This window comes from Corvus hawaiiensis, chromosome 26, assembly GCF_020740725.1.
Source record: "Corvus hawaiiensis isolate bCorHaw1 chromosome 26, bCorHaw1.pri.cur, whole genome shotgun sequence".
NCBI classification, from domain to species: domain Eukaryota; kingdom Metazoa; phylum Chordata; class Aves; order Passeriformes; family Corvidae; genus Corvus; species Corvus hawaiiensis.
This window is the reverse complement of record NC_063238.1, coordinates 38382377-38454465: the sequence shown is the minus strand read 5'-3', so window position 1 is coordinate 38454465 and position 72089 is coordinate 38382377.

The window sequence follows — 72089 nt, the reverse complement described above, 5'->3', positions numbered from 1 at the left end:
TGCTCCAGGACATGCATATTGTCTCCTGGGTCATACCTGTGCAATACTGCAGTGAGTCCAATATTCCACTGCCATTCTTTCCCATGTCATTGTTCTCATTAATCCTGAAGGTCCCTGTCACTTCTAGGACACATTATAGTAGACCACTCTACTTTGTAGAACAGAGTTGGCCTACAGCCAAGCAAAGATTCAAGTGCTTCATTTAGGAAGATGGGAGAGAAAGAATGGGGTTTTCAAGAATGAGATAGCAGACTTCCATCTTAGCTTGACTTCCCCATCTTCAGTGCCAAAAATATCACTGATCCACTATCACCAAAGCTGGTGCTGTGTTTAAATTGTCTTAACTGGGAATCAATAAATTCTGATATGCATTTGATAATATGCACTTTTCATATTTTATAACCTTTATTAGCTACAGAACACTGTTATTATTGTGGATCCAAATTTGTCTCCAGGTTTATTTTAGACCATCATAGCTGAGTATAACAATTTTTCACAAAAGCTTAGAATTCAGTCCTACACCAGTAGGTGTACTAGTCCTGCCAGGAGCCAATTTGTTACTGTGTTGTCTAAGCATATTTTGATACAGCAAAATCGTGTCTGAATGATAAAACCACAATAAGCTTAGGCATAACTAAAATAAGACTTAACTAGAAAGTGTAATGAGAACAAAACCTGGAGCTTTTGACCACATCAACAACTTCCCTAGAACTCGTGTGAAAATCACGTTTCACAGGGGATTTACAAATCGTCATCTTTGTCCACTGCATACTGATGAACTTGTCACTTGTCAGTTAAATCAGGCAAATTATTTCTCCTTTTAACATTAAAGAAGCAGTTTAAATTTCCTTGTTGATGCAAAGCAGACTACTGGTTTGAGTGTTGCTGATTGACCAAGTATCATATGATATGATAGAAACTTGGGAAATTAAAATTTGATTACCCAGCACACTCTCTTGAGTTGAGCTTTTCTGGCACAAGATTCTTGTTAATATTTCACTTCTAGTCTTTTGTGCCAGGGCTGCTAAAAAGAGAAGATAAAAAAAAAAAAAAGGAAGAAAAGAACAGAAAATGAGTTTATATTGGATTTGGGTAACTGACAGTGATTGCTATCAAATCACAGCTTAAATAATGCATTTCTGAGGTGTTCAGAGCATTTATGTTCAGAGAGTAAAATCTGCTGCCTCTTTCTCAGTCTCCCTCTCTGTCTGGAATACAGAGGCATACAGTGAAACTATTATTTAAAGACAAAACCTGCATCAACATTGAACATTTCAGTGGTGCAAAAAAGGTGAAACAAAGATGGTTCACAGAGACTGACTGGGTACCATATGTCATTTTGAGAGGATGTTCCATTCATGTTTAAGGCAGTGATGTGGATCCAAAGCACATGTAGGCATGAGGGTACCCGCTGGGTTCATACCCACTTTCAGGGCAGCTCCCTGAAAGGCAAACTTTATCTTTAAACATCCTATGATATTGACCATTGACCTATCCATGGGAGGGAGGTGGGGCACTCTGTTAAGAAGGAGAACCTCTAGCACTGAGTCCTTTCCCCACCTACTCCTTTATCATTGCTAAACTGCCTGTTTTTATGGCAAAGTCTTAGCACAGTTCTAAGCCCTGATTCAGCTTTCCAGTAATTGCCAGCTCCAGCAGTGCACTGCTGGCAGTGGCCGTGACAGGCAAAGGATTTGCTCGCTGACTATGCTAGATGGGCAGATGTTGGGTGAGAGATGGAGAAGTGACTTACCAGAGTCAAACAAACACAGGGTTCCATGTGGTGCCCTGCCAACTTTCCCTGCAGGATCCTGCCTGCTAAGCTCATTAAAGTTCACAGCAGAATTTGGAATCAAATTCGAATAGGCTTAGTAACACAGAAGTGTATTAATTAACTGTGAAAACTCTATTAAATGTGGGAATGGTAACACCGAAGTTTATTAATTGTGGCATGAATGCATAGGAACAACAGCAATTTAGTAACTTGGAAAGAAGTGAGCCAAAAAAACATCTTGTAAAGAACATAAACAGAGCAAAGAAGAACATTATAAGCTAGATCTTCTCTGTCTCCTGCATTAATCCCACATAAAAAAGGAAATGTACATCTACAGGGAACTGGCACATATCAGTGACATTTGATATAAACGTGATATATCAGCAGTAATAATACTACTGCTACTTGTGGAATACTCACAGCTTTTTACCGGCTAGCGCTCGTGGTTCAATGCCTCAGAAAGCCTCGAGCAGCCTAGAGAGGTAGCACGGGCAATCCAGCATTTCAGTAGCTCTGAAAGCGGCAAATGGTAGCTGCAAAGCCAATACCACCAGCAGAAGCAAAGAGGGAGAAATACAGCTCTTGGCTTAAGATGTAGTCCTGCTTTCAATAAGAGACAGAGACACACAGATGTTCGCAGAAGGGTGCAGAGCCAAAGAGGGCGGGCCCGCTCTGAGGTCCCTCTTTTATTCAGGAGAATGGAAAGGGGAGAGCTAGGGGCGGGCCCGGTGTGACCGGCCAATCAGACACTGCTCCAGAGTTTGAGTTACTTTCGGTTTGGCCGTGCTTGGAACAAAGGAGTTCAGAGCACATGGCAGGAACAAGTCCTGGCTTGTTTGACCAGGGAGGGGGAAGGGCAGCTCGGAGCAGGCAGCAACAGCTACTACTCTGGATAAGAGTGACATGTAGCTCTTACATCTGAAATCCAGCCCTCATGTCAGTGGATGCAGCTCTGCCAGTGTCAATGAATTGTGGATGGCATGGATTTGCCCATTTCATTTCAATATGCTGGAAAGGACATGTTTTTCCTCATGAAAACAAAGAGATATTAAGGTATTAATGCAGTAAATATTACCATAGTAATTATACTGTATCCCGCAGCTGTAGGGAGGAGAGAAGATCCAGCAGGCAGGAATTGTGCAGCAAGATTGATTTATTTAATTATTTTACAAACTCTCTTATAGACTTTTTCTTCTTAGTCTAATTGGACAAAGGATCAGCCACCCCTTGGGGGTGACTGGCTAAAATCCTAAAACATCCATTGTCAAAATATTTTTCTACTGTTCTATAAACAAGGCTTTTCCAAGGTTGCAGGTGTTTCATTGTTTACAAACTCTGCGAATATCTTCTGTGAGAGAGAAAAGTCTCTCACGGACTTAGAAAATAGCAGGAAAAATTCTTGCTAACAGCAATATTGTATCCACATTAAGGTGACTATAAGAGCAGTGCTGCGTTTTAGCCTGTTTTGTATCTTGGTACTTTCTCCTTCTTTTTACAGAAATAAAGACAAATAAAAAAGAAGTTTAGAAAGTTTGGCTTATCTCCAACACATATTGACAATCCAGACATACAAATATTTATGCCCAAATGGTTTTCAACCTGAACAGACTTGAAGTGCTCTCCTGTACTCATCAAATGCCAGAGGAAGGAGATACTCTCAAATACTGGTTTATTTGGTAAAGCACTGTCAACCTGCTCCTTTCTAAAGGTTTATCTTGTAGTGAAGATTTGAGTACATAATTTAATATTGTACAATGATTTTTATTCAAGGTTGACGTTTGAAGGTGAAATAAATAAAAGAAAACAAAATTAAGAACATAACGTGACAATAAGTTGACATTTAAATTAATTGACTTTATTTTTTTAAGCTTCTACTGTAAAAGTTGTTATGATAATTATTTGTCCTGTATTACCTCTTTCTTTCTGATTTTGCTGGTGAAAAGGCAGAACTGGACAGTTTAATTCGCTGACTTTTAAGGCATTCAGAAATAATTTAGACACTGAAGGTGTCTATTAAGAAACAGCCTATTACATTTTTGCAATGAATGTATTCTGATAAGACAGCAGAATGCAGCACTCACAGAATCACAGAATAACGAGGTTGGAAGAGACCTCCAAGATCATCGAGTCCAACCCTAACATGCCCTAACACCTCAACTAGACCATGGCACCAAGTGCCAAGTCTAGTCTTTTTTTAAACACATCCAGAGATGGTGACTCTACCACCTCCCTGGGCAGACCATTCCAGTACTTTATTATTCTTTCCGTGAAAAACGTTTTCCTAATATCCAACCTATACCTTCCTTGACGCCGCTTGAGACAGTGTCCTCTTGTTCTGTCAGTTGCTGCCTGGTGGAAGAGACCAACCCCCACCTGTCTACAACCTCCTTTCAGGAAGCTGTAGAGAGCAATAAGGTCACCTCTGAGTCTCCTTTTCTCCAGGTTAAACAACCCTAGTTCCCTCAATGGTTCCTCACAGGGCTTGTGTTCCAAGCCCCTCACCAACCTTGTTGCCCTCCTCTGGACACGCTCAAGCATCTCAACATCCTTCCTAAACTGAGGGGCCCAGAACTGGACACGGTACTCAAGATGTGGCCTCACCAGTGCCGAGTACAGGGGAAGAATGACCTCCCTGCTCCTGCTGGCCACGCAGTTCCTAATGCAGGCCAGGATGCCGTTGGCCTTCTTGGCCATCAAGGCACACTGCTAGCTCATATTCAGTCGGCCATCAACCAGCACCCCCAGGTCCCTTTCCACCTGGACACTGTCCAGCCACACTCTCCCCAGTTTGTAACATTATAGGGGATTTTTGTGGCCAAAATGCAGAACTCGGCACTTAGACTTACTAAACTTCATTCTGTTGGACTCTGCCCATCCATCCAACCGATCCAAGTCTCTCTGCAGAGCCCTCCTTCCTTCCAATAGATCAACACAAGCTCCCAGCTTAGTGTCATCTGCAAATTTACTAATGAAGGACTCAATACCCTCATCCAAGTCATCAATAAAAATATTGAACAAAACTGGTTCCAGTACAGATCCCTGAGGGACACCACTGGTGACTGGCTGCCAGCTGGATGCAGCACCATTCACTATCACTCTCTAGGCCCGGCCATCCAGCTGGTTCCTGACCCAGCGAAGAGTGCTCCTGTCCAAGCCATGGGCTGCCAGCTTTTATAGGAGTATGCTGTGGGAGACAGTGTCAAAGGCCTTGCTGAAGTCCAAGCAAAGCAAAGTGTCAGAGACAGATAGCAGAATCTAAACAAACTTTGCTTACCACTGAAAAACATACACACTGGTTTGGGTACAATTAAATTCTAACTAGCAATTTTTTCCAATTTGGTAATAGTAAGAGAGGGAAAGTTAATTTCCTTAAAATAGTATCCCATAAGTGACATTCTGACTAGTTATAAAATAGAGTGAATTTTTACAATTAGTCCTAGTGATAATTGCCCAATATTTACAATTGGGGTAATTTAGTATATGTAAATATTATTGTTGTTTGCAGTTTCAGTTAAGACTATTTTTTTCCTATCATGTTGTGAGCATGATAATGTAACTACTTTTTTATCTACAAATAAAGTAAATTATATTACGGGCAAAAGGTAAGCCATATAGAGGATAGGAAGAGATATTTCTTTAAGTGCTCATGCAACTTCCGAAAAAGCATGTAGAGGTCATTATTGCCTGGGTTACAAATGGCTGAGGCCCTGTTTCATCAGAATTGAATGAGGTAAGACAGTAAGAAATCACACGCTGAGGTTCCTCAAGAAAAAAGAAATATCTGATTACAACTAAGATTGACAGAGTTTGCCTATCCATGTCAGGGCAGATTGCAAGGAGAAGAATCTCCAAATTTACATTCAGACAGAAAGGACTGAGATGTTGTCTGACTACTACTCTGTCTATTCCTCCTCCTCTGAAACCACAGTGAATGGAGGCTGTTGGAAGTGAGCAACGAGCACATTCTGCAGTCAAAAACTGCTGAAAGATGAAGAACTACAGGCTGTGAACTCACCTGGAGTGAGGGACTCATCCTATTGCAGTGTTGCCCACTGCTTTACAGAAATAGCTTGTGGGGGTCCAGGTATGCACGGAAATAAGTGCAATAAGGAAGGAATACATCAAGTAGTGAAAACGGTAAAAGACTGGACTTGCTGTTTTGGCAAGGAGACAAGGGAGACCCAGCAAATATTTGGAAAACTAATAGGAGAACTGAAACTGGAGGAAATAATGTGGTAGTGTGTTAACCCACTGCTTTTGTTCCCCCTCCTGCTCTCCCCTGCCCTTAGCCTTGGCCACTCCCTCGGGCTCTCCCTATTGGTTCCTGTACCCCAACCCTGCCCAGGAACCACCCCTGAGCCCCTGACAAAACCCCCCTGCACCCGGACCAGAAGGTCTCTCTGCCTCTTGGGATTGCGGGGACAAGATGTGATTAAAGTCCTCTCAAACTCCTATGAGAGACCCTTCTCGCCTCCTTTGCCATCACTGGTTGTAACGCTGATAGCTGGCCGGAGCAAGATCGTGGGATCATCTGAACTGGACTATGGGATGTGACCGGGTCACATTGCCCTAAGCCACCCCGCTGAGTTCTCAGGAAGCTACAGCCTGCTAAGCAAAATCCAGCGACGACAACAAAATAATGGTACTCAAAAAAGGACATGAATTCCTAACTGGACTGTGAAAATCCTTGCCATAGAATACTATGGAAGAAAGAGTATATCAGCGTTGAGAAAGCAAAATGACATTTCAATGGTCATCAGAATAATCGTAATGCTAATTGTTAACTTGATTAATATTTTATGCTGCTTGATAACTATTTATTCTGTAATGGATTCTTGTTAGCAAACATTTGCCTTTCAAAATGTCTGACATCTCCTGTTACTTTTGCTGGAAGTGAACCAGACCATTGGTAAACATACACCTTTTCAGTAAAGACTTTGGAATTACCTTTCAAGTTGCCCATGGAAATGAAACTACACTCCCTAAGGGAAAGATGGTGGACATTATGACTGAGACAGCAGGTGTTTAAAATTGTTCCTGCTGAGCTCAGTAGAGGATTAAAATTTTACTAGGTTGGGAGAGGTATAAGAAAACATTTTGCTGAATGGAGAACCAATATGATAAACTGAGACATTTTCCAATTATCCTGAGGTGAATACAAGCTATAGCTCCTTCCTAAACCACATTTGAAAGCTGCACTGAATATTTCTTGATGATCAAGTCATTTTTTAAGCGTAGTGGAAGGCAAGTTTTAATTTTTTCACTTTCCCAGTGTGTTCAAGGATAGATGCCAGTATGAAAATACAGGGACAATTACTAGCAACCAAAAATGTAATTAGCTTTGAGAAAGGTTAGAGTTTTATTTTTTCTTTCTTATTCTGTAATGAAAAAAAGGCTAATAAAATGTTCAAAGTGTTTTGAATCTTGCTTAAGTAAGTCAAACACAGGGAAGAAATATTTTTCATCGACGCAGTGAGGGTAAAGTGTTTTGAAATGTTTTCACAATTACTCCTTCAGTAAGTAAGGTCAAATTATGTGCAAGGCAGGGACATTTAGTGTAAAACCAGTGTTAATAATTCATGTGGTGAGCCGAGTACTGAAGTGATAAGATATAGTGAAAAAAAACAAAACAAAAAACCCCAAAACAATAAACCTGACCACTAGACAGGAACAAGGGAAGAAAAATCTCATATAAAATAAAAGGACAATAGGATAGAGGGGTGAAAATACTGATTAAACTGATTTAGACTTTTCTTATAAGTGTACACACAGATTAAGTGTTACAATATGACAGTGATTCTGGTTTCTCTTATTTGCTTGCTGGTTATCTCAAGCTGGAGATATTCTCAGAGCAGAACCTCACCTCATATCTCACCAACCAGCTGCATAGTGTTTATCTTCACTGCACCTTAATATGGAGAAACAAAGCTCTCTGGAGAAAGGAATATATTAGAGCTGTGTTAGGAAGAGAATGGACAAGGTGGTCCAGGCCTAAAAAAGATTTTGCTGTCCTGAACCTAAGTTCTTGAGTTTTTATTTATGAAACTTTCTTGAAACGTGATGTCTCACATAAGTATCTTGCAAGAGCTGAGTGAGCTGGCACCTAATTAATGCTATGCCTTTCTGGGATCCAGAAATTATGCCTTTTCTCATCTTACAATCCCAAAGAAATATCAGGAATACTTTGTGTATTCCTGAAAATAAAATCCTCATAAAATGCAGTTTCTTCCAGGTGACACTTTCTGGCACATACATGGGCAGAGCTATAAGTCATAGCCTCAAAACAGCACATGTAAGAAGAGCAAATTAGTGGGAGGGAGGCCACTAACAGCAGCTGGAAGGTGAGAACATTTAGTGAGAATAACCAGCGTGCCATAAACTCCTTTTCCTGCTCCTCAGGTTTATATATCAATAGTCTTTCTCACTCAGCTGACTAGTGTTTTAACATAAGTGTTGCAGTGGGGATTTCTGCAATATGTATAGGACAGCAAGGCCCGTGGAAATAAATAGGGACTGATTCTTGATAGAAGTTTTCAGAGATGTTTCTTTTCCAGCCGCATGGCCGGGGAACTGCCGAAGAACTGAGCAATCACGGGACAACCAGGGTCGTTCCCGGGCAGGGGAACACAAAATAACCAATGGGGAACGAGGTTGGCCAGGGAGTAGGGAAACCCCGTAGGCCCTGCCTCTACTCCAGGGTCCCCCTCCCCCGGGACCTCATGGCAGCAGGGGGGAACCCCAACACTTCACCCTTTTGTTTTAACTAAAAGAGATTTAAAACTTAACATTGGAAACAACTGGACAAACATAAGATAACAATTTCAAAAGAAAACCAGCCACCCTCCTGAGTCTCTAAATGTCCAAAAAGAATTTTTCTCTGGAACATCTTAGGGCTGGCAGAAGGGAGAAAGGACTTTCTGAGCATGCTTTGTGGGGAAACTGAGGCAGGAGAGGGTTTCTTCTATTTGTACCTGTTGGAACTCTAAACAACAATAGTTAATTCTTTCTCCCCCCCTTGTCATCCCCCACTTGGCATTGGAAGGGGATTTTTGGGGAAACAATTGGTAAAGGCATGGTCTTGTGAGGGAAATCATGGGTGAAAAAACGGACTGGGAATACGCTGGGGATAAAAGGATATAGGATAAAAGGGAAAGGTAGGATTGGGAGAGGGAGACTGTATGGGCTGCTTACAATGGGGATATTGTTTGACATGACTACGATTTGCAGCATACATACTGCCTTTCACAAAAATACCAATAGGCCCAATAACATTTGCTGCTTGCAAGCCTTTCCTTCCTTTAATAATCTTGAACTCTACCACTTCTCCGTCTCCTAAGCTTGGGATATATTTTTTGGGGTTATTCTTCATAATGACAATGCGATGAACAAATATGTCTTCTTTGTTGTCACATCTCATTATAAAACCATAATTTTGTTTGACGTTATACCATTTTGCTATGCCTAAAACCTTAGCTACAATGATTTTTTCTTTTTTCTGTGTCGCTGCTGTTTTTTGTTTTGCTGTGTTTTTGCTTTCATTTTTGTTTTTGATCGCTCCCACATTGTAGCTGCCAGAGCTGCAGGGCTGCCGGGGCTGTCGGGGCTGCTCGTGCCTGTGTGCTCTCGCCGTGGGATCTCAACTTCTCGGGGTTGCATTTGGGGCTGCACGGGCCGGGCCGGGCCGCGCAGCTCAGCTCCCCGCGCGCCGCCGCCTCTGGTCACAGCTGCGTTGACGCTGCCTGGAGCCGCGCCCATGTCTTGGTCAGGCCTCCGAGCGGCGGTCCCACAGCGCCCTGCAAACGGCTCTGTCCCGGTGCGTGCCTGGGCTTCACGCGGCTCCGCTCTGCCACCATTGCCGCCAGCTGCCGCCCGCACGCCGCCCCTCTCGGTCGGGCGTTCACAGGGCTTGCTCCACCATGCGCTGCACGGAGCCCGGTGGGCACCACCGGGTTGTGCCGCTCCCGCTATGCCTCGCTCCACTGCCATACCACGGCTCGCGCTGCTCCGCCGGCGCGTGGGAACTGCCTCACCACCGCCTGCAGAGCACTTGGCGCACGTGGCCGCGGTCGCACGGTCTCTGAGGCACGTTTCCCTTCGCAAGGACACAGCTGATATTGGTCAACAGTCTCCGTAATTAGATAATATTCACAAATATATTCTTCTATCGGCATATATTTTGACTCAGAAATTAACTGTGTCCAAACATTCTTCCAAAAGTCTTTGGTAAGAATCAAGTCCCAAGAAACGTAGAAAAAGTTTTTAAACAACCATGCCAGGAAGTGTTTCAGTTCTTTTTGAGCTTGAATTAAGCTAAAATTTACATATCATTGTTCAAGAATCTTCTCAAGTTAAGATAAATGTCCCTTTGCAGCTCGGAGAGCCAGGAGTCTTTCCATGGTTCCTCCACAGCAAAACAAAAGCAAGAAGAGAGATCCAGAAAGTTTCCTTACTCACAAATCTTTGGGGATCTTCAAAATCTTGATTGTTTCACAGTCGCGGACTCCAGGGAATTGTTCTGCCCGCATTCTCCACCATTGTTGCAGCAGGGATTTCTGCAACATGTATAGGACAGCGAGGACCATGGAAAGAAATAGGGACTGATTCTTGATAGAAGTTTTCAGAGCTGTTTATTTTCCAGCCGCATGGTTGGGGAACAGCAGAAGAACTGTAGCAATCACGGGACCACCAGGGTCCTTCCCGGGCAGGGGAACACAAAACAACCAATGGGGAACAAGACTGGCCAGGGAGTAGGGAAACACCATGGGTCATGCCTCTACTCCAGGGTCCCCCTCCCCCGGGACCACATGGCAGGGGGGGGAACCCCAACAGATAAGGGCAGAGATGAGGAGAAAGCAGAGATGAGGATCACTTCAAAGAAGCAGTATTTCTGGCTCTCGTGTGTTGTGGCCAATTGACCTGTGGTACAAGAGACAGAGAGAGCTCTTGGTAAGACAGTCTGTGGTGCCAAAGGCTTAGCGGTTATGGTGAGGGAAAGAAGCCTCTCCCAGGATGCCGTGTTCGGTTATGGTAATGTACCCCAGTTCAGCTTCCCCGGTTGGCTCCTGGTGTTAGTCACACCCCTGTACTTTAGCTCGAGCTGTCACATGTTCAGAGTCATTTGCCTCTAGAAACCTTCACAAGTTGTAGCAATAAACTGCTTTCTGTGGACCACTATGCAAGGACCCTTCTCAACTCCTTGCTGTTGGGGTTAATATTACTGAAGCCATCTCTGCTTCTGTGTGCTCAGGCATGTGAGCCACAGAGCCGGCAGGGAACCCAGTAATACTCGTGTGCCTTCCTTCATGTTTCTCTGAGAAAAGTAATAACTCCCTGCAGTGACAGTTCCAGGAAAACTGCATTGTCTGACCTGCTGAGTCTCCATTTCATTAGAGGTCTCTCATAAGATCATAGAAGAATTTGGGTTGGAAGGTACCTTTAAAGGTCATCAAGCCAAATCCTCTGCAATGAGAAGGGGCATCTTCAACTAGATCAGGTTGTTCAGTACAACCTGACTTTGAATGTTTCCAGGGATGGGACAACTATTACCTTTCTGGGCAACCTGGTCCACTGTTTTACCACTCTCATAGTAAAGGATTTATTCCTTATATCTAGTCTGAATCTACCCTCTCTTAGATTAAAACTAATAGCCTTTGTCCTGTCACAACAGTCCCTTCTAATTAGTGTGTCCCTATCTTTCTTAGAAGCCTAAGTATTGAAAGACTGCAGTGAAGTCTCCCTGGATCCTTCTCTTCTCTGAACAACCCCAGCTCTTTCAGACTGTCTTCACAGCAGAGGTGTTCCAGCCCTCTGATCATTTTATGTCCCTGTTCTGGACTCACTCCAACAGGTCCACGTCTTTTCTGTGCTGGGGACCCCAGAGCTGGATGCAGAACTGTAGGTGGGGTCTCAACAGAGTGAAATGAGAGGCAGAATCCCATCCCTCACCCGCTGCCCACACTCCTTTGGATGCAGCCCAGGATACATTTGGCATTTTGGTCTGTGAGTGTGCTTTGCCAAGTCATGTCCAGCTTTTCATCTACCAGTACCACCAAATCCTTCTTCTCAGGGCTCTTCTGAATCTATTCATCCCCAAACTTGTATTTATACCAGGACGCTGCACCTGGCCTTGTTAAATCACATGAGATTCCCATGGACCCACTTTCCAAGCTTGTCCAGGTCCCTCTGGATGGCATCCTGTCCTTCAGGTGTGAGAACCTCACCACTCAGCTTGGTGTCATTTGCAAAATTTCTAAAGGTGCACTTGACCCTACTGTCCATGACATTGAGGAAGAAATTAATTAGCCCTAGTCCCCGTAGAGACCCCTGAGTGACATCACTTGTCTCCATCCAGACACTTTGACATTGACCACCACCCTCTGGATGCAACCATCCAACCAATTCCTCATTCACCACAGTCTACCCATCAAATCCATCTCTCTCTGACTTAGAAGGAAGAATGTTGTGGGGGACTATGTGAAAGTCTGTTCAGAAGTCCAGATAAATGACATCTGTAGCTCTTCCCTTGTCCACTTGTAGCTCTTCCCTTGTCACTCCATCATAGAAGGCCACTGGGTTGGTCAGGCAGGACCTTCCCTTGATGAAGCCATGCTGGCTGTCCCGAATCACCTCCCAGTTCTCCATATACCTTAGCACAGCTTCTAGGAGGATCTGTTCGCTGATCTTCCCAGGCACGGAGGGGAGTCTGACAGGGTGGTAGTTCCCAGGATCCTTCTTTCTACACCTTTTAAAAATAGGTGCAATATTTCCCTTTTTCCAGCCACCAGGGACTTCACCTGAGTGCCATGATTTCTCAAATATCATGAAGAATGGCTTGGCAATAATATTAGCCAATTCCCTCAGGACTCTGGGATGCACCTCAGCAGGTCCCACAGGTCTCAGCCTCCCTCTTTTATCTGAGCAGAAGCTTTGGGACCTTTCATTTTGGGGCAGGAGCACTCTTTGGGTTACATTCTTGCTTCACAAAATATTTACAAGCATAGACTAATGTAGAGTGGAGAATCTCTGGAGGTCATCTACCCACCACCCCTGTCATAGCAAGACTAGCTTTAAAGTTACCTCCAGCTGTCTGTTAGATCAGGTCCTTGTCCAGCTGACCTGGGCAGTCTTCATGGATGGAGAGTTCACAGTCTCTGTGGTTAACCTGTGAAGAATGGGTCTGTGTGAATAATTTTTCCTTGTAGCTAGCTGAAATCTCTCTTGTTGGCTCTTTTTCCTTGCTCTGCATCTTTGAGAAAAGCCTAATTTTGTCTTCCTTATAGCTACCCTTCAGGCAGTTGAACACAGCAAACGGGTCTCCTCCTAGCCTTCTCTTTTTCAGGCTAAAGAAACCTCATTTCCTAAGCCATTCTTTGTTGATAATGGGATCCAGAATCACAGCCGCACCTTTGAGCATGACAATCCAGTAAATTTAATACTCGCCAAACAGTGCACTCATCCAGTACATATATCCTCATTATGGCTGCAAGGATACTAAAGAAACTGCAAGCTTTCCTAAAGCTGATGTAAATTATTTAAATCCCACCCTACCCATGCTCACAGGCACTGCTGTTTCAACTTGGAAAAAAATCATTTTGGTCAGGGAAAATTTACCCCGATTTATTACACATGATTTATTCAGACTCTCTTCCCAATTACCTTGTCCCTCATGTGCCTGGAAATGGTTGTGACATATAATACTCTTTTATCAAGAATCCATGGAAAGTACCTAAAGAAGAAGCCTCTGGGGTCCAGCGCTGATCTATATGCTCCACGAAGAAGATTTCACACTCTTCACCACAGCAGAGATAATAATAGAAGTGTTTGGGTTGGAAAGAACCTTAAAGACCATCTAGTTCTAATCTGACTTTCATGGCCAGGGTTTTCATCCACTAAGAGTGTCATATGAAGTGGAATACCAAGAAGGGGCAAGCTGCATGACAAGCTGCAGTTTGACTTACAGTTTCTCAAGGAGTTCTGTACTCCACAGTTCAAGAGCTACAAGAAAAAAGGTATAATTTACAACACCCCCTTGCCTGGATCATTGATTTTTGTGAATACTGGCTTTGGATCTTGAATTCACTGTGCACTGGCATTGACATTAAGGCTGTTAAGTTCTCTAATATGTCTGGTTATTATAGTGCCTAAATTTGTCACTTTAGTCCTTTACTTTAGGGTTTGTGTCCCACATTTGTGCCCCACATTGATACGTTGGAAATCCACTGCGTGCTTCTTCTCACAGAGTAGGCAGACTTGAACATGACATGAACATTTATTTTAATGACGACAGGAGTAGTTTGAGGCTGGAGTCGGGAAGATCTGACATAAGTGTGCCTAAGAAAATTTGCAGCCTTGAGTCAGACCCTCAGAATTCCCACACATTGTCAGGCAGAGAATACATCTCAAAAGCAGCAAATACAGACAGAAAAGATTTTAAAATAGCAAATAGGAAATTCAAAGAAAGTAGCAAGTCTTAGATACCACATATATTTTTGTTAGCAAGGTGACTTAATGCAGGAAGATGAAGCTCAGTTATTATGATTTATCTAAAAGAAGGCTAGGGAAAAATTTCTTGTTCTGAAAACTTACTCATGTCCTGGATTTGGTTTTGAAGTTCTCATGTTCTGCTCTTGCTCTGGACTTAGATCTTCACAATTAGAGACAGCTGCTTATGCAGAGCAAAAGACTCTGCATTTTAGAAATCCTTTTGTTAGTAAGAATATTCAGAGTATGTCAAAGTGATAAAATAATTCTAGAGGTACTTTCTGGCAAATGTGAATGCCTGGACAGTAATCAGAGGAGAGATGAGTACAGAGTGGTGTTTCTTCTTCTTTTCAGTGGTCTGGGCTTATTTGGGTTAAAGCTGAACAAAAAGAAGTGTTTTTTCTTTTTCCTCCTCTGCATTCTGTGAGTGATAAAACTTGAGCTGTGCTGCCAAAATAATCACAGCTTAAAAAGCTGCTTTAAGGGATGAGGATTATCTCAATTATCACAGCTCTTCCAAAGGTATGAGCATAGAGGACATCAATCTGATAAGACAGAAATCCTTGTATGTTGTGTTCCCATATCTATAAATTCTATAATACACCCAGAGGTACCAATTCGAGTCACGCTCATGCTGTGCCTTACCCATGTGAGTAAGAGATCAGGATAATTCTGTGTCCTGAAGCCATGGGATTATGATACCAAGACCAGACTATAAATTATCTGCCCCTTTATTGGAGGTTAACAAAGGGTCAGCTGTGTTGCAGCTCTCCCATGGCAAAGTGGACACCTTATCCTTCCTGAATCCTACAGATGCTTCTGGTGGCAAGCCAGTGTGTAGACAGCATGCAGAGCCATCCTTTTGCAGTACTGCAGCCATTAAATGGTGTGCACTGCAGTATTTCCTTTCCAGATCCGGGTACAGACTGTGCTGAAGGGACTATGAACAAGATGGATCTCACAGAGAGCTCAGCTGTTCCTGAGCATCCTGCACATCTCTAATTGCAACTGGAATGCTCCTTGATGTGCAGTGGAAAGATAAACACATTGCTGATACCCTGCCAGCAAACTGCACTGTTTCCCAGCTGAGGCATGTCTGCTTAATTGTATTACGTGTGCATGTCTTTCAGGCAGCATAAGAACACTTGACACTCTGTCTCCTCTGTTCAGATACTTACAGTGTCTTCACAACACCTTCCTGTTCCTTCTGACTTCTGCCCCGTCTAATTAATTCTTGCACCCACTTAAAATCCCATTATGACCCTTCTATAAATACTTTGAAAATTAAATTTGTGGATGAAGTCACAATATGGTTTGTAGAGCTTGGAGGACCAGTGACTACAGGTGGCTGTAATATTTCTACCTTCCATGGGCTGGCAAAGCTTGGAAAGTTTGACCATCACACCAAGATCCTGAACAGGCTGAGATCGGCAGAAGCAGCATGGCAGGCTCACTCCACTCAGCAAGAAAGTTGGATCTTGTCTGCCTGTTGCATTTCTTCTGTTGTTACTCTTTTTCAATTAAATAACTATAATAATGGGAAATGACATAATTGGTTGATTTGGTTTCTGGAAACATAACACATGTGTCTTTTGACCCAAACAGACTAACAGAGCCAGCAGACAGCGGAAATGGCAACAAGAGACAGCATGCTGTATTAGACTGGAGTCAGGACAGAGTTGTTAAAAGTTTAAGGGCCAAGTAACTTCCTCTATGGCCTCAAAATATGTATGCTGGTGTTATTCTGATATCATTGGCAAATCCTTTGTGATCAGGTTCCTCAGTTATACAAGGCTGTCAAATTAAATACTAGACTAATTTACTAATCCTGTCTCTGTTTGGCATTGTCTGTCTGGTTCAATGCTGTAGTCCTGTTCTGGTGCTGTGTCTTCTGAGTAACAGGATGTTACCTTAGCCATTATAAAATGAGCTGGTTTTGAAAACAAAAAGAAGATAAAATAAGCTGAAGATTGCAATTTATAAAGCTGGGAAACCTGATGAAGACAACTGTCTTTTCAAAGATCAAGTACAGCTATTTGCAGCAAAATTGCAGGAAATAAGTAGGTTTTACTCTCACTTGTGTGGTGGTTCGGAGCAAGCATCCATGCTTGAATAGGGTTTTAAACAAGTGCATTTGCTACCTTTTCAGAGGCTGCTAAACTGGTTAGTAAGCTGAGGGGCAGTGTGGGAGCAACTGCTTAAAGCACCAACATTGTTCCCTTTGCCACTTACTCAGCCAACACCTTTCTCTCTCTCACTCTGCAAGGAAGGGGACAGGCACAGGATGGGAAAAAGAGAAGAAAAGCATACGTCATTAAAAATATAATGAGGTGAAACAAAGAGCACTTGAAAGTTGGGATCTGGCAGACAGGCCAAACTCTTGAAGCAGCAGAAAGCATTATTGATAGGTGATATCAATAATAAATGTGAATAGGAGGTAAGAAACAGTGAGGAGGTTGAGAGTGCAGATCTGTACTTAAAGAAGAGGGATGGAACATACTTGGGCTAATGAGACAGTGGCTGCTGCACTAAGGGCAGGGGGCTACTTGCTTCATCTTCTCTTTTGGCCTTGCAAATGCAGGAAGGAAGTGGGAAGATTATGGGATCTTCCTTTCTTGTGCTCCTGCTGAAGAAATCTCTCTTGTTCTCTGATGAACTGTGGTCAAGTAATTAATTTAGTACCAGCTCTTTTAGAGCAAAGGCAATGCTAAAGTCTCCAAGAACAGAAGGTGGAAGAGAAAAGTCAAATTGTAGGTCTGGAGATGCAGTCACAGCACCAGCTCTGTAGGGAAGTGCTGCAGTTCATGTTCAGGAGAGGAGCGTAGGGTGGTTCTTGGTTAGGTCCAAAGCATGCACATCCATCTTAACCAGAAGGCAACGTTTGGATGTTTCCTTCAAGCAGGGCAACCAAACCATCTCTTTTTTTGTCCTGTCTTCCATGTTTATGCTAAGTACATTCTAGTACATCTCAAATTATTGTTCATGCAAAGGTAAAAGAAGATTATTCTCAGTACTGGCCAACTAAGATTCACAATACTATACTGACAAGAAATTGTTCTATCTAGTCAGATAGAACTTGATCTTGTTGCTATTGGCTCTTGCAGAGCTGAGGAACCAGTGCCCATAGTTATCTTCACACGTCATCTCAGTGCACTTCATCAAGTATCACACATCTTTTAGGAGCATCTCTGGAATTCCTGAGTGTTCCAAAGATAAAAAATGTCTGTCAGGGTCGTCTCCCCCCCGCCATGTGGTCCTGGGAGAGGGGCCCTGGGGGAGAGGCACAGGGTTTCCCTGCCCCTGGTCAGCCTCGTTCCCCACTGGTTGTTTTGTGTTCCCCTGCGCGGGCAAAGGACCCTCGGGTCCCGTGATTGTCTCAGTTCCTCGGCAGAGCCCCGGCCATGCAGCTGGGGAAATAAACATCTCTGAAACATCAAGAATCAGTCCATCTATATTTCTTTTCCACGGGCCTTGTTGTTTGATATGCGTGTTACAGTAATCCCCACTGTAGTAAATGTCCCTGGAAATCTCACGTGATTTTCACTAAGGATTTCACAATCTCCTCTCAGGATGGTAAGGTAATGAGTAGGTTGCTATTCTTGTCTTGGTTTTGTGTTTCCAAACAGGAACGTGAAAACAAAATTACATATTGGCTGATGTCTTCTTCAGAACTCCCCCGAAAGCAGGACTGAAAACCAGAATATTGGTATATTAGGAGAAATTGTTCTAACACTTTAGTGAGTCACCGCTATTTAACTAACTCTTTTGCTTTTTCCTGCTTTTTTCCAAGCAACACTGACCCTTCTCCCCCACCCCAGATCACAGGATATTCTGAATACAAAGGGACACACAAGGATCATCAAGTCCAGCTCTTAAGTGAATGGCCCATAGGAGGATTAAATCCACAAACCTGGGTGTTATGAGCACATCTCAGGGTCATTCACCTGGTGAGTGCTGACGATGTAAGTTCTTAAACACAGACTGAGTGTACCCATCGGTCTCAGACAGTCTTTGACAATTAAGGCTGAGTTCTCCTCAGTATAAGTGCAAGGCACATCAAGAAAGCGGGATCTGAAAATATAATCAATCTTCCTAAAGACTAAAACAATTAGAAGTAATAGGAATATATAAAGAAATAAAAAGTTGATTCCAGCAGCTGTTGTAAACAGATATTCTTTTCCAAACAAACATACTAAACTCACATATTTTTAATATATGTTTAATTTAAGATATATTAATTGAGATTTCTGCCTTTCCTGTTTTCTTTATCCTTAGACTCAGGTGGGAAAAGTTTGATATAAGCCCTCAGCACATGATATTCTTTTCTGTTTACAGAGTATTTGCAACTGGATATCCTTCAGGGGAGTTTTCTAGGGTGTAATTTCCATGAAACTAGGGAGAAATGGAATTATTTCCTGTCTCAAACTAAACTGAATTTATCTGGTACGAAAATCTCAGTTGTTTCTTAGTGTTGCCTCCAGGTGTTGCAGTACTCTCTCCTACTTGTGAGGGCTCATTTTCACCCTTGAGAACTTCAGATAAGTTACCCCAGAGAAGAATTAGGTTATGTAGGTTTTAAACAATGATTTAGAGCCTAGTGCCTAGAATAAAGGGCAGTAAACCCCTGCAAAATCATTTAGTCTGGGCACCAGTGAGTGCAGTGTTGTTCCTTTTAGATATCATTAAGTGCACATTATGTAGTGTCCATCCCCCAAGAGCATCCTCCACAGTCCAAGTGCCTGCACTGCCCAGGAGCATTTCTCGACACTCACTGTACCACTTGTCTCACTTAATATCATCCCATTACTCTTAGTTATGGCCCCTTGATTCACTTTTTTAAATCCTCACATTTTGGCTGCATAAACCTGCCATACATTTAGAGGCAGATTCATGTTGTGTTAACCAACACACAAAAAGCACAGCACACACTTTGCAGTGGACAGTGTCCTCATTTCAGGTTGTGAAAAGAAGTAAAGGATAAACCTTAACAGATTGGCTACAGGTGGTGTAATGAACTGAGCCTTGGGTGCAGTTCCTCTGATCCCAAAATACACATCTGAAGAAAGTTGGTAAGTTATGTAAAAGTCCACACTACAGATACTTAAACCAAGGTGATACAGGACAAGGAGGAAGTTTCAGTTTAACTGAAAGAAGCCAGGTTTAGATTAGATATTAGGAAGAAATTTTTTTACAGTGAGGGTGGTGAGGCCTGGCACAGTTTGCCCAGAGAAGCTATGGATGCTATGAATGTGTTCATGGCAGGCTGGATGGGGCATGGAGCAACCTGGTCTAGTGGAAGATGTCCCTGCCCGTGGCAGGGGTGTTGGAACAAGATGATGTTTAAGGTTCCTTCCAACACAAACCCTTCTATGATTCTGTGATACGTATTTCACTTCAGGTCACTGCAACAAATCATACAAATAAATGTCAGCTGTCTCAGGGGTTGAATCCTCTCCAGCACTGAGAAAAGCAGAGCACAGAGAAAAGGTCAACCGCACCTCATCCCTCCCCATTGTCACCACTGCATAGCCTGGATTGTCACCCCCATCATTTCATAGTTGTGTCATCATTCTACCAGTTGCTTTGTGTTCTAATTCCAGCCTGAAAGTGTCCCCCTGTTACTTTTCCTGTGAACTCCATGTATCCCCTGGGCCACAGTATTAAAGGGACAATATGAACAACTTGCCTGGTCTATCTTTGGGGCACCCTTCTTTATAAAGCCTCAACTGCAGGTTTGATGAACACTCAGTGGTGCTTTCCCATATAAGTGTATGTGTACAGGCATGAGTTTAGGCATTCTTTCATCTTAATTTGATACAATAATTAGTAAAGAAAGGAAGAAAGTTAAGCACCCATGTTTCATATCTTACAGTGGGGAGTTAAGTACTCAGACCTGTATTGTACTCTTGTTAGCAAAATGGAGAAAATAAACTGTTTTTTCTGACACTGAGTCATATTTTTTCCCTCTAGCTGAGCTTTTTTTGTGACTGTTATCTATATCTTCAAGTGGAAGCATGTGTTATTGTGGACAGCCAGAACCAAATGTTTCAGTATTGCTGTAGTGTGTTTGCCATCCCTCTCTGACTTCAGCCTATGTATAGATTACAGCATTTGCTACCATAATGGAATTTTAAAAGTAACTTACTGCTTGCTGAAGGTCAAAAGGAGAAAAGGTCTTTCTATGGCAGTTACTTTTCCCATCATTTAAAAAGAAATATTCAGATCATGTTACTTAAAAATTCCCACCCCCAATATTTCTTTTTTTCACTTCTTGCCAATTGTACTTTGCCAGGGAGTTGCCTCAGATATTGTTAAGAACTGTGTGTTGTACTGTTCATCTGACCTGTAGGTGAAAAGAAGTTCTCATCAGAGAAAACAACCTGCTTTTCTGTAAGAAAACATTTTCCTTAATGGGAAAAAAAAAGGTGATACTGGAGCAAACAAGTATTTTCAAGAACATATTGGATTTTTTTCTACAATCAAGAAAGTATCATTTTAGAAATGGAAAGTTATATCTGTCAGCCTTCTGGCTAGCAAATGTCATATTAATCCTGACTTCAGGTGGACACTGTGACAGTGACTCCACCCTTGATAAACCATTTAGTGTCTATTCATTCTAGTAAAGAATCTTCAGACTCTCATTCCACTGTGATGTGGCTTTAGCTAATAAATCAGTCAAAGAATCCTTTTCCTCTCTGCCCTCACTTCACCACATTAATATTGATTATTTGGAGGTAAGGAGTCCCAAGGAGCGGAAGTGGATACGCCTCATTGCCTTGAACAATTCTTTTTCCTCTATTGGGACAGTACAAGGTAAACTAAGTGTGCTTGCAGACACTAGATAATGTTAACGTACTCGCTATTGATAGAGTGAAATAACACGAGTAACTTCAGCTTTGCTTAAAACAAAACATTAATTTTCCAAGGCCACTAGGATTTATGCAGCTGGTCGGTGTAACACATACAATCTTTGCTTTTAAATATGCAACATTTGCGTTTTTAAACAGGAGGCAGGATTTTATTGCCAGATGAAAGACAAAAGGGGATTTTAATTCATTGCTTATGCTCTCAGGCTCTTGTCTGCCTTTAATCTAAGTCCCTGCTCAATTTTGTGGGTAAGAATATGCCTTTTCTACTAGGAAATAATAAAGACCAACTTTATTCCCCTGTGATCCTCTGGCTTTGTAAAAATGCATAGGAAATCTGTAAGTCCAAAGCTGTACTTTTGTATATGTTTCAAAAAAAACCCCACTTTGTGTCAACTGTTCTCATTTCACTGGGCTAGAGTTAGTAATACTGTTATTATGTGGTACAGTGCCATGTTTTGGATTTAATATAAGAATAATGTTGATAATAAACCGATGTTTTGGTTGTTGCTCAGTAGTTCCACTCTAAATTAAGGACTTTGCACTGTCTCATGCTCTGCCAGGGAGCAGCTGCACCAGGAGCCCAGAGGGAGCAAGGCCAGGACAAGTGACCTGAACTGGTCAAAGGGATATTCCACACCATAGAATGTCATGCCCAGTATATGAACTGGCCATGAGGGGACAATTGCTGCTGGTGGACAGGCTAGGCAGCAGTCAATGTCTGCTGAACAATTTTTATTGTGCATCACTTGTTTCTCTTGGGTTTTATTCCTCTCTCTCTCCTTCTTCTCCTTCTCCTTCTCCTTCTCCTTCTCCTTCTCCTTCTCCTTCTCCTTCTCCTTCTCCTTCTCCTTCTCCTTCTCCTTCTTTTCTTCTTTCTTCTTCTTTCTTTCTTCTTTCTTCTTTCTTCTTCCTTTATTTCAATTATTAAACTGTTCTTATCTCAACCCACGGGTTTTATCTTTTTTTTTTTTTCCAATTTTCCTCCCAATCCCACTGCAGGTGGAGGGGAGTGAGCAAGGTGCTTCATAGTACTTAGTCGCCAGCTGGGGTTAAACCCTGACAACATAAAAAAAAAAAAAAAAAAAAAAAAAAAAAAAAAAAAAAAAGGCAATGAGGGAAACTCCACTTTCACTTGCATCCATTTGCATTCTCTGGGAAATTATAACAGACATGTTGGATGAATCAGTGGATATTTTACAACAGACTGGACCTCTGCTAGCTGGAAACACAGACGGTATTTGAGCCACAAGGCTTTCTTGATCCTGAGACAGATTTGGAGTTCCTGCAGTCTATAGCATGGATTCCTCTCACAGTCATCCTGCCTTTGGTGCATGAGGAGCATCTCCCACGCTGTGATGGGAAACTCAGAGGAAACTGCTAGTGCAGAATGTAGGTGAATCTAATGACAGGTTGGTGATGGCTGCACATCTGCAATTCATCCTAGCAGGGGTCACAGCACAGCAGGCTGCTGGGAGGCAGGGAAGGCATTGCCACGCAGGGTTGATGTTGCCACATCGCCATTTCCCTCCTGGTCCCACTGATTTGCTGCAGGACTCTGTGTGACTCACCTGAACTTAAGAGTTTACCCATCTGTAACTCCAGCATAGTAATAAATTGTGTAGAAATTGAATTCCAGCAAATTTGGCTCTGCTTTTCTCCTTGCACTCTGATCCTAATTTCTACAAATGTGTTTCTAGTTCATAAATACTCATGGAATAGCTCATGTAAGCAAATTTTGTCTGCACATTATTCATGCTCTGTTTGCTTCGATTGTGCAAGTTCCTGTGTATGTTACTTATGGTGGGTGAATGGTCATAGAAGTCACATACTGTTACTTCTGGTACCTGACTGGGTGACTGAGTTTTTTAGACAGGAATATAAAAAATGACAAACTATGGAGAATGAACAGCAAGTAATAAACAACAAAATATACAGAGTGAATATTTGGAGTAATAATTATTTGTGCTGAAAATCATGAAACTTTTAGGATTTGCCAGTGTTCTCTCTTCCAAACAAACTGGTATTCAGTTGAAAGCTCATGAATGATAGATAATCTGATCTCACAAATAATGACAGTTCAAACCTCAATTAAACAAGCTTCACAAAACCCCTGGGAGATAGACAGCTATAACTAAATATTTAGTTTTATTACTAAAACTGATATGTGAATATTTTCACAAAGAAGTTTGGCATTTGAGGGGAATTTTAATACCATTGAAAGAAAAACACTATTGCAAATGAGTGAAAAACACCATTATTATATTTGTCAGATTCCAGCATTCAAGAAAATTAGATGAAGGATACTCAAGATGCCAGCTCTGGTGGACTGATTAAGGAAAACAACATCATTTACTTGTGGCAGGCCAGCCCTGAGCGTCTTCTAGACTCAGTGAATTCTAGAGTTACTTGACAGTCTGCCAACCCACAGAGAAAATGCCAAAAACTCCTTCTCACCATGTGTGAATTAAATCATGACTAAGTATAGACTCAAACACAGGTAACCGGCACATATTCAGCCTGTCAGGAGAGAACAAGACCTGATTTCTGTTTCAGGAGTTACAAATTTATAAGTAGACCTTACAGAATTCATTATTTTCTATTTATGCTAAGGTAACACCACTCTTCAGGGTCATGGAAATGGTGAAGGCATCATGATGTCTCTCTGATGGGCCAGTTCATACCTGTATAGTGCTGGTAGCTCAAGTCCTAATCACAGTCACATTTGTCTGATTCCACATGTGCCTCAGGTGTCCACAGGAGAAACCCCACAGCACGAGTTGGGGCTGCAGAACATGATGCTTATCTGAGAGGACTTGCATTCAAAGCATAAAATTTATAGGAGCTCAGTTTTTAGGAGTTCACTTTTTATCATATTTCACTACTGTAGGGTTTGAAGTGATGAAGGACGGATTGCATAGTAAATTAAATCTTCCTATAATCCTTCCAGTAGTCCTTATGTTGGAGCACCTTGGATACCAACCTGCTATACTCTTACCATATACTTTTTTCATGGAAAGTAGTGGGGAATTTCATGACCCAACAGTTCCTCAGAGGACAAAAGTCCTATAAGGCACCACAATTCTTCAAGATGGCTTTGGACACTGAGTGCTCAAATGCAAGTATGAACTGCACTTTTGTTTGGGTGCTCAGTGAGGAGAGAGAGAACACAAACACTTGATGGACAGAAGGTAGTGAATAATATCAAGAGTGAAGCTATTCATGCCAGTGTTAATCTGAACTAAACCAGTGTTTATACTGATAGGAACAGGATCTGGATTAGGTATGTTTTCTCTACAGCTTTCCATCTTTTTCCTCCTGCTAATCAAAGATTACTTCTCTGTGCTGCCGCATTAACAACCTTCCCCCCAAAACCCAAGGAACAGTTTCTGCAGCCTAATATTTGCCAAAAAAACAAGGATATAACCCTTGGATTAGCTAAATGACTTGTTAAACTAGATCAAGAAAATCTTGCTGGCCTCCCAGAGCCAACAGCAGTTCACTTTTGGATGCACTGACTGCTCTCATGAGCTGGCTCTCCCTTTTCCCTCTTTCCCCAGTAGGTAAGCACACTTAACAGCCTTCAAAGCACCCAGACTTCTCCTTTCTTTCCTTTTGTAGGTAATGCTCCCCTCTCTCAAAGTAGGAAAAAAGCTGCGGTAAGTTTCTATTAAGCCAACACAGCCCTTCTTTAAATCTCAAGGCATCGGTGCTCCTACCCTCTTGAACCTTTCATACTTGTAAGATCTTGTGTTTTTCACTTTTCTTTTACAGCTGGAGTTTCTGAAAACTTATTCTTTTTTTTCTGCCTCCTGCCTGGAGACATTTTTCTTCTCAGAATGTTTAAATTCCCTTGTACTGCAGGGTAAAGGAGCTGATGCATGTTTGAAACTTAATCAGGATATTGTCAGGCTTCTTCCCCAGTCCAACATGTACTAGGGAAAAAAGGCTTAGAAATGACAGAAAAATCTGTGGCATGGTACATGGCAAGAAAGCACCTTGTGCTTCCAGGGCCACACTGGGAGTTAGACCCTACAGAGGTCTAGTCCTTTCTCTGGCATTGATTTCTGGTCTGACCTTTGGCCAGTCATTAAGTCACTGATTTTCAAAGGTGCTGAATGACTGCCAGTAGGTAAAATCCTTTCTTTTGTAACTGAGGTCAGTAAGAGCTTGGCAGCTGGAAGCCAGGATTTCATCTACTCACTTCAGTAGCAGCTTTGGGTGTTTCAAGAATCATAGCTGGGGAAGGCAGACTAGACTAGGGGAAAGGTTAAGTCAAAACCAAGTTGGAAGCAGTTTTAGCTGTGCTTAGTTACTTCAAGGTATGGTTCTGGCCCAAATGTTGTCAGACAGATTAGTGGCTGATCCAACAAAGTAATCAATTACTTGTCAGTAAAAGTTGTTCTGTGGAGTGAATGATTGATTCTAAGTGAAATACAGGAGCTTAGCACCTGATGTAGGCCTTGTTAACAGGGGAGATTAAGAATTATCAGATGATGTCACACCACAAAATGAGGCCATACGAAGTGGCATGTGCTCCGTGTCTTTGGTGGATGTCTGACACAGTTTTCCAGTCTGGATACAGTATCATCTGTTAGGGAATGGATTGCACATTGAAATCGAAAACAAGGTAAATTACCTGGAGTATTCCATGGAAGCTGTCACTGAAATCTAATTTAAAAGAATAATTCAGTTGAAAGCTCAACTTCACATTTTTCTGCAGTCAAATATTGTTTATCTACGCCTACCTCCTCTTACATGCATGGAGCTGTGAAATTACCCTCAAGAAAAAACAATACAAACCACAGCAGGCTCAAATCCTGTAACTTAGCATCTTGTATTTAGTGCCAGAATAATGCTTAATCCAGCCAAACATATGAATAGGTATGCTTATCTGTAAGCTTCTCTGACATTAAAATGACTGCATATCCTGAGAGCAAAGAATAAAAGAAACTGCATTTCTGGATGAAAGCTGAATGGAACTGAGCTACAAGCAAGGACAGAGGACTTTATAATTGACTTGTGTACACTCAACAATGCTAAAGAATGGACATAACAAAAGGACTGCCCAACACAGCAACTGGGCTGTTTGCAATAAACTTGCTCAAGTACTTCCTGCTACACACCAAAGGTTAGGAGCTTTGGAGTATTGTGAAGCAAATCTCCACTGGCATAAATTGTCATAGGTCCAGTGACTTCAGTGTTGCTAAAATGGTTATGTTAGTAAAGAATTAGACCCTACCTGCTTGCCTAATGTTTCATTTTAGAGAAATCAGGCAGAGCCTTCACAAACTGCAGAAATAAGAACACTTCCTGCATCCACATTTAAATGCATCTTTTTTGCCTCTGCCCAGTTATAAATAGAACTGGTTTTGAACAGTTTGAATAGTATGACCATTTTTCATTCACATTGCTTGTCAATTAAAAAAATAGCCTTTCATTTTTTCCCCCCAAATATTCTAGCCCTGTTGATGTTTTGATTTGTTTGGGTTTTATTTCATCATGCTCTCTCAAACAAAAATAAAAGAAACCTCTCCTCAACACGGACTTTTTTGTTTCATCTCTGCAAAGTGAAAAGCTTTTTTGTTTTTCTCAAACACTTAGTTTTTCTCATCATCATGAAATGATGCAGGGCATTTTCCTATGCTTTCATAATCAGACAGATCACAAACATAATTCCAAAAGGGATTGAATGTTTAGATAGACAACTAGGCCTAGGCTAATTTAATCATTAGCAATTGATGATTTAAACTGGCAATTTCTAGTGGGGATGTTAGTTCATGTCAGATATCAGGAGAAAAACCAACTATGTGATGTGATTCTGGCTGAGGTGAAGTTATCTTCCTTGGTGCCTAGAGGCCTGGAAGCCCCAGATATAAAGCAGCAGAGAAGGGGGATGATGGATCTGACCCTGAATAACATTTCAGATCAATTCTTTGTAAGGTTTTTGTTTTTTAAAAAGCTAAACGGCCTTATCTTCTGACCAGCTCTAATTGCAAGTATCAGTTGTGTTCAGAGAAGAATCTGTTCTATAAACTCTTTTCTTCTAAAAACAGCTTTAGCAGCTCTGACTCCTTTTTCAAAGCTGACATTTCCTGTTTTGGTATCTATTTTTTCATCTTCCTCTTTGAGCTGTTCTTCACAATTTCATTGCTGGAAGAATCACAGCTTTTCCTTGCAGTTTCTCTAAGTCAGTGCCTCTCCTGATATGTCTTTATAATTATTGCTTGACCCTTATAATATGGGAAATATAGCAGGGAGTCACTTGGGAGAGTCTCTCCAGAGGAAACACAACTCCTGTGTCATGGAGAGGTGGGACAACAATCTCAATGAAATTGCATTGAGTGGAAGATGAGTGTGTGCACACAGCACTTGAAGATGCTGGAGGCAGAGGCATTCTCCATTTACCCCATCCTTCCTTGTCACCTCCCAGGCAAACACATCCCCTCTCAAATTCCCAGATTAGCAAGGTTGGGAGTACCAGGAAAATCTCCTTGCCTGTGGAGCTTTTTGTAGATTTTTTTAGGTTCAGCTTAGATTTTTCTCAGTCTTTTCCTTTCTGTCAACGAGAGGATATTTGGGATGAGTTTTCTCTCAATGCACCCAGATCAGATTTAACATTTTTGTCAACATAATTTGATTGTTTCTCTTTCCATGTTCCTATTCCATCAAGTTCATTGTATTATTTGCTTGACCACTCTGGAATCCATGATTCCTACCCTTTTAACACCACCTGGTGATTTTATTCCAGTGCCTTTATTCTCAGTTTCTGACCATATAAAATGGGGACCAATGCCATTTGCTCCACAACTGTAAAGGACAGTTTACCTAAACTCACACCCTTGGTCTTTGTCCTTCTTTACAATTCTTAGCAAGAATTCCAAGGGACATGTGTCCAGCAGCCTCAGAGGAAGCCACTGCTTGAGTCATTCAGAAGGCGTTGCACCATTTTTGGGAAATACGGCATTCACAGTTGACTCTTCAGTCCCATTGAGAGGAAAGGGTTGAAGATGGATATGTGTAGGAAGAGAGACTGGCAGGAGGCATTTGGGGGGGTTTTCACACTGGATGGAGTTATGAGGCATGAAAGCAAAGAGGAACTCAGTATCTAAAAGGAATATGGAAGAAGAGCTCTGTCATGTACCTCAATGACTGTCCTGGAGAGGAGCAGTTACACTCCAGTGGGAAAGGAGGAGGCTGGAGGCAGCAAACCCTTGGAGCCACAGAATGTGGAGACAGATGGGGAGACCCCCACTGGGAACAGCTGTCTCTGAAGGACTGTAGGCAGGGAAACAGCTCAGACCATGCTGGGGCTGTGAGGGACCAACCACAGCCCCATCCCTGCACCCTCAGGGGAGAGGAATTGGGAGTGAAGGGGGAAAGCTGGGTTTGGGAAAGGGGGTGGAAGGGAGGTGTTTTAACTTTTGTCTTTGTTTCTGATTACCTGAATTTAATATAACTGATAATATATTGAGCCACTTTTCCCCAAGACAAGTCTGTTTTGCCCATGGTGGCAACTGGAAAGTGATTTCCCTATCTTTGTCTTAAACAAAGCGATTTTCCATCCTATTATTTCCACTTGAGCAGGTGGGAGTGAGACAGCAACTGGACAGGAGCTTGGCCCTTGGGCAGCACTTTCCCACCAGTGTCATGTGTACTTAAAAGAAAAAGGTTGATTTACATTCCTCCAAAAGCCTCAAAGTCTCAAACTATGCAGTAAGCATCACCTCACGCTATTAAAACAGGGAAAAGAGAATTGAGGGGGCAGGGATTCAGTTTAGGGATGTGCAAATGGAAGGAGAAGCAAATGAGTTCAAAGGCTTGCCTGGTCCACCTAGGAGAGCTCAGCTCCTCTTCCAAACCCTCTGTCAGACAAACAGTGCCGGTCCATTCCAGGTAATTCTGCTTTACCTTCAAAAGCCAGTGTCTATTGCCATTGTCAATAAAATATGGAAGAAAAAAAAATTTGCTAAAATTGAGATGAGTTGGTTTGGCATAGATATTAAAAATGTTCCTTAAAAAGAAACCGTTCAGAAAATAGCATATATTTGCTTAATTCTGTTTATTCCACATCTGAAAGGACAATGTTTGCACTTTTCCAGCACAATGTATGTGAGAATATGTATCAAGTCATTAGATATGACTAGAGGTCATTATTCTGCTACTCAGAGACACTTCACATACTTCAGATGATATCTGAAATCATAAAATATCAATTTCAGCCACCAGGAGACTCCTCTTCATGGGCTGAAGGATGCAGATGCTTTCCCATGTCACTCAGTGGCATACTTGGAAAGAGGTCTCTGTGTTGGTACCCAGCAGTCTCAAGTATTTACACATCTGTAAGAGTAGGTGTGGGGTTAAGTCCCAGAACACATATTATGCAAGGCAAGTGATAGACCAAGACATATTTGTTTCCCAACTCCATAATTAGGCTCCCAAATGAGTGGCTGCTGATTGCTTAGCACTTTTTAAAGCCTAAAGGCTGCACTTCTGCAAAATTAATGAAAGTGGTTTCAGGGGAACTTTACAGCTTGCACAGACTCTGAAACATTGGAATTTTCTTCCTTCTAACCAAAAACAAAGATCTGGATCCACAGAAAGATAAATGCAAAAGTAATTCAAAGAAGCTAAAGAATCTTTAAATTTGAAGCATATAGGGCTCAAAAGAATAGTGGCTGACAAAATGTAAACCTAGATTTCAATGTCTAGATATCCAGAATATGACTTTAGTCAATGATTTTCTCATTTTGATTTATTTAGTCGTAAGTTTTTCATGGATATTGATCTTGAAAAATTTAAGTGGGTTTCTTTTTATCTCAGGACAGATAGAACAAAGTAGGAGACCTAAGCTGTTTCAGTTCGTTTTTCTTTCTTCTGCCAAGACAGTGTTGAAAATAAAAAACCCGGCATGTTTTGGTTTGTCATTCATTTATTTATTGTTTGACAACTCCTGAAGTTAAGACCAATATTAACACAGGGGCTGCCAGACTGAATCAATCCAGCAATCTCTCTAATTCAGTTCTGCCTCCAGGGAAGCCCGGTGTTGGAACAGGAAGGTACAAAAAGACCTACAAGCAGGCAGGTAAGGAATAAGTTGGTTTCTTTTAAAATATAAGTTATAATAAGAAAGATAGCAGTGATATCTAGCAAGGGTTCATATAATCAGTAGAATTATCCTCTGCCTTTTTTTTTGTCACCAGTATTCCTGGAAATTAAGAGAAGGAATGCAAACATGAATGCCCAGTGCAAGTATCTCTGACCTTTGGAAATAATTGGATGTGGATCCAAACCTGGCAGCCCTATCATGTACTAAAGTCTCTTAAAATCATCCTATCCATCAGCCAGACAGGGAAAGAGAAACATGGAAGAAAAGGTCACATTAGCAAGAAGCAGCTGGCATGATTCCACAAGGTTCGTATTATTTAGTGGGACCAGTTTCTACTCTTCAAATTCCAAATCCATGCCAATATCTGGTGGCACAAACATGCACAGAATTTCACACTTTGATATGTACTGCATCAGGGTGACATTTCAGAAATGATATGCAAGGACTTACACTCACATGACTGTAAATAATAGTGGTCCAATTCCCCAGAGATGGCACTAAACTCCTGTTACATCCTCTGCAAACACTGCCACAAGGCACTGCAGATTGGCTCTGCAGTGTACACAAACATAAACCACCTTGCCTTAGTTGAAAGGCTAAAGCATTTATTAGAGGAAAGGATTATAATGATGCAGTTTAAACACTGTTAACTAAACACAAATTGATGGGGAAAAAAAATCAGCTTAGTAAGAGGTTAGTTCTTCCTTCAGCATACTGACAGCAGTGCTTCTACCATTAAAGAAAAATCCATTTTGTGTCTCCACAGTTGTTTTCTTCTTGGGCTCTTAAGGAAAAGGGATTTCCCAAACCACTATAGATCACTCCTATAACCCAAAACATTCCTTCTATTTTTGAGCCAGTACATGAAGCATTGAATAATGAGCCACAAATCTGGCAGAAATCCATGGACAGTAGTATGGAGATAGCTCATCAGAATTTATGCCTGTATTACTTCTGGGGTGCAGATACTTGGAGGCCTTGTGGGAAGCTATAATATCCATTTCAATGGGAATCTTGCATGCACAGAGCTAAGCCATCCTTCAGCCAGTTTGCACTCTGAACTGACAAGGTGTGAGAGGAGAAAGGGAAAAGTAGATCAGAAAAGCATAAGAGAGACAGCAAATCTTCTAGGGGCTTGCTGGTATATCCCACTGCATTACTGCCCATCACCAAGGTCATCTATTATGTCTTTTTCCATCAATCCACAGACAGGAAAATCCTGAGTGCAGGGGGTTATCTCTGTATGGGAACTAGTTCTGTCCTCACCACAGCTAGTGAAGAATGGTGATAAATGTCCCATATCTAAGAAGATCATATCAGGAAATATGATCTGAAACTTGAGATGTTCATCTGAACATCTCTGGTTTTCCAGAGGAGTTGTAGCCAAACTCAACCGTCTCAGAGTGTCCTTTGCAAAACTCCTTGATTTTGTCTTCCTGATCTGGTATTTTATGGACAGAACCATAGAATTGTATAGGTTGGAAAAGACCTCTAAGGCCATTGAGTACAAACATTAACTCAGCACCACCATGGCCACACTGAACCATGTCCCCAAGTGCCAATGACTAAAGATCAAAGGATCCAAATACTTAGAGGTCCCTCAGTGTGGATCTCCACAGAACCTTCCTGTTTCACCAGTCTTAAAGATCTCCTTCAGAGTGATAACTGCTCCATCACTGCAGACAGAGTAAAAAACCCTCAAAAATAATCTACAAATGCAATTTTTCATCAGTAGTACTCACATCACCTTCCTACACAGATTTTAACCCAATGTCTCTTAATAAGTAAAGACAGACCAAACAGATTTTTTTCTGCCATACACCCTGATAAACACCACCAATCCTCCTCACAGCAGCTTCCTGTTTAGATGAAACATCTAGTTTTTGTTTCCTTCAATTAAAAAAATTCTCCTCTTGCACTAGGCTATGGGGGTGGAGTAATGTGTATTCTCAAGGGGATTTCTCAAGATCAAGCTATAGACTTAAGGATTTTTTTTTGTTCTGTGGTGGTTTTTTTCCCTTTCCAAAATTTGATTGGAGACAAATTAGTCTCAGGAAATACTGACGTGTCTGAAGATACTTTTTAAGCAGAAAGAAAAATTCAACAGTCACATTGCTTGTTCTGAATCATTCGCTCAACTCTACTACTGACAACTTGGAGTTAATCCAAAGGTTCTGTGCTCCATATTGTGTTCAGAAGCAAATATTCTCTAAAGAAATTATTTTGCTTGTTAATAACTTATTTCCCTTCAGTAAGCAGCTACACATCTATAGAAATTATACCAAGTTTAAGATTCAGTAGGTAACAGCTTTAATGCAACATCATACATTACATTTTCAGATGAAGCAATCTGTCTCATCCTAATTCTGGGACTGCTAAGAAAATCCTTACTAAGTCTATAAATCACAGAGCAGCTTCAGTTACCTGTCACACAAAGGCTGGACTGGAGCTGCTTAAGTTCCTCCTTCCCAGCACTGCCAATGCACCTTAATAACAATTCCTAGGTAGAACTGAGAGAAATCACCAATCCTTTACTCTAAAACATGTATTTTTCATTATAAGAAGGTAGTTCTTCAAAACTTCTGGATAAGCAAAAAAAAGTGCTGCTTTGTTATTTGATAAGGGAAAAAGCGTATCTTGCAAGGTCCAGGTGCAACAAAATCATGAGTTTTAGTTTTAAAGGAATGGGGACTAAAGGAATGGGTTCTAAAGAAATGGGGTCTAAAGGAATGGGGAAAAGCTTTCCTGAAATGAAACATCCCAATGCTGCACAGCAGTCCCTTATCTTTTAGGACAATAAGCATCCTGTGACAATTCCTTTCAGGTTCCTCTATGTTGTGGGTGTATGTTGCTTCAGAGAGCAGTTTTGCTCACATTTTAAACCTGACCTCCATTCCTTGCATGTTCTTGAGAGATGGTTTAATATGAGGTGTTCCTGAGGTACCCAGAGTTATTTATATTTCAGAAAGTATTTTCCCCCACAAAATAGGTTTATTAAACTAAGCCCAAATGCAAAATCATGGTCTGGCAAATTAAGCCCAGTGTTCTGAATCCATATCTCCATCTCTAATCAGCTGACTTTAGGCTAATCAGTAGAACAACTTCTTTGCTCCTCTCAGTGGAGCAACTTCACTTCTGATGTGTTACAGAAGTGACCCATCCTGTGCTGTAGAAATTAGATATTCACCAGCAAAGAACTGTGAATAAGGCTCAGTTCACCTAATTGTAGTCATCTCATTGAGTCTTCCAGGCATCTGTAGCAGAAAATGCATCCATTAGGGAAGGTCTAAACAGAAATAAAGGATTTGGCTGTCTCCATGTGCAGTTAATAGCTCCACAGATGGCTCCATCTAGGTGAAATAAAGATGGTGAAATACAGGAAACAAAATCTCTACCCTTATTTTCAAAGATGGTAATTAATATAAGGAAGGGATTAAAAAATGCTCAGTCTCTTTCAATTATAAACATGAAATCACTTCCCTTTTGGATTACTCTTTGCTAGTGCTGATTTCTATGATGGATGTACTCTGGCATATATGTACTGTACCATACTTTGGTAGCATTCTTCCCCTGACAAATCCACACTATGGAAAAAAAAAAGTTTATACACTTCTTTTCATGACAGTAGGAATATTTAATAAACAAAACCAATTCAAGTATAGATAGATAAGTAGATAGATAGATAGATAAATATAATATATGCATGACCTCTGTACAGCCTAGAGTCGCTCATTTACAGCTATATAATGAAATGGCTTTCAAGCTTCTGGGTTATTCCCTAAAAGAGAATGAAAAGTATAATTAGGGTTAATTTCTCATAAAACCTTTCTGGAATATTTTTATGTGCAAGATAATAGGTTACTTTCCAAAAAGGAAAATAAGGAAAGGTAAGGTAACAATGATAGTGGTGACTCGTGTCCTAGAAGACTTTTTCTAGGTCACTGTGAGAGGACAGGACATTACAAAGGCCAAAGAAACACTTCTAGATTTCTTCAGGGACTCCCAGATGTGTCCTTCCAGAATGCCTCATTATATTCTTGCAGCACTATGTGCATGTGTGGAGGGTATCAAGGAACTGATACCATTGCTGGGAACTACTGAACAGCTTCTCACATCACATTGCTCATTCCCCCAGACAACAGCTCTGGTCTTATTCTCTGCTAATATCCTGAGTAGTCTGCTAAACACCTGCTACAGCATATGATTCAATTGTACTGTGTTAGCATTAAATCTGCAGTGCCAGGGGGACATTGAAGATGTTTCTTTAAGACGTACCAGAAAGGAGAACTATGACACAATGCAACCTGCATCTCCAAGGTACTCTTTCAAGCCCTGACATAAGCACCTTCTCAAAATTTCTTAGTGTTTTGAGTTCAGTAACATCTAGAGGCCACATCCAGAATATAAACAAGGGAGATGGTTTTCCTTACTCTGAGGCATTGTTAATGATTTCAGGCATTATTAAAAAGTCCCCAGCCCTAGATTGAATGGGGCTCTGAGTCTAGTGAAGGTGTCTCTGCCCACGGCAGAGGGCTAGGAACTAGATGGTCTTGAAGGTCCCTTCCAACCCAAATCATTATACAATTCTATGATTTTCCAGAGTCTTATTCAAGATAGAATTTTTATTTATTTCAATTTTATTTTGTTTTCAAACTCTCATTATTCCTTTATTCATAATGTCCTGATTACTTCTACTGGTACTGTTATGCTTCAAATAAATAATTAGCTTTAGTAAAATTTTATTCCATCCACAGTCTTCTGATGATATGATGCCCAAGGCATGATTAACTCTGTGAGAAACTATGTTGACTCTCCTTACTACAGTTTAAAAAAGGGAATATGTGGGAAGTATTATTATTTAGCTGGACAGATTATTCTTCATTTGTCATATATCTATTATATGTAGTTTAATTTGATCCCAAAAGTTAGATCCCAACTGAAAACTCCAAGTATTAATATAATGGATTTTGTAATCACAGCTCAAAGCTGTGTAAGTTTTTCAGCTTTATCTTTCTGGGATAAAATCTGGGCTTAATTGAAGTCAACTCCCTCTGAGTTTGTCAGAAAGACAGTGTCAATCCACAGAACAGTGCAGCAGGAGACAAGATGAAGTTGCCTGAACTCCTTTGTTCTCCTCTGTGAAAAATATCTCAACCAAGTAAGTTTTTCACTTCCAGGTGCTTAGAACACACCAGAGAGGAAGTGAATCACCTAGATCTACTTATCTGCTGTGTGTATTCAAGCTGAATCGTTTGAATTCTTTCCATAATACCTCTGATGCTTCCTTAAGACAAAAATCTCTCACACCCCTTGGAAAGTATTACAACACACCTCAGTGCAGTGCATCAGGAAGAGCCACTGTTTATGTCCTCCTAACAATGTAATTAAGCATCAGTAGGGACACCACAATTTTAGCAGGATTCTCAAGTATGATTACTCAAACACGGACGTTTCTAATTCAGGTGTTCAAATGCAGGTGTCAAAAGTAATTTCAGAAGTGTTGAGAGCCCCTAAGACATATGAAGTGGAATTTTTTTAGCTAAATGTGAATATTTATAGAGTTAGACTTTTATTTCTAAGCAAGTCACTCTAGGCTGTCTTTGCAGTCAGCAAAGAGTTAGTCTGTAGAGTTACTGTAGTTTGTGGCATGATTCATCTCACCCTCAGTGAAAGAGCTGCATTTGTTAGGATGAATCATGCACTAATCTTCATGGACTATACTGATCAGGTCACCACTGAATGTAATAAAAGCCCAGGCAAGTGGCAGACACCTAATGTTAGGTCAGATGAATCATCTAACTAGCAGGCTTTCAGCCTAACCTTCCTGGGGCATTATTTGAGTTCCCCTTAATGCTCCACTAGAAACATTAAGGACCCTTAGTCCATCAGCAGAGATGAAGGTATGTCCACACTGATCCACCAGAAACAGGAGGTAAAAGAGATAATGGAGTTGTGTCTTTGACCAGGTGCAGGAAATGTGGAGGACTGTGAAGGCGCTCAGCTGACCTTGCTGTGGGTTTTATGGCTGGAGAAGCCACCTGCTGCCAGACCTCTACATTGATGAAAGGAAAGATCCTGCACACTGAACTTTGGTAATCATCACAGAAGTCTGTGACTTACCCTTCACCTCTGTGAAGCACTTCTTCGCTCTCTGGAGGAGCACCAGTTTTGTTTTGCAGCCTGTCTTTCAAAGAGACACTGTGGTCAGAAGGTGCAATGGCAGGAGAGTAAGGCTATGATGCTTAGCACCACAGCATCCACTCTGCTGAGAACATATATCAAAATGATGCATTGATAGTAAATTTAAATATTTGATTCTGAAAAAAGTCAAAAGGTCAGAAATTTCCTCCTGGGTTTTCTTCTAAAAGAGAATTCCTGAAAAAGAACCTGAAAAACCTGATCTGCAAAGCATTTCAAGTCACAGTGTGTTCTGACAGAAAAAGTTATCATCAAGCTTTTACTGATCTCTTTTGATGTTTGCATACTTGTATATCTCTCTTCTTAATATGTAAGCTTGTTAAATTATTATAAGTTAAAATTAATGTTATTGTTAAGGACAAACAGACCTCCCTCAGGTAGGCTGGCAGCATGCAAAGCCAGCTTTATTCTGGCCTATTTATGTAGCATTTTCATTTTGATTTATTATTGGCTGTGGCATTTAAGCAGGACATGTTCCAAGCAAGTCTGTGAGTGTGGACTTACTGCACTTAGAAAGAGCAGGTGGAGAAAGGAAACAGTAAAATTTGTCACCACCTAAGTTAATTCAGAAGGGAGATCTGCAGTTTCTGAATACTCTACTCATACAAGGAATCCAGTCTCTGAGATTAATGATTTCAAATACTTCTATGGATATCAGACATCTAAGAAAAGACCTCACTAGGAAATAGAACTGCTGGGATAACACATAAGCTCTGTAAAGGAGGAAATACATAATTCTGAAGAAGACTTGAAAGGATCAGAGGCTTGATGTCCTTCATCTTAGTGCTTCAGGTTTTGTGAAAAACTGAAGAAAATAATTCTGCACTGGAAACATAACTGGAGGTACCACCTAGCAAAAATGCCCTTGAAGTGTAAGGGTTTCCAAAGGATCCCATTGATGCCTGGACGAGGATAAAGTTAAGAGTTCATTTTTCTAGTTCTTCCATACATGCTGCGTATCTACATGGCAAACTGATATTATGAGCTCACATAAAGAGTGAGAGATGAATATTGAGCTCTGAGCCAGTTCTGGCATCAGGGCAGAATGAAAAACAGTCAGGTAAGAATGACATATCTGAGGTTCCATTCTGCTGCTGGTTTTCCCACATTACAAACCCTGGCACAGCTGCCCCGATACAAACCACCAGCACAGGCTGGTGGCACAACTCCTGCTGGTACAAAGTTTACAGCTGCCCCCATTGCAGAATCACATCATCCCAGCTGCAGTGGCTTTTGCTTTACTGGTATTTTGAAGTGGTGCAGTTTAATGAACTGATGGTAGCCAGCTGCTAATACCAGGGCAGAGCTCTAACATGAGCAGCACCTTCCTTTGGAAACAATGCAAAAAAAGTAATTTGAAAATAAAAGCTGCATTGATGAAAGAACACCCAGTAAGTCATCAGTATGTTCTTCCCACTCATGAGTTTGCACTTTGTTTTTGCAGGCAAAGCTCCTGCTTTTAAAATCAGGGTTCATCTCATCAATTAAGTCCTTTCGGTCTTAGATCTATTCTTCCTGGGGTGTTTTTGGACAGCAGCAGCCAATCTTCGAACAGAAAATTCAGATGATATTTTGCTTAGGGTAAACATCTAAGACTCAGGATGCATAAACTCAATTTATACAAACAAATTATGCTTGTTTAGAGCTCTTCACTGTCACTGGAACACCTTGGCATGGAAAGGACTACTCTAAAATGTCCAAACCACCTCACTCTCTCACCCTCCAGTAAAGTGTAGCTGCATAGAAACTGCTTATTGGGAATGGTTACTTGCCTGTGCTAATTACTGAGCTGTGAAAGGAACAGTTTGGGACAGCGCTGGTTGGCTAAAAGAACACCAGGAACAATGCCAACAATTTAAAAAGGTATGCAATTGAGTTTCAGCACTGAAGGACAGTTCCTGGTTCCGTTTAATTCGCTGGCATAGACATAGTCCCAAGTACTCAATTCCTGGTGCACATAGGTTTGTGTGTCACAGACTGCCTTGGCTGGAAGGAGGCTCTGGGGAATTCCAGGCCTGCCAGCCAGACCTCAGTGTCAAGGAAGGTCATGGAGCAGATCATCCTCAGTGTGATCCTGCAGCACATACAGGACAACAAGGGGATCAGCAAACATCAGTTCATGAAAGGCAAGTCCTGCCTGAACAAACATGATCTCCTCCTATTACAAGGTGACCTGCTTAGGTGGATGAGGCAAAGGTTGTGGAAGTGTCTGCCTGGAGTTTAGTAAAGCCTTTGACACCATTTCCCAAAGAGTTTTCCTAGAGAAGCTGGCTTCTGATGGCTTCAATGGATGCACTCTTTATCGGGTTAAAAAATTGCTGGATGGCTGAGCCAGAGAGTGGTGGTGAATGGAATTAAATCCAGAAGACAGACAACCACTACTGGGGCCCAGGGCTCAGTATTGGGTCCAGTCGTGATTAATATCATTGTTTATTCAGATGAGGTGATTTGGCGCACTCTCAGAGAGTTCACAGATGGCACCAAGGTGGGTGGGAGTACCAACATGCTGGAGGGTAGGAAGGCTCTGCCAGGGGATGTGGACAGACTGGATCGATGGTGTGAGGCCAGTGGGATGAGGTTCAAGAAGACCAAGGACTGGGTCCTGCCTTGGGTCACGACAAGCCCCTGTAGTGCTCCAGGCTGGGGACAGAGTGGCTGGAAAGCAAATAGGAGCCACCATGCGCCCAGGTGGGCAAGAAGGCCAGTGGCATCCTGGCCTTCTGTGTCAGCAATAGTGTGGCCAGCAGGACCAGGGCGGTGATTGTCCCTCTGTGCTGGGCACTGGGGAGGCCTTCAGTATCAGAAAGTTTAGAATAAAATTCTGAAAATTGTATGTTGAATGTGAAGTTCATTTGACCTTGTTTCATGCTGACAAATGCTTAGACACTTCTGTTAATCTATCATTTAAGAGTTATCTTCCTATACACTCTGCAGTCACCTCTGCAAGACAAAATGTTCGCCCAAGCATGATCTTCTAGAAACTACTTCGCACATAATTTCTGCTTGTAAATAATAAATACAATACTACTGGGTGGAACTACTCAGAGAAGTAAGCTCTGAAATTGGTAATAAGTGTTTGCAGTTTCACACTTAAATCTTTGTAAGATTGAATATGTCATTCACACTAGAACAGACATCTACGTCTCCGGGGGCTGAGTGATATAAATGCAAAGCAGTTTATGGTTGGTTTTGTTCTTTTCCAGAAGGCTTCAATTTACTATTTCTCCTGGGAAGAAAAGAGCATTTTCAAAGGCATAAAAAATGTGTGGACGCACATCTCTCATTGACATCTTTGAAAGTCACCATTTAAGTACGATGATTTACTTAATAGCCATATTTTACTTGATTCTTTACCAATCAGCTTCATTAAATCCTTAAAAACATTTTTCCTTTAAGAATTAATTCTTACCAAAAAAAAAAAGGCCAGGGCATTTCAGTCACTACCTCTCAAAACACCACAGTTGCATTAATGTAAGCTCCACTGTTTTCAGCCACTACTACAGAACACCAAAATTTATTTTTATAAGGTTGCTAGGCAGTTAAACCACCTTGAAAGAAATTAACTATCTGTGTGAAAGCATGTACAACAAAGTTATTGATGGAATACTAAATAAAAAAAAGAATAAGTGAGAGCTAAATCCAGGGATATTTACTGGCGCTGTACTATTATATTCCAGCAACACTGACATTTCAGTCTGCAGTTTCCAACAGCCACTGTGATATAATTTAAGCCCCAAAATCAAAACTGTCAGTGCTTTTGGACCCATGAGATGGGGGAAAAGTTGATTTTAAAGCAGCATTTTTCTTTCCTCCAACCTTCTATGTCTCACAAGTACACTGTAAGTTTCACATACTTTTCCTCCTGGAAAAAGACTTGCTCACTGCCTTTGATACAAAACTGTAGAACCACAAGAATAATTTAGGTGTAAAGGGACATTTAGAATTCATAGAATTGCTCTGGTTGGAAGGGATGTTCAAGATCATCTAGTTCCTACCCCTGAATTCACCAGTTCCATCTGTTCCAAACTCTTGTGCAAAGTGTGGCCAGTTTTGAAGCAGGATCTGACCTGGAAACCAGAAGCACCAGAAGTTCAGAAGGGTTATAAATCACATGAGCATTGTCCATTACAAATCTCCTAAGTCCCATAGGTTCTTTCTCCTTTTGACATACTGACTTTTTTCTCCTGTCTGTGCAGAGTCTGTGGGAATGTTCATTCTGAGGAAAGCAAGCAGGAAAAGGTTTTGCCATCTACTCTGTATCCCAGCCACAAATTTATATACATTCACCATAAGACATGTTAAAAAAAATCCCCTTTCCCCAAGCCAATGAGTTCTCACAGTTCTTTTTTAAAACTTGAGCTAAGGGACCATTGCTGATATCTAGTATAATATTTGAAAATAAATCTACTAAAATCTGGCTGAAAGGCCAATAGAGGACTATTTTGAATATAACAGGAATGTTTTATGCAAAAAATGTTTCAAAAATGGAAAAGATAGAAAGTTTAATTTATAGTATTGTTGTGACTTTTCTAATGAAAATTCTTTAATGAAAGCCAAACATTGAAAAGAGCTCAATACCAATGTTTTAAGTTAAATAAAACCTTAATTTCTAATTAATAATGTCCATTAACAAGTTTCATAATGAAAGCAAGACCCAAGGTGTGGCGCCAGTCTAGAATGCAATCTTTGGGAATTTTGTCTCTTAATGTATCCTCAGGTCATGTTTTTAGATTTTTAGGTCCTCAGCTAGTTTTATGTTCCACAGAAGTCGGTGGAAAAAAGCATGATGATGATTCTGTGAAGGTAGTTCTACCTTTGGCTCTTGTTATTTAAAGAAAACTTTAAAAAGTGAGGGAAGCAATGAATGATGTATTTTGGTTTTTTTAATAATCCCAGGAGTTTAAGGCGCAAATCTTTTAAAGGGAAAACATCCCCTCATGCAAGATGCAGGTTAAAATGAACAAAAAATTGGCAGCAGTTTGAGCTCAGAGTGCTGCATACACATTTTCCGGATACAGCTGAACAGATAAACCCAGCTCCCGCAGAATGAATAGGAGCTGGCACATAAGTACCTGTAAGAATCCACACTGCTGCCCGTGATAAAACATCTGGTTTATCAGCAGCAGCAGAACCAGTAGAATTAAGTAGTTAATACTTCAAAATGATAAAATGTAGCTGTAAATTCAACAGAGCTTTCTATTGGAGACCATGTGAGGACACCATAATAACAGCAAATTGATTCACCTAAACCTTTGCTTTGCATTTGCTGTAAGACAGCATTTTCAGTAAACTACTCCAGCTCTCCTCTGTGTTAATAATAACTACCTCACTGGCTGTTGAATGAGCCACACTTACAGACACAAGAAAAAAAGAAAAGAAGACATGAAGGAATGTATTCCTTGTTGGAGCTCCCATTTGTTGCAGCTTTATAATGATATAGAATTTGGGTCAATTTAATACAGCAGATCCATGTAGTGCCTTAATACTATTGTTTTTCTCCTTTACAGCCTGACGAGATATAAGTGATTGGAAAACTACTCCATTAAAACTAAATAAATGTATTTCCTCCTGGCTTTATTCTCTCATCTCCCTAAAATTACCCTGACTGGTTTCAGTCTCATGGGATAATTACCTGTGCAGATTTTATGAAGCTCATTGCCCTACTACCATGCATAACCACTACTGTGGTTAATGAAAAGAGGTTCTTTTTGCATAGACCCCTCCATAAGGATAGTATGTCACTTGTATAATAGCTCCAGACTCACAGGAGACCTGTGACAAGGTCTCTTCCCAAAGGCAACAAGCACAAGGATGCTCCATACCAGCTGCCTGACAGAGTTCAAGAAGTTTTGCACTATGCTCTCACACACATGGTGTGATTTTTGGGGTTGTCCTGTGCAGAGCGAGGAGAATGGTTGTGTTTGATGGTCCCTGTAGGACCACTCTAATTCAGGATATTCTATGGATCCATCTGTGGTTCCATCTGAGCCCCTACACTTGCACACATACACAATCAATGCATGTGCATACACTGCTCTCTTCCCACCACCTGCCACTGCACACAGGCTTCTGCCCATCTTCTGCAGGAATTTGCAAATGAAGACTGATTTTTTTTTTCTTTTTTTTTTTTTTTCTTTTTTTTTTTTTTTCTTTCATGACACTCCTTAGCCACCCTCCCTGTTTGGACAGGCCACTGCCTTAGTAATGGTACAATTAGGATTTCATGCCAGCAGATGATTTCCCTGTTCCAGCTCTTGCTGGTCACTTCTGAGCCATTCTTGCAGCACTCAGTTCCTTGATGAACTGTGAGTGGAGCAGTTGCAATCTAGCTTGTAACTGTGATCAAAGTTGCAGCATTTCTAAGGTTTTACAGATTTCACACAAATATTGATAGATGTAAAAATAAAATCAAAAAAGCTGAACTGTAAGCTTCACATTTCATGAGGTTTTTCTTCTAGTAATAAAACCACTTACCTGCATGTGAAAGGAGGTAAATTCCTTTCCTCAGAAATGGCCTTCTTTGGGTCTCAAAACCCCTAAATGCATTAGATGTAAGATTGAAAAAAAAAAAAAAAAATGCAGACATCTCAGTCTTTGCTGCAAAATATTACCCTAAGGTAAAACTGATCCACTCTGCTTTCACAGAAGCCAGGACAGGTCAGACATTAATTCCCCAGGTATGAGGAAGATGGAGATTGCTGTGACAACATTCACAATATGCTCAGTTTTGTCTTTATATAGGTTATTATTTCTCTTTATGCTATGCACTGCAATCTTTTTTTAAAATGGGGCACCTACATCATGCAGAATCTGCACCCTTGGGGATAAGACCACCAGACCTCATCATCTGCATTCTCCGGTCCCTCACTGCAGTCAAAAGGCAAAGCAAGGCAGGATGACAGGGAGGAGACTTTTTCTGTACCTCTGCCAGCTATAATAAAATGTGATCCGCCTCTCCTCACTCCTGGGTGATAACAAGGTGCTTGTAGATCTCCATCTTTCCACTTTCTGCTGCAGAGGGCACTGGCTTCACAGCTGTAAATCAGGACGGGCTCAGGGCTTGACTCCTTCTACCTCCCTGCCATGCCTCTTCTGCAATTCAGATCAATCACTTCAAGTGTCCATGGACCAGTTTGCTGCTCCAGATGCTGCCAAAGCAAATGAATCACGGGCAAAATTAAGGACATTTGGTCACAGGTTTGTATGCTGAGCATGACACCATATGGTGTGGGATGTCCCTTGGGTCAGTCAGGGTCAGCTGTCCCAGCTGTGTCCCCTCCCAGCTCCTAGTGCACTCCCAGCCTCCTCTCTGCTGGGGTGGGGTGAGGAGCAGGAAAGCCTTTGGCTTCACTCAGCAATAACAAAAACATCCCAGCAATGTTTTGGTCACAAATCTAAAACATAGCCCATCCCAGCTACTATGAACAAAATTAAGTCTATCTCATCCAAAAACAGGGCACCTGGCCACATGTCTTTGCAAGTCATTAGTTTAAACAGACATATATTTATTCCAAATAAAAGCACCGTGCCTGGGATGGAGTAGCAATGTAGGAGCCATGCAGTGGCCCCTCTGTCACAAGCTTTCTGCAGGCATATCAATTCAGTTTGTAAAACAGCCATCAAGCAGCCATAAATGCAAGCAAAGCAGTAAATTCCTTTTTTCGGATATAAAGGGAGGAGCTTTGTGAAAATACCACTGTGTACCTGATGCCCCCGTCTCTCCTAAAGCTCTAAACTTCAAAGAGACTATTTGGATTTCCTGAGATCAGTCTGGACTATGAATTTCAGGTGGGGCAAATAAAACACCCTTAATTACAACATTTTCTTTGTAAAGGATTGTCTTAGGTTACAATGTAAGATGTAACCAAAAGTATGTATTCTATCACCATCTGTTGAAACCAGTTGGGGCAATGTTCTGTATATCTTCTGTGACACATCCCTGATAACTCTCTCCAGAGGGATATCTTCTATTAATAGGCCATCTAACCTCACTGCATGACTCATAAAATTACATCATCCCATTGTGAGATGCTCTGCCCAAGAGGAGGAACCAAGCATTCCTATCTGGATATAATCTGAGGTTTGGAATACCACACTCACTCCTTACCTACTGGGTTTCCAGAGGACAAGAGCTACATAACCACTACTGGACCTTCAGAGGAAGATCAGACCCTTCTACAGGATCACTGCTTCAACAGAACCACATCTATCCCTTCAGGAGGACTGCAGCCACCATTTAATCAGACTGCTACCACCTCCATGCCTGACAGAGTGTCAGGTTGTATCCTGACTCTGTCAGTGTTTCTGCACTGCTGCATTTATTTTTAATTTTCCTATTAAAGTGTAGTTCTGAGTTTGAGTCTCTCACTGGTTTGCTTTCAAACTAGTACAAGGATTTACCAACTTTTTTTAGATGGCAAACAATGGCTCAGCTCCTAAAAGCAACCCTGCGACTCTTCCATTCATGTCCCAGCTCTGCTGACAAAATCAGTATTGACAGAGAAATAGGTATTTTGTTTGTCCACAGATGTCAGAATCAAGCCTCAATTCCAATTAGATTTAAATTTTTTGTTTTCTCATCTCACCTGGCAGACTGAGCATACTGACTAACGCGAACTTTTAGAAAGGTGAGGAAAATAGCTGGCTTTGTCACACTCACCAGTCAGTGTTCCATGCCATTTATTAATGTTAATCTGGCATGTCCATCCCCAGATGTGAATTTCTGAAAATTCATATATCCTGGCAATGCTTCCTCCAGATTCCTCAGCTAAGCTGCTTGAAATAGTGGGGGAAATACATGCCATAAATTAAATTGCAGTGAATACTAGGCCAGGACTTTGGGAGTTTGCTCAGGTCTATCAGAATATTTATGAAGCACAAAGATGTTCAGTAGTTCTCAGGGTTTATATATATTACCACTGAGTCCAACACTCTGGATTCAAGCATAAGCATGGGATGTGTGTTCCCACAGCCAAAGAGATAATGACTCCAACTGGAAACATGAAATCAGCTCACAGGGCCAGATGCTCAGCTACAGCAAAGTAAGGTCTCTCCGAATGACAGAGTTATGCTGTTCTGTATTTCAGGACTTTAATGTTTGTTAGTATAACATGATAACAGCAAGTGTCTCTGGACAGCTGGCATAAATTATAGTAGTTTCAACCTTCATAGGATCTGTCTTATGATGTAGTTCTTCTCTAGCTCACTGTACAAATGCACTGCAACTGAACAGACATAAACAGGAGTTTATCCCGCTTCCCATTTTGCCAATGATATAACCTTCCTCTCACAAACCTTCATCTCACACCCTGGGTAACTGATATAGCTAGAAGTAGCATTGGAAGCAGAAAATCTGTTTATTGTCTAGATCCAGGAAGAGTTTGCAAAGCCAGTATCGTAAAAAAAATTAAAAGCAACAACAAAAAAAAACACCTCAGGTTTTAACTTGTAAACTGAACACATCTCATATGTAATTAGGGAACAAAAATAAATTAACTTTATAACCTAAGGGTGACATTCTTAAAGATTATAAATCTGCCTGAGATCATTGAAAAGATGAAGACTATCCCAGTAGAAGAGATGAACCTTTTCCTCCCTTTTACATGGATATATTTAAAAACAGGAACACACTGTCTTGTGTTGGGAAAAGGTTGATCAGCAAGCTAACAGTTCTTCCATTCTCTTAATTTCCTGCTCAAAATCCTAATCTATAAGAGTATGAATGCACAAAGGTGTGTGTTTTATGTGATTATGAAATTAATGTTACAGCCTGACTCCCTGAATACCATCCACTTGCTTACCTTTTTTCAATATAATAGGAAATTACAAGCCCTGAGCAAGTCATTACTCTCTGATGATTATGAATTAGCTGACCTCAGGCCACAGAGAAAGGCAGCACTTTCTACCAGACCACAAGGTCTTTTAGTCCACAGAAGTATCATAATGTTCTGATCTGTAGCTGGACATTTCTGCTAGCTTAGGAGTCAGGTGTTTCATCTTTCCAAAAAAGAAATGTTCACCTAAGGAGAAAAAGAGGACACCTCTTCCTACACTTAGCAAAGCAATGTTATTTGCTAGAGGCTATCCATGCAATCAGAGCTTTTTTTTCCTCTTCTGCTGACTGACATAATAATACTTTCTAATGCAGGAAATACTAAGACAGCCCATTTCAAGTATAATGGAGCATGGATTAAATCAAATACTGAGTGTTCCACCATATAAATTCCTGTCTGCTTCCAGAAAACAAGTAAGGAACTCCCAACATTTCCCTGAATCCCTACAGGGAATGCAAGACAGCAGCAACAACATCTCCAAAGGAGAAGGAAGTATCTCCATCCTCCCCTTCTTTCTACTGCTTCTTCTTAATGCTTCTACCACTTACACCTTTAACATATCCGAAACAGCCCTTTCCCTACAAGATCCTCCCCCCAGAGTTTAGAAGCAACCGAAGAAATAAAACCTGAATCTGAAGCAGCCCTGCAGGTTTAACCCACTTAAAGGACTAAAATTTATGCCCTCTCCATCTACTCATATTTTATTAATCTCAGTTAATTCCTGTGTTTCTGTGTCTCGCAGACCAGGCTTCAGCAGCTGGCACAACCCATGCCATGCGTGGGAGGGGTTACTGAGGATCTGAGAGGGGCTGGGCCAGGCTGGGCTGCCAGAGCCGGCACATCAAAGGCTCATCTGCCAAATCTTCCCAAGAAACATTCATGAACAAACACAGGGCAAAGGGGGAAAAGAGGTTATCCCTTGGCTTTGCCTTTTGTAGGGATTTCTTGGCCTTTTATAGGGGATTTAAGGAGAAATGAGTCTCCTTACTTGAGGGAAACTTGAAACGCAGCATTCATTGCAAAGAAGGTGGGGAGTAAGACTGTGAGCACTGTTCTTTCAGAAGAAAATCTTGAGAATCCCCTCATGGCCTAGGAGAAGTGAAGTGGGCTGGATACGCCTCCTCCCTCCTAATTCTTCCAGACAGAGTGGAGGAGAGATTAAATTTACTGTGTGGTTGCTCTGAAAGTGTGGGACACTGAGATGCCCTTAAGATGTCAGAAGTTGACTGTGTGGTATATTGTGGGCAGATGCATGGAAAAGATGAATCAGTTCCACTGCAGAAGATGTGTAATGGCAAAATAAGTTTATTCTGCTTTGCTGAGAGGCCAGAAAGCTTGTGAAGGCTGGATGCACTGATTCAGGGCCAGTGTCCGGTTGTCAGGGCACACAGCTCACTGATGTCCCAGCACAGAGTGTCCTGGCCTTTGCTTGTAATGTGGTGTGGAGAAACATCTCATAATGGATTAATCTCCAGGGATGTCAATACAGACAGCAATGAACCTGCTAGAGGACAGTACTGGAGGACAGTAAAGAGTGGAATTTCTTAAAACAGCCACTAATTTGAACTGGTTTAAACTTCCACCTTCCAAAAATCAGTAGTTTCCATCTGTTTTAGCAGTTGTCATCTTGTGCAGCTTTTTTAATTGTAGCTTTGCACCTGCTTCTGAAACTCTGGTTCTCTTACTCTTTAATCCAATTTTGCGAGGTCGCCAATGGTCTGTCTCAGGTCAAAGGCACCATTGCTTCATTTTGGGAAGGACAGGAAGCACAGGGAAGTTGGAAAGAAGCAATGTTCAATATTCCTGCATCATTAAACTAAGCCAAAAAGACAAGGTGGTTTCTGCAGCACAATCCCAGCCTGATTTTGCCACCACTTTAATAATCATCCATCAATAGTGAGAGGGACTGGGTGAAATTAGTTGGTTTTATCCATCAAATTTTAAGTAGACTGCTGCCAAGGTATGAAAGCAACCATCTAATCCAGGAGAAACTGTCCCTGAGTAAAAGGTATAGCAGATAGGCCAGAAGGAAAATTAGGTGGGTCTTTTTTTCCCCTGTTTTCTGTAACAGGTTTGAAAAACAAGCCTACATGGAGAATAGTCTCAGTGAACTTCAGGTCAAGGAGATCAGGGCACAACTTCAGAACTACATATCTGGTACATTTCGTTCATGCTCAAGACACATTAAATGTTTATCAACATGTATGTGATGCCAGTGGAAACAGAAAGGGAACCTTGTGGACAGTGAGGAGCTTTTACCAAAATTTTTGTGCTGCCTATTGCAAATTTCTCATGGTAATTCCTCTTCACAGAGGAGTGTTAAAGACTGCCTGGAACAGAGATAGGGCTGCAAGTACCCATTTTCTAGACTTCCAGCCATCACGTAGGACCTGGCCCTCGGATAGGACCTTATCAGGTCACTGCCATAATGTTGGAGGGCAGAATACAAGAGATTTGAAATACCTTCCACTTTCAGAGATGAGAGTGCCCTAGAGCAAGATTGTCCATCCCTTCTCTCTAGTTGATCCCTTGAATTATCTAACTGAACCAAATCACCCTTGCCCTTGACAGAATAGGCTGCTCTTCTTAAGAAAGGGATCGTATTTAAACGCATCTCCTGATAAAGAGGTTCCCACTGGCTCTCAATTACTTCCAGTCCTTCCCTTTTTCAGTGTGGTATTCCAGCTCCTCTGGTCAGCTTTTGCAAGCATTCATGGGACCATGCACTAAGTGGGAGCAGTGAAATGAGTAAAATCAAATTAGTAAGTGAGACGTGGAATTGTAGCAACATCCAAATAGGAAGCAAAGTGAACTCAAGAACAATGAGGTTCCACTGCTCACTATGGCTCTCCATTGGGTCTGAAGCTTTAGCTGTGGCACCTCGAGAAGGAAGTCACTCTTTGATCACCTCTCCTCAAAGTGATAATGGCAACTACACCAACCCATACCAGCTTCACACAACTTGCTCATCCTAAACCTATTGCAGCAAGACCCCACGCTCAACTGAAGCTTCTTGATGGCACAGTAATTCAGCTAATTAATGCTAATTTTAGTCAGTTGTTCCTGTGTATCCTAGAGAATGGAGTGACAATTCATTAGCCTTGGTGTGTACTTTGAAAACAGATACAAATTAAACTCTTTTAAAATGCAAAATGTTATTTGCCTACGTGCTGCTTTCATTGAGCAAACAGAAGTTAAGGGCAAGGATGAAAGCGACTGCAGTACATAGGATGCATAAGAATGAGATCTGAAATCCAGCTGCTGCAGTGCCAGTCCTGCCAGCCTGCCTGGCTGGAGCCCTGTTCCTGGCAAGGTGGCCTTGATCAACAGTGTGCAAGGTAAAGACTGAGAAATGCAGTTCACAGTGTTTTGCTATAAAATTCAGGTATTGATTGACACTTTGTTTTTTGATATGGTGGTGCAGATCCCAGGGAACATGGATTCCTGTGTAACATGCCAATCCAATATCGTTGTGCCTGTGATTTCATCACTCCATCTCCTGGCTCTAAGAAAGATGAGAAGTGGCTTCTGCTGCATGGGAGGGATGTTACTTCAATTCCAGGAAAAGAGAGTGGTGATCTTAGTGTTGCTGGATTGCACCTCAGTTCCTGGAAGTAACAAGGAGTTGACAGCTCTGTCCCCTCCTATGTGGCACAGTGAGTGTACACTTCCAATTACTTCTTAAATCAAAGCCCAAGAGTCCCACGAACTGGTATTAAACCAGGTTTGAGACCAGGCGCTGGCAAAAGAGGTGACTGCTCTTACCATCAATGCTCAGGTTAGAAAAAAGGTGCTGCCAAATACCTGAAACAGCAAGAGAAAACAAGATTTTACAGAAAGCCCCAGCCCACTCCTCATCTCATCCTTTTTTTCCCAGAGAGTACACCTGACTGCAGGCAATAGCAAAGCCAGGCAAGGAAGATAAATGAGCTGTAGAACTCTGGCATGCAGCTCAAGAGGTGGGTGTAAGTTTGGAAATGTGCTTGATGAGCCTCTGAGTATGGCAAGACCTATAGAAAAGCTAGAACCATTTACCAGGGTGGGGGAATGGGGGTTTGGAGTGACAGGCTTATGTAACAGTTACAGTGGGGATAATTTTGATGAGGAACAGAACAAAGTCTAGAAATGCTGGTGGCCTCTACCTCTAAAAGAGTGCAAAGAAGTCACAAAGGGCAATAAAAAACCAGAATGAGATGTGATTCCTGACCTGAAAATACTCTCTCATTAAGGCTGTTGTCCCAGGAACTGAGAGGGAGTGTTTCCCCTATTTCCCTTCCTTAAAGGAGGAAGGCAGCATTGCTCAGAGGCTCAGGAAGCAATGGTACCAGAAATAAAAGGCTCTACCACCCAAGGAAGACACAAGGCATCTTTGTGGGCTATAAATTAAATCAAATCAATTTATATACCTGAAAAAAATTCTCCAGCAAGTGTATATGCCAGAGGGAGGCAATTCCAGTGACGCCCAGTGACTTCTCCACAGCACATGACAAAGTGGTCTTCCAGAGCCTGACACACTTGAGGCAAGCTCACTGCCACTTGCCCCTCTTACCACAGCCCAAAGAGTTCATGTTTTCCAGTGTACCCCCGTTTGGATATACAGCACTTCCAGTGTCAGACAAGCTTTGGAAAAAACCAACAGAGGAGGTGCCTCGCAACCTTCAAGTCTCCCTTGCAGCACACATTTCTCTTCTGGAAAGACAGTAAGATGTTGTGACTCATATTAGCAGGGAACACATCAGAGGACCTCTTCTTTTTCTGTTTAGGTATGGACAATTACCCTGTGTGACAGCAGAAAGAAGAATCATATGTGATATAAATCCAGCCCACAAAGTATGTTAGCTCAGCGTTGTACCCAAGGTAACCATCTTTGCTAAGTTTCTGCCACCAACACAACTTGCAGCCTCCATCCCAGAGTGAGCTTCAGCCCAAGCTGTTTGAAATTCTGCCAGAACTTATTCCCACCTGCCTGTGTGTGAACATGGCACAGTGAAACCTTCCCACGCAGAGTCCACCTGAAGTTTGGGAAAATTAAGGCTGTAGTTGGGAGTATTTTTTCCCATATCTGGTCTCATTTATGAGAAAGTGAAATCTGGGAAGGTGCCATGGGTAAAATGACAACATTTCATGTTTAAAAATTTTCTGAACTATAGAAAAGCTGTAAATGGAATTGCTTATTTTTTTCTAATCGCACCAGGGATTAACTGATTTCTTCACACAAACTTAATTTTTGTTTAGGAGTTTTTTGAAGGAAGACGGAGGAGGAAGAGATAAAGCAAATATCTTTCATCTGTCTGATAATTATTGGTCAGAACAGGCAAAACCTATTTTAGCATTTTCTAAGAGTAAGGAATATGCATCCCATTCACATGTTCTACTCTCAGATATAGCAAGTATGAAATTTCAAAGAACAAAAATATCACACCACCCTTGGAAACAACATTCACCAATTCAAAATAAAACCCTTCAGTCCTGCTTAAAAGTCAGAGTGAGGACCACACTCTTAATACTACTGTAAAGCAGAAAAGCCTCATTATGACATGATTCTTTTTAACATCCTGCTTTCGTATACATATAGTGTCTGCTTGTTTATGTCGGCAAGATAGAGCTCTTCACGGAGAAGAACGTGGAAAATGCACCAAATCTGGCACATCAAATCTTCCACACACACATGCATCTAGTTAACCCTGTGGGGCAGGAATTTTCTCATGTGCTGAGGACCATGAGCTGCCTCAATACTTTGAGGACACTTGGAAGCCATTCTCTCACCATTCCTAAGGCAATAACTCAAATTATTATTTTTTCCTCACCCCTATTTATTCATCATTTCTGCCTCCATCTGGTGATCATAAACCTTCTTGAAGTTCACCGTGTCAGTTTCAAAAGAAAACCATTCCTCTCACTAATCAGAAAAGCAGAGAAGCCAGTGGGGCATTTTTTGAGGGGAAAATCCCTTCTTGAGCAGAAAACCCCTTCTTCTGCCCAAAGGAACAGAATCACATAGATCTTATTTATGAAAGTGATTGTTACGTGTGTGAAAATGCAGTAGTAGGGCAGCAAAACTAATTTGCCAGTAAGCGCCAGTCTTGTTTCTTACTGTGGATTCCACACACAAAGGAAAGAGGAAAATGTACTCTCACTGAAGAAATTGTTTCGCAATGTGCAGCGAAGTGCCCTGGTGCCTCTCAGGAGAAGGGAGTGTACAAGTGTGGAATATGGGGCTATATTTGTTAAAATGGTTGAGGCTCACGCTCCCCAGAAGGCCCCGTGTGAAAGGCCCCGCTGCGGGCGGGACGGTCGGAAGGCGGGTGAGGGGTGAGGGGCAGCCGCCAGCGAGGAGAGAGTCGGCGGAGTGACAGCCGGCAGTGAGATTGTGATTGGCTGGAGGAATGCACGGCCAGCACGTGAGCGGGAAGCTGATTGGATGATAGGAAGCGTGGACGGCAGCACTGCAGCTGTGCCAGCCAATGGGGGCCCTTCGCTGTTCAGTCCGGTTTCAGTTGTGTTCAGTTAAGGGTATAAAGAGGGGGCGATGTTTTGTCAATAAAGTGATCTTCTTTGGACATAGAAGGGGGTCTGTTGTCTTTGTTCCCCATACAAGGCCTGTGAAACTGATGTAAAAATGGCATTTATAGAAGCACTTTTTACTCATGTCAACTTTGTGAGCCATTTAGTTTCACCAGAAGCCCTTTTTCATTGCCTTAATGGCAATTATCTAAATAGCTGTAATGTTGCAAGTCTCTGAAACCGGGAATAACAATCTACATGATCAAAACTAAGCTCAGACATTGACCTCAGTGCCAGTTAATTCCCACTGGATGTTGGGAGAGGCAAAGCTCTGGGTGAGGCTTATACCCTCTGCCTGCACTGTGGGTCACAGAGATTTTACTTGCTAATAAGGGTTCCTTCAGAAGCTGATGAAGACCAGGGAATCAAGCCAAACATATGCATATTTTTTTGTCCTTCTCTCACTTATTATTATCCTTCTGTTGAGAGCCTGCTACTTTCTCCAGACTGATGGCTCCCTAGCAATCTCTTCTGAGGCATGATGATGGGATAAGGGCCATGAAATTACTGATTTAAAGTAAGAAAATTATCAAAGGTCCCATATGTCTCCCTCAGTCTTCCCTCCCCTGTTTTATCACAATTAGGCCTGCATCTGCCATCTCCTTTGTCTGATTTGAAAAAGGTGGAGGTTTCTCCTGGGAAGAGCTTCAAGGCATTCACTGAACACACTTCACCTTCCTGAGAGGGGCAGAGCAGTTCCTGGAACACCAGAGAAGAGTATTTAAGCTGTATCTATGGCTGTTAGATAAATCTGATGTGATAGCAAAGACCCTTTGTTTTCCCAGAACATTTTCTGACCTGGACATAAAAACCTTGGACCCTTGGAAAGATCACCCTTATGACTACGTCCGGCTGTATTTTTGCAATTAAAGTTTCCTCTACTCTCAACCGTGATCTATCAATTCCCTTCACCTCACTTCTGTTCACTAAGCATGGCAAAGAGGGGCAGGAACACATCAGATACCACCACCTTGATTAAGGCTCCTGATGATCAACGGGAACTTCACAAACATATCTGGTATTTGTAATATTTCTTTATTCACTGATAACCTTCAAGAAGCTTCTTCATTTTTGCTGCAGTCCTCGTGTGTCTCTTCTCTTGCCAGTTCTGTCCCTGTAGTAAGCACAGACCCAGCAATTTACCCAACAGTGCCTGGAATTGCTCTCCACAAAAGGAGGCTGCGTTTCATCTTTGCGTAGTTTGCTTTAATCAGGAACTTCAGCATGAAAGCCAACGTACGCCGCCCTTAAAGCTCACAGATGTGCTGGGAAACTCATTCCATTCAATTCTTTGAACATCCATTGTGGCTCAGGGATGCGGTCAAGCATCCTTAATGAAAAGCTGTTTGCGCAGTACATTTCCTGCTGATCACGAAGAACACCTCCTTGGAAAATAAACACCCTAAATTAAAAATCCCAGGAAGCTTTCAAGTTTATAGACTCTTCCATGGTAACTAAACTTAGAAAACTACAAACTGCACCTCAAAGCAGCCAGAAGACTCAAGTAAATGATGACTGAGAAGTATCTCTGATAAGACAGAACTTCTTGTGTTTGTGTTGGGCAAGTTGTTCAGTTTTCCACTTCAGATTAGTTTTGAAGGATGGTAAAAGAAAAAGGCATTTCCATTTTGCTCCCTCTCTTCTCTCGTGCCTTTCAACAACTCATATCACAACTCCCTGACTCCAAACAGGACCAGCACTGAGTTTCTCGGAGCTGTGTCACTTTCTACAGCAGTTTCATGCATATGGGCTATTGAAGTTTTTTGCTTAGCCAAGGGGAAAGGATGTGATACACACTCATCCGAGTGTACTCACTTTGAGTATCATTGAAAGGGAAGCATTATCATATGTGCAGTGACAAGCAGAAATCTTCCTCAGTCCTTTACAAGCCTTGCAATTTGCCTGGGGTGCCAGTGCTAGAACAGCTTTCTGTCATGACATCCTCAGGAAAATACAGCATTGTGATGCATAAGGAACATGGATTTTGGCAATCAGGTCATGTTAAAAAGTGGAGTCTCCAGAACCCTCTCACTGGTCAAACCTTGTTCTTTCTTAACTCTCAGGTTTAACAAGAATACATCCTTTTGTCTTCAAGTCTCTCTAAGTTACCAGAGGCTTTCTGAAAGCATAAGAGGAAGTTCTTCCAATGAAACAACTTCAAAACTTGAGTCACAAGTTTCAAAATATACAAAAGTTGGCATTCCAAAGCTGAAAGAGAGCAGTGTGAGTCAGAAAGTTCATAAACTTTTGTTCCAAGGTCTCCACTGTGAAATATTGCCTGGAGACTGGAAAGACTCATCCATTCCTATAAATATCTCCTCTTACTGCCAGTACTAAGGATGTACATAAATAGATAAATGCTCGTGGGTACTTTAAACAATAGTCCTGCATCAGAAAAAGCTGGTCAAAATGAGCAGTAATAGCTTTAACAACTGGTTTCCCTAGCCCAGGCTTCATAGCTGGTTTGTCAGATGTATAATCATTTTCAAATTCTTCACTTAAATGATGCAAAATTTTTCATTAAGAGAAAAGGAGGAAGAAAGGACAGACTTTGAGAATAATATTGCCACCAAAAAGCATGAGTAGGTCAACCTGCTACACTTTGTGAGCTGTCTGTGAGGATCCTGGCCATCGAGAGCTGGGCTGCATGGAATAGAAATTGCTGATGCACAGGGGCAAGTGGAGACACCGCTATCCTTGCATCCAGCTGTGTGCCCATAGCTCTGACTGGACTGAGCATGTTTCATTCCACACCATCTTACCAAGGGCTCTGTCTTCAGCACCTGCTTTTCTTGCTTCTTTAAAAAAAGTTTCTTTCCACAGACTTCTTTCAAACTTTTCTGGACTGGACTTGGTCTTAGTTTACACTGTCTCAGAAGTGCATATCTTACTACTTGAACAACTGGGAGAAAGGTTTGGAGCTTTTTCAGTTTAGTTTTGCTGTTGGTTTTATTTATCATTGTATACTCCTTAGGCTTTGGCTATTTAAAATTCTGCTGTAAACTGCCTTTGGTCATCCTTGTTGCCAACAAAAAAGGGAACTTGAATGTCAACCAGAAAACAATGCAGGCAGTGTATGGCTTGCTTGACTCCTTGCATGGTTTGGTTTGAAGGGGAGAAGGGAAAGGTTGGACTGCAATTATGAAACTCTGGCAAGTTTTGTGTTTTGCTTTCCTCAACTCCTGAAATGTAACTTCTGAGAGAAATAATTTAGCTGAGAGCTTTTGTAGAGCTCTTTCACTCCAAACACAAATCTCAGTATTTAATACATTGGGTGGGGGTCATTCTGTAGAGAACTAATTGAAGGAGCTGCAAATACAGACATTCAACCCTGATTAATTAGAAGAGCAAAAAAGAACACTCGAATTCCATTTCCAAATCAAACCAGTTGTACCACAATTATCTCAAGTACCTCAGAGATGGTTGAGTTCACGTTTAGTCCCTCCCTCCCATTCCTCAGGGAGGAATGGATAGCCTCATGCACAAAGAGAATTGAAATACCTTGAGCTCTTTATCTGCCTAGTTATTTGTCTCCCCCAGTAATACAGTATTTTTAAAAGACATAGTTTGTATTTTGGACTAGTTTTCAAAGGTGCTTAGCATACATGTTCAAGAGTGTTCAGCTCATGCAGAGTTCCAGTTTCCCTGGAAATCTACCCACTTTTTAAAATAGCTAAAAAGGAGGAGTTCTGCAAATCTGATTTTGATAGGTGTTGTTTTGAAGATGGGATGCTTCAGAAGTCCATATAATGATTTGTGCCTTCCTCAGTGTAGTGGGTTGAACCTGAGTTGATGGACAGTCTTTTAGACTAATGACGCTTCTCACAATTTACATATTTAAACTGCATGAAAAGGCGGGAATTGCCTTTTGTCCTGACTTGCCTGCCGGAAGGTGGGGGGGGGGAGGGGCCTCGGAGCCTCCGGGCCGGGCTGGGGCCCCTATGTGGAAGGTATCTTTTCAGCTTTATACCGGCTAGCGCTTGTATTTCAATGCCTTAGAAAGCCTCGAGCAGCCTTGAGAGGTAGCAAGGGCGATCTAGCACTTTAGTAGCTCTAAAATCAGTACCTGAATCAGCTGCAGAGCAAATACCATCAGCAGAAGCAAAGAGGGAGAAATATAGCTCCCTGCTCGCACAATTCCCTGCAGTTAGAAGCTTTCAAATGAGACAGACAACCAGAGATGTTCACAGGAAAGTAGCTGAGCTGAGAGAGAGGGCAGAGCCTCCCCTGGACCATCTTTTATTCGGAGAAGGGGAAAGGGGAGGACTGGGGGCGGACCCGGGGTGACCGGCCAATCAGACACTGCTAAAGAGTCTGAGTTACATTTGGCTTTGCCCGCGCTTGGAACAAAGGAGCTCGGAGCACATGGGCAGGAGCACGTGTCTTTGGGAGGGGGAGGGGAAGCTCAGAACAGGCAGCAACACCCCTACCCCCATCCCCTTTTCCCAACACCGTGGCACAGCCCCTGGGCTTCTGGGGGGAGAACTATCCCAGAGCCGCAGGCAGCTAAAACCAGGCATGGACTGCCACACAGATAAATCCATCTGGTGCGGCCTCCTGGGACCGGCGGGTCCCTCTCCTCTCCACACCCAGAGCCGGCGGAGCCAGCGGGAGCCGGCGTTGCCTCCTGTCTGCAGCCAGCACACTCCACGCTGAGCTGAGGAGGACACCACGCAGCCAGCAGCACAGAGGGAGCGAGGCTTTCTCCACCGTAAAGCCTGAACAAGAACACTCTTCATGGTGGCTTCAGAGTCAGAGAGAAAGTGAGCTATGTGAGACGGAGCTGAACATGGCGATGGGAGAAAAGAGGGCGGTGCCGCGATTCTCGTGTGTAGCTTAAAAAACCTCCTTGCATGCCGTGGTAAGAAACTGTAATATCACAAACTGTTTGTCTCTTTAATCCATTTGGAGTACATTGGGGGATGGAGAATTCACATGTAGCCTGTGAAAATTGTGAAGAGTGCCTATGCCAGGCTATGTAGAAGCATTGAGAGGCTTTTTAGAGACTTGTGGCAAAGAAAGCCTTTGTGTTTGGGCCAAAATAACTCATCCTTAAAAAGATTAATAACCCCGTGTGATAGCCTATGTTGGCAGTGTGAAGGAACTGTGAGATTTTCATGGAAGAGATGTTTTACACCAGAGCAGATTGTTTCTTTCCGGGCGGGTCTGCTGTTGGTGGCAGTTTGGGAACCATGTGCAGCTGAAGAAAACCCTTTTTTCTCTTAAGCATATGAAAGAGACTTATGAAGAACTGCAACACTGACTAACATCCCATGTTCTGTTATCCTTTGTGTGAGTTGGGTAAAATGAGGAAAGTGCTGGAAAAGGGGAGGGGGTTTGCTTTAATTTCTTGTTATTTTTCTTTACTTTTAATTCTATTAGTAATAAAACTCTTTTCTTTGTACTGCAACTGTTTAAGTTTTGTGCCTGCTTTGCTTTCTCCTAATTCTTATCTCCCAGAGGGGAAATGAGTAAGTAATACATATTTTGAACCAAACCACTACACTTAATTGGTGTTTCCACCCGGTTTATGAACTGAACCCGCTACACTCAGCTTTCCAAATGATCAGGGTAATAGCATGTATGAGATCTCCAAAGCTATAAAACCTAGTTTTCCTCTGTAGCTAGAAAAGGTGTCCTCTCCTGGAGATTTGTCTTGTTCCTTGAACAATTCAAATGTCTCCCTATTTCTCCAGCTGGAAGATTTTGGTACCATGTTACTGGTTTAATGTTTAATGTTTCTGACATATGGTAAAACAATGACACAGGGTCCCTTCCTGACCACACTGTCTTTCTGCATCTTCTCATTCTGGGTTCATTTCCATCCACCATCAAAATGCAGTTGTCTTTGCAGCATTCAGCAGCTGTTTTAACAAGGCTACAAACAGTACACAAAAGCTCTGGAAAAGAAGAAAAGAGCTTTACCAGTTTGCAACTGCAACAGGAATTTCAGGCCAAAGGCAAGAAATGGACCATTGTTTTCTAGGTAGATCTGCAAGCCAGTCTTCAAACAACCACAACTGGTCAGGACCTCTCATTTTGTATCTCAATTGAAAGACAGCTGTTCCATTTTCTAAATGGGAAGATAGTTCACCTTGATCTTGGCTTCAGCTGCTGCAGGTTTTTACCATTAAATATAATTCAAAATAGATTATCATCACAGGGAGAAGACAGAGAGTGTTTGAACAAAACAAGCCATTAATTTTCTACACAGAAGAGAACAACTCTCATCCCAGAGACACTGCTGTGCTGTTGTCTGAAACACAATTTTCACCTGAAATTGGACAAACCATTTGGGAAGTAATTCAAGTTCCTCTAAAGGAAGGATGTATTGCACACTGACAGTGGTGGAGGGATTCAGCACCCACAACTGTGTTAACTGTGTGTAATGAATTGGAAGCATCTCCTTTTAATAGGTCCTAATTGCAGCACTTTTTCCCAACAGCTCATTTGCAAACACCCCAGGTGTTCCACCTCTGTAAGTCACCATCAACAAGCTTCATTTTGCTCATTCTGCTCCAGTGGCATCCCTAGCAATTTGCCCATTTGTCTTGCAGCTTATACTCACTCGTGATCGAAAGTCAGGAAAACGTCTGCCAGGAAGACCTCCAAGAAATAATCTGTCTCTGGACACAATACCACCAAAAAATGAGAACTCCCACATTCAGAGTGTTATGACTGATGTGTCAGTGACTCTCTACACATCTCATGGCATGGCCAGTGTTTTAGTACAGGTGCTTATCAAACTAACGGCCAAGTTGGGGAATGCATCAATCCTTGCCTAAGAAAGACACACACAGATGTTTCCACACACTGTATCTAGCATTAAAGGAAGTAAAGGGGACTGTGAGCCCAGAGGTGATCCTTGTGAACAAGTTTGCCCGGTATTTGATCTCTCCAATGCCTCTTACTCTGGATCAGAACAACCTCCTTCCCCACACAAGGACAGCTGAATACCCCACCTCCACCCAATGCAGTCACAGGCTGATGGGGCTCCATGCCAGCCTCTTGTAAATAACATGCAGAGATGATGCAGAAACTCCTCCCTGCCAGCTGTAGACTGAAGTGCCATTCCTTGGCATTCCTTTTCTGAGTTTAGTTTGGGAAACCATCCAGAACTGTCCCTCAAATGCCACAGCAGTGAAGGTTATAACCCAAGACTGTTGTGTAAACACAGACTATGTAAAGTAAAAACATTTTTATTTTGATTTACCTCAGTATCTCCAAACAACGGAAAATTAATCTGAGTTTCATTTTTGTGGATGCAGGTGATCGAAACTTGTGTTCCCTGCAATGCTGAGATAAACTCGTAATTTTAAAAGTCAGAATACAGTATATGCAGAGTGATAGATGAACTTCTACTACAGCATTGCTTGCAATTTGCTCCTAAAAAAAATTTCCAGGGTTATTTTGCCCTCTGAATATCAATCAAGCCCAGGAGGAGAAAAAGGAAAGAGGATGGATGAGGGAGCAATTGGAGTAACAAGCCTTTCTACTGTAATCTCAATAACAGATGAGATTGCATCTGCTCCTTTGCTGGATCCTAAACAGGCACAGGGAAAAGACAGCTCCTATAGAGTCAAGCATAAACACTGGGTTTGTGCACGTGAAGACAGTAATAGGGTAGAAGGCAGTATGTGAAAGACAAATTTTAACAGCTAGCTTTGGATCTGTCTTAGATTTCAGAAACACGTTAAATATAAACATACGGAAATGCTTTCAGCTCAGCCCTGGCTACAGTTCAATATGCTTTCCATTAACTGCTTGGTTGTAAAGATTTTTTCCCAAACCCCCTTAATCATTTTTAATTTACAACAAGGTATCTTTAGTGAAGTTAATTATAAAATAATGAGCAGTCTTTTTGTGGCTTAGGAAAGGGTTTATTTTGGTTTAGGTTAAATCAGCATGGAACAGATTCAAACTTTATTGAAGTAAGACATTGTTAAATCAGAATAGACACCTACACTGAGGTTCATACAGACATAATTAAAAAGAGCTGTACATGGGTACAGTTTCATGTGCTCCCAGCATCCATACTGTATTGATCTAACAACAGCAGCATAAAATGATACCACCTGAAACATGAAGAGGCACAGTGCTTATTAAAAGGCTACTTAAAGCAGTGGGTCTGATTCCCTGGAAGGAAATTTGTCTATGTGGTTTTTTTTTTAAATTACCCCTTATCTCCAAAATTATTATAAACACCAAACCTAGCTGAAGCAAAACTGCACTTGAGCACCGCTCATGGACTAGAGCCAGGTGACAGAACAGACACACAGAAGAACAGCACAGACATACAGGACAGTAGAGTGCTGTGGAAGTGGTGGTGTCCCCATCATCATTCAGCTAAACACAGAGCATTGTGAAAATGCTCTCCTTTCTCCCCCCACCACACCTCCCACGGATTCGTTCTATTGAATTATATTCTATTTTGTCTCCCAGACACCTGGACAAGAATTAGTGCTGCCTCATTGCACCTATGTGCTTAGCCAAGCCATCTCAGTATTTCCAAGGTCAGTGTCTCCACTCTGCTAAGGTGGTTGATCCTTTGGTTTGTCTTTAGAGAAGTAGGGGAGATAAACTTCCGAAGGAGAGATAAAGGACAAAAACCGGAAAAATCAAAATACGTGTCATTTTTATATAATACAAAAGATGGAGGTGAGTTAACCTTGGCTGAAATTCACTGCAATCGTTCACACAAAAAAAAAAAACCAACCAAAAAAAAACCCCCAAACAAAAACCCTCCACCTTATATTTGGTGGTGATGGATTTGTTGGGCTGTTTTTCTTTTATCCACAATTCAGACAAGGACACCTGCTAGATAGACTTTCTCTTCCCAAAGGCTGTGACTTCGTAATTTTAGCCTGAGTAAGCTGCTGCTGTCTCATCCCATTCATTTGTGCAACCACCTCTATCCTCACAGCAATAATGAGCTGCAACTTGCCTGCTGTTCGGTGATGAAACAACTTGGATTTGTGCATTGAGCAGAAACTGATTTTCCTTTTTTGTGTTTCTTTCCCCTACCCCATCCTATGCAGACAAAACTGCACTCTGGCTCACCAACTGATTGCCCTTCATGGTTGGTGAACAAAATCACAAGGGTAGCCCTGCTATTCTTGCTGTCTTCTGCTTTTAGCCTTGCAAAAATCCACAGGAGCTGCATCATCTTGAGCTGGTGATTAAGTGGTGGTGGAAATCATTTGCCATGAGGTCTTTAAAACATTTGATAGTTGTTAACTGGTTCGATGTCTGGTGTTTTCTACTGTGGTGAGCTGAACTTAGCGAGCAATCTAGTCACTCACTCACTTCCTTTGCCTCCATCAGGACATAAGGGAGAGGATCTGAAGTACAAAAGCTGAAAACTTAAGGAATCAGACAGTTTGATAAGTTAAACAGAGCTGTGCTCAAGCAAAGCAAAACAAGCAAAGCATTCATTACTTCCCATGGAGTGGCAGATGTCCAACTACTTACTAGAAAGCAGGGCTTTATCACGTGATGGATACTTGGGAAGACAAATGTCATAACCATGAATGTTCCCATCTTCCTTCTTGTTTCCACCAGCCTTAATGCTGATCATGATGCTATATCGTCTGGAATATCCCTTGGATCAGTCAGGGTCAGCTGTCCTGGCTGTGTCTCTTCCCAACTCCTTGCTCCCCCCTAGCCTTCTCGTTGGTGGGGTGGGGTGAGGAGCAGAAAAGGCCTTGGCTCTGTGTGAGCTCTGTTGAGCAGTAATGAAAACATCCCTGTGTTGCCAACACTGTTTTGGTCACAAATCGAAGCACAGGTTGCCATCCCAGCCAGACCCAGTAAAACAACCATGTTTGTATCTGTTTCCTTTCCTGTTTTCTTTCTGCCTGTTTCATTTCAAGTTTGTATCTCAGCTGTTTTGGACAAGGTCTGTCTTTATCTGGTATTTACCTGCAGACAAGGTACACAGTACAAAGAGCTGACAATGGCAGAAAAATTACAAAAAAAAAGGTAGTTAGGGGAGCCATGACTTGCTCTCTTTTATTTATTTGTTTTATTGTATTTTATTTTTAGTGCATGCAGAAGTGTCTGTTAAGATGGGGAACAATGTTGTAGTAGGTAATATAGAAATGCTTACTAAGGAAAAGCCTGTGCCTCAATGCAATTTTAATCTAAGTACACAACAGGAGAAAGGTGAACACAGCAAGTCACCCTGCAGAAGCTCTGCAGTCTCAGTTCACTGCCTTACTCACTGATCCATGCTGCCTCTGCTTTGAGCCATGAGGTAACCTCTGCCTTCACAAAAGATGCCAGTTTTCACACTTCTTTTATAAAGGTCTTTGTTGTCTGGAGATAGGATTTGGAAGCTATTTCTACAGAAGTCACCAGAATGGAGAACTCTGCTTGAGAGGCATTGAAATGTCAGGTGTTTCTCCTACATGAAAATAAGAAAGAATTTTTGAAGAGTTCTATTTATAGTCAGTCTTGCCAGCTAAATGAAGACCTATTTACAAATATTTTCAAGAAGTCCCATGAACTCTACTAGCAGGTAACAAATCTTGTCTCTTTCTTCCCATGGAGATGTATTTTTTTTTTTTTTTTCCTCTCTGAAGCAGGAAAAAACCCTTTAAACTTGAGAAAAAGTTGGTTCATAATAATGACATGGGGAAAATAGAATGTGTAGTTTTTTCAGTGACTGAAGTGTAACACATTGGCTGAGTTTCTCTGTGGGTGCCGGTTTTGACTGCACATTTACCTGAAGAAAAGATTTACCTGAAGCCAGTAAAATGCTTAAAACCACATTTGGAGCTTCAATCATGTGAACAGTCTTCTCTAAGCCTTGGAGTCGTCATCCTGCGCTTCTGAAGATAATTAGAGTTTTATTATGCTGAGGAAATTGAGAATACTTAAGCAACATGATTTAGGAATGCTGCCTGGGACTTGGGAATAAGATGTATTTCTTCCTCCTGACTCCATGACCTCAGGCAAATCACTGCATCTCTTGGTTTTGCACCTCTGAAAATGGAACCAGTGTGTCCCTCCTTCCTTCTCTGGAAAGAAGCTTTCTAGAGGAAAAATGGTATATCAATCTCCATGGCCACTCAGGCCTGAACTTCTGTTATAAAACCACCTGTAATAACTTCCAGTACCTGTAAAGTAGAATTTAGACCATTAGTACCTGAGCTGAGACCATCAGTTCCTTTTTTGTAAGCTGTCAAAAAGCTGTCAAGGCGACCTACTGCAGAGCAAAACTCTCTGCCAGTGCCAGTTTCCTGGGTCATCCCACCTGCCTGTCCCCTGCCACCACCCAGGTTCCACTCTCACTGCTATATTTCTGGGTTTTATTTAGCAGCTAGACACTAAATGGGAGTGTGCTTGAGGGCAATTTCAAAGTAGAGGAAATAATACCAAGGGGAGGTACAATAACTATCTGCAGAAAGAGAAAAGAATGTTGCACCAGGGGACAGGAAGCAATTATTATCATTAGTCAGCAATGATAGAGAAAGAAGTAATTAAACTTCAGATGCATCAGGGAAAATTTCAGACAGAATATTAGAGAAAACAGCTGAAAAAAAAGACATGACTGTGCTGCCAAGGAAAGTGGCAGTGTCACTGTGGTATTCAAAGTCACATTTCATGAATGCCTTTCTCTAAAGAGGCTAAGAACACACTATTCCTAACTCAGCATTCTTGGGGGCTGAGATGGAAAAACATTTCTATTCACAGGCATAGCTAAACATGCTTAAATCCCATTCACATAATCTGAAAAGCCAAAGAATTTAAGTAGAGCTGGAGCTATTGAAAGGCATTGGATGACAAGGGAGTAGATGTGAATTATCCTCAGGCACCAATATTTTTCCCAATACAGTAGGACTGGTGAGTATCTGCTACAATGAGCCTTCACCTCAAATGTATGCTTGTAGAGCCAGACTACCTGTTCCTACCCAGGCTGTGACCATACAGTTGAGACTTTCTCATGATCAGCAGGAGGTAACAGAGCAAAGGGAACACAGCCCCCATCCCAGCACAATGTAAGGACAGGAGGGAGGGAGCAGATGTTGCCTGTGGCTGTGACAGCAGAGAGAGGACTGATCGCGAGAGCAATGGGGGACACTCTTTCCTTTCTACCACTCCGCTTTAGCCTTGCAGGAGGAATTACCTTTGAGGGTTATTCTAAGCAGAAAACAAGTTTATATATTCTGAATTCTCTCTGGAAGGGCCTCTATCCTCAGGAAAAAAGCATGAAAGAGAAGGACAAGTCCTCTTCCCCTCCTCCCTGTCCTCATCCTACCTAAAGCCCAGGCAAGGGTAGGTCACAGCTTTTCTTTCTGTTTTGAGCTCTCTTCCCGTTTCATGGATGAGGCAGAACACAGAGAGAAATTACAAGGAACTAGAATAAGTATTTAGAATAAAATCAGGAAGAAGGAGAAAGAGAGCATGTAGGCCTAATGGCACTGTTTCTACTGCCCTACTGTCTCCACATTTCATTCATTTTGCTAATCTGCTGGAGAAGTGGCTCACTGGCAGGCAGAATCTTGAAGCAGCCATTTAAATTTGCTTGATGGCCCCCAAGGCAAGTCAATTTTCAGTCTGACTGGCTTTAGTCCCGGCGGAGAGCCCCACCATGCCATTACGTGGCACAGGGGAGGCAATCACATTACAGTACCATTCCATTTAGCCATAATCTGTAAGGATCTCATGAAAGCATCAACCATTATTATGACTCCTGCTGTCCTTCAGGCAAAGTCTTTGTGGGGAAAAGGAAGTGAAAAAAAATGTCCACCTGTCAAAAGCAGACAGGCACTTTCATTTGAGGGAAAGGGAGGTGAAATGTAAAAGTGACACAATATTATTTAAACATCCTATTACTAAAATTACAGTTTATCTATATAAAACTGAGCTATAGGACCTTAGTCTGTCAGCTAGATCAATGTACCTGCCATGGTCACAGAGATGCAACGAGCTGAGGAAGCATTTGGGAGACAGAATTTGCTGTAAAGGCTTCCAGCTTCAGTCCATCATGCCTGGTGTCCTTCCCACGGCACTAAATAGCTGCAGGAATCAATGCTGAGGAGGGACAGGATGGCTTTTCCTCAGCCCATTGCTGCTGCATTCACATCCAGAGGCTTGAGGCAACTTTAGCATAACCACAGCTGGTTTGGGGCCAGCAGCTTTATTCAGAATTGTATTTAAAATCCATCTCTGGCGCCTGACTCTCTGACCTCTCATGGCAGATGCAGGCTGATTGCACTCTGTGTGTGGAAATAGCTGGCATCAGTGGCTGCAAATCTGCGCAGCTACTCATTAAAGTGGCCAGCTCCAAGATAGAATGTAGATGGACCAGACAGGGTATTTGGAGAACTGCTCCTATTTCCACACCTGCTTTGGACATTTGGTAAATCAAGTCAGATTTTTGGCCTCTGTTTCTCTGTTTGTAAATGAAAATTCCTGCCCATGTGTAAATGGACTAGCAAATATAAACAGACACAAATTGGACCATGGATACAACATGTCATCTTACCACGAGGCAAGGGAAAAACAGGCCATTTCTGTGGGCTTTTTCTCCCCTTTTTCATCAGCAATATTTTGTGAACTGGCTGAAGGAATAACAAAGAGGCAAGTAGAACTAAGGAATCTCAATTTGGGATGGTGGTATTCAGAGGGAAACCAGCAGGATCCAAAGAAAGGGCACATGGAGTGCATCCATGAAGATGACTGTTCTCCAGAGCTGCAGGACAGGGCCAGGGAGAAGCAAGAATGACACAGTGGCAGGACTGAAAGTGTTATTTATACATTGGCATTCAGCCTGTAGGAGATGATGCCAAGAATGGCTGTATTTCTTAGGAGGGTATCGATTCAGGAGATGATGTGGTACCCGTGAAGCTGCTGACAGCAGTCCAGGGCATCTGAATTGTGCTGGGACTCCTGATTCTCATGGTAGGATGCACATGGAACACCACAGCATGAAATCTAGGCATACCAGGGGGGTAATGCTGGGGATGCTGAGGCACAGCTGTGATGGCTGTTGATGACCTGGGCTCCAGGGGAACTCAGAGCACTGAGTTCATGTGGAGGACAGGGCGCCACTCCCTCAGTACCATACCCAGCAACCTGGTTGCTGCAACAGATATCTCTGGCAAGAATAAGATGATCAAGGAAAGAAAGGCTTGGATAACTGGGAGAATTTGGAAGAGCTGGAGTAGAGTCTCAGAAGGAAAAGATGTTAAGCTTCCAAAACAGACTGGGAATAGTCACAAAAGGCTCTCCTCCTAAACTACAGATTTGGTTTCTGCAGTGGACTCAGGAGTGAGGCAGATAAACAAAAGGTAGAGGAGGAGGTGATGTTCCCTTGCAGGAAGTCAGAAATAAGAATTCATACAAGGGTGGATTGGGGTGAGACAAAAACCAGATGAGGAAGGAGGTGCTTGAAATAATGTCTTTGGCCTACCTACCCACTGAAAGGATACAGGGGGGGCCCAAGGGGCCCACCCTACAGACACTTGTATGGATTTTGTTTGCCTGCTACAAATGGGTCATGATGTGCCTGACCTGCCGAGAGAACTGAGAAACAGGACATCACATCTTCTGTGAAAAGTTCAGGCATGCAGTCCCAGGGAAAAAGCAAAATAAGAACCTGTATGGATGCAATACCGTTCTGGCACCTCATTGAGAAGGCGGCGTCTCAGACCGTGCAGGACTTTTCTGTTTATAAGAAAAATATACATATATATATATAGCTAGAGATTTATGGGGAGAAGGGGCACAGAAAGTTTCACCCCTCCTGCTGTATTTTAATGTGGCACTCAATGACTTGTAATGGAAAAGATCTATTGTTTCTCCAGTAGCAATAAAGTAAGGTTAAAACAAACTCAAACATAAATTTTGCAAACAACCCCATATAAACACAGCTGTTCAATGAACTCATAGGACTGGCTGCTAGCTGAGGACTGCCCCCTAATGGTATCATCTAATGGAAATGTCCTTTAATGTCTTTTATTAATAAAACACCATTACTATGTAGGACAATGGAGGAAAAAAACCATTGTTTTGAGATTAGGCTAAATTTAACCTAAATGTAATACTGACATTAACAGATGTGTTTTTGGCTTGGCTGCCTACAAAAGGCAGTTATTTTCTACATCATCAAATAGCTGATGTTTACCAAGACTTTTAGGAAACTTTTTTTTTTTTTTTTTTTTTTTTTTTTTTTTTTTTTTTTGAGAAAAAGCTTGCTGTGGTTAGATGAAGTTCCTTGGAGATCAGAGGTCGGAATTAGTTCATAACCATCTCTTTTTTTGTGAGCAAAATCAGCCTGAATGTCCAGCATCTGGAACAAATAGATCCTGCTCACAGGCATCCAAATATTCTGGTGCTTCTCAGAGCCTCTGGGAAATCGAATTCCAAAATGGAAAGGATCTCCTGGGTGTTTCTGGTGCCTTCAGCCTCTTAGAAGAATGAGACTCTCCCTTCCTCCAAGATTTTCATATCAGTCCATACATAAACTCACCTTTCATGCTATTTTAGAGTATAGATATCCAGGCACGTTTTCCTGCGTGGGTCCTAGAAATCACAGGAAATAACTAATAAAGTTAAAGTTTGGCTTTTGCCCCGATGGAGAAGATCTTTTATTCCTTTCAATCTTTTGGTTTAGGATGAACTGATCAGCTCCTTGCCCCCATGGTGTCAGAGAGCAACCCTGGTGTGCTGAGCCCAGTGCAGGGCTTTAAAACAACTGGAAGGTTGAGAGGGACCAATATATATGCCTCAACATGTCACAAATGAGGTGAAGAAAATTCCTATTAAAAAATCCCTGCGTTTCCCTGTGCCCAGAGAAGCTTCACGCGGCAGTCAGGGCAGAGAAGGAAGGCAGACTGCGAGCAGACCCCACCGGCCTCCCGCCCCCACACGCTGGCTGTACTTGGTGAAAGCACCCGCATGCCCGCCAAAAATGCCCGCCAAAAATGCCCGCCAAAAACGGGCCCGCCAAAAACGGGCCCGCCAAAAACGGGCCCGCCAAAAACGGGCCCGCGCAGCCGAGTTGGGGGAGGAGTCTGGGGGCACATCAAAGCAGCCAGCCGCCACACCAAGAGGTCTGTCTCGTCTTTTTGCTTTGGGTCGATTGGAGGGTCTGCTTGGCCCTTCTACTCCCACCTTCGCGCCTTCTCCCTTGTGGCCCTGTCTCCTTGCCTGTGCCCGCTTCGCCCTGCTGTGCCCATTCCGGGAGCTAGCTTGTCGCCGTGAGGGCCTCGTGCCCGCAGCCGCCGCTCGCACCCAGCTCGGGGCCGCCGCTGCCCGCACCCAACCTGCAGCCGCCGCCGCCTGCATCTCGCCGTGACCGCCGCCGTGCTCCCCGCGCTGCCCGCGGCAGCTATCCCGGAGCACAGCCCCGCGGCACCCCGCCTGCAGCCGCCGCGCCCCGACGCTGAGAGGCCGCAGCTGCTCCGGGAGCGCGCCTGCAGCCACAGCAGCTGCTCCCCGCCGGCGGCAGGGACGCGCAGCCCGCTGCTCTTTAAAAATCGCGCCCAGCCTGCCACTGCAGCTTCGCGAACGCTCCGCGGATCGCAACACGCACGCTCCGTCTGCCAAACCGATGCTGACAAACAGCCAGGGCTACCAAACAGTGGTAACGCTGTCCCCTGCCTTCTGTTTCCTTCCCCCTCTCTCTCCACTCCCTTTTCCTGTTCCCCCCCCCCCGCTCTTTTTTTTTAAAATAAGGATACTTAAGGTTTTTTGTTTGTTTTGTTTCAATAAATGGTTTTCAGATATAATATTGCCATGTTAGTGCTTGATTTTTCGTCAGAAAAATCTGTCAAAAGAATCCTTCCGGGCTTCCCCTTTTATAGTGGAACTGGACAAAGGTGCATTTCTCATCACTCTCCACAACATTCATTGCTTTCCAGACTTTTGCAAGCCCTTCTTCATTTTTTCTCCTGATGGCACCAGTCTTAACCTTTTATCCTGGTCTACTGGTGATTCTCACCCAAGCCGTCTCCGTTCCTCTTGAGAGCAGCGTCCCCACCTGGTAGCACATCCCGTCATGGTCCGTGCAGGACGTGGTGTGCACAGGGAGCTGGGCTTTGCAGTCAAACTGTGGCACAGCTACCTTGCAAGAAGGCACCAAGTGACAGATCTTGCTCATGGCTCAGGAACGTATTTTCCCGATGGCAGCTGGCTCTGACTCACCTTTCCTGAGTCAGTCTTCCTGACGCTGTGGTACCTACCTGACAGCATTAAGTCCCCCATTGTCACTTTACCAGATCCTTCCACCGTCATTTGCCCGAGACAGAACAATTTTCTTTGGGGGGCTATTTTTCATTCTTCTGCCTCTTATTGCTGCTTGACAGGAAGCCATCTCCTGTTATTCTGCTCCAAAATGTCACCTGTCCTAATTTGCCTCCCTTCTTCCCACACCCTGCTGTTTTGCCTGCCTTTAAAATGGCAGCCCAGCAGACATTATAGAATCCTCTATTTATTTATTTACTTTTCTGCACAGCAAAATGTAAAAATATATAAATATATATATGTACATATATACTGAAAATGAGCATCTGATGTGGGAATAGAAAGAAGACGTTTCAGGGCAGACCTCCATGGTTTCAATTAGTAAGTATAAAAGAAGAAGGAAACACTGAGGTGATGACTAGGTAGATAGATAAGGTAGTTTTTATTTAAGAGCTCTGCCTATCACAGCTTAAAGGCAAGTGCCTTTATGCAGATGTGAGGTCTGCTGCCATTTCAGAATGGATAAGGCTATGTGCTCTAAATTACTGCAGGAAACAGAAACACAAATAGCACTGTCTCCTGGATCTGGACAGATTCCCTTTTTATTGTCACCTGCCTGACAGCCAGGCTGTTGCTGCTTACTAAAACCTGTCTGTAACTGAAATTCCCCAGGGTAATAAGCTCCCTGTGAAACAGGTTCCTAAGTGGAAAAATCTGCACATCTCCAGATTAAATCAATAACAATTAAGAATTCTTTGAAATCTAATTGGAAAAGCAGCTATTTTGATCAGCGCCATGATGTTATCTGGAAATTGTATTTTGTTTATCTACAGCAGAATGTTTTCTTCTTTGTGGGATTGGTTTGCCAGCCTCAGACACATCCTTTGATCTCTGAGATGATACAGTGAACTGAAACATGGGGGCAATCAGAGGGATTATCACGGGATGGGGAAATCATTTGATCTATTTTTAAATGTAATTTTTATGAATAACTTTGGGGGTTGGTTATCATTAAGAAAGGAAGAGATGTCTCTCCCATCTTTAGCAGTGTTATATTTCTCTGAAGATGACTGATTCATGTAGTTAATAATACTTAGCATTTATATAGTGCTTTCTAACTTCAAAGCACTCTACAAATATTGCTCACTAATGCTGCCCACAAAACTTCTGTGTTATTACTTCCAGGGAGGGATGAGTCTATTTGATGTCTCTCATTCTCCTGTGGATGGTTTTCTGTTCAGGGCCCGCTTTAGCTGCCTCGGGTTAACTGGGACAGAAAACCCCAGTGAGAGAAAAAGAAAGACTAAAGTTCTGGTCAAGATTACAGTGAGACTCTTTCAAGCACATCATCTGAAAAATCTCGTGCTCATCTTCAGAAGGTCTCCTACATCTTGCAAGGACTATCCTACCAAGTTAACTGAGTTCCTAGTTATTATTGTAAGGACAGAACCCTTGTCTGAAGATCTCTAGCAATAACAATGCTCAACAAAAAAAGAAAGAAGAGATCATAAGAACACAAGAACAGAAGACATACTGTGCTTTGTGTGAGCCTATCCGATGTTTGAAAAAACCCAAAATCCAAACCTTTGAATGAACTTAAAACTCTGAAAGGTCGGTGTGGCCTTTTTTTTTTTTCATCCTTGAACCTAGTTTCCTTATAGTACACATTCATGCCAACAAATAGCAGATGGTGATGGCAGATATTTACTAAAACAGCTAAAACTGTGTTCCTTGTAGGAGCATCTATCATGCTGATAGGGCTGAACAGTCTGTACTGGCAGCAATAATGGTCCATGCCAGGAAGGAAAGATCAAAACCTTTCTCGAGATCTCCCTGGATGGTATTTCAAGTGGCTTGCTCTGCAAACAAAGGTAGATTTGCTCTTGTGGTTCTTGGGCACTGCTTGAGGCAGGAATGCTGCTGTGTTAGCCATGTGTCTGCTCTGAGAGGGTGACTTGGAGCAAGCTAGCATCAGGAGTGGAAAGGAGGGACCCTGGGTTCGTGGTGCTCCCCTGCTCTGGCAGGGGTCCTCCCTCACGTGGGGAGCTGAAAACTGCTTTGCAGCCCTGACA